The following is a 72,089-nucleotide window of genomic DNA, read 5'->3' on the forward strand; positions in this document are numbered from 1 at the left end:
TTGTCAACAAAGCCCAGCACTTTTCAGTGAAATAAGCATCTGATTCTGGAAAATTTAATTAAAACTGCTCGTGGTGCCTAAGTGATTTACACCATCACTCCCAACCTTCGCCTGGTGATTCCCTGGGGAGACACCAATTATCTCCCGGGGATGTTGTGAAATTCTCAAAATACTCCTCTAAACAACATGAATCTTTAATTCACTTTAACTAATTTTCTTTTTTTAATCAGCTCAGGCAGCAGTTTTTCAGAAAAACCTCCAAAGTTTGGAGAGAAGTGAAACTTAAAAGAAATGGGGCTCTGGCAAGCAGACCCAGGAGGCTTGGGTGTAAAGTCCAGTTTTCCACATTTCAACAACTGCTGGTTGCAGGTGAGAATGGCTGACTGTGTGCGAGTCACAGGGCAAAACCCCAGACTGGCTCTTTTCCCCCCCGATTTCAGAGGAAATGGGCCTTGGAATCAGAGACAGAGACGTGGAGCTCTTGGTGGTGTCTGTCCCCAGCAGCACCCTCTGTGCAGGTGAAACCTGGATTCTCAGCCTCTTACACAAATCCAGAATTGGCAAATTCCCTGAGGGAGGAAGCGGCTGCCCCACCCCCACCCCTGCACTGACCCTCCCCTCCCATTCTCTACTTTCCAGAATCTCCTTCTCTCTAGTCCTGTTGCTTCCACAGTTCTCTCGCATTTCAGAAGATATTTTTTTTCCAGTTGTTCTCAGCAAGATGGTGGAACTGCCACACATTCGTCCCTCCTCCTCAGAAGTGCAGGTCCAAAGCATGTATTTGTGCCCATGAAATACAGTCCTGGGTTATATGAAATAAATCCATCCATGCATTCATTCAACAAATATGATTACAAAACAGGTAATCTCTCTGGCCCCATTGCTTTGTGGGGTGGAGGCCGCCTCCCCATCCGATAGCGCACTGAGTCCCCCAGTTGTTAAAAAAGATTGAGCCCCCGCTCTCCTCTCTGCTGCTGAGCCAGCTCTTGTGCTCTTTTTGTACCACTTGGGTAGCATTTTGTGCTTTGTGATCATATTTCTTTTCTAATCCACCTTCATGGCTCTCTGTGACCTGGTTTCATGTGGGTAAATAAATTAGTGTAGGAAGGGTTAAATACTGGCACATAAATGGTCTTATCTAGTTCTGCACCCACGACAGGCATCACTAATCAATCATGAGCCTTTTTCCCTCCAAGCTAAGATAGTGCCGCAGAATCACAGCCAGCAGGCTCCAGTCAGCCACTACCAGTCGATGACAGAAAGCAAACAACATAAACATGAGTCCTTATCCACTCCTCACCCCAAGGCACAGCCCAGACTCCACATCTGACCCTTGCTCCCAGTACCTGTTTTCTGAGGTTCAGAATCTGGTTCTGACTCCACGTGCTTCGCCCTACAATGCCAGACGGCACCTAGGGTACTGAACTTTGGACTCGCTGCCACTCACTTGCTTAGTCCAGGTTTGCCCTGCCCTGGCACCATTCCTTTCCTGGACTCCCAGCCAGATTAAACGACATTTGTCACCCTTCATCTGTAACCCCTCCACCCTCTTCCCAACAGCCTCCATGCCACCTGACTCACTGCACAGCCTCAGAGCCTATTTTGTAACCCAGTTCTTCACACTGACCACAGCAGAACCACGGTTCAAGAGACCTCAGATGAACATCCATTCTTTCCAGGCCTGCATATCTTCCTATGGAAACTGAAGCATATAAACTGCATCCAGGTTGGCGAATAGCTGGCAGGCAGACATCCCACTCCCAGTTCCATATCCATAGCAGACATCACTAAATAATCAATCTTGATACTCTTTCCCACTTAGTTCAGACCCAGTAACCCAGAGCTCCAAGTAATCATTCTGTAGTGATTTGGAGCTGTATGCTCTCTGAGAAAAATGTGTCCTTAAACTTAATTCATTCCTGTGGCTTTGAACCCATTGTAAGTAGGACTTTTTCATGAGGATACTTCAGTTAAGGTGTGGCTCACCTCCATCAGAATGGGTCTTAATCCTATTACTAGAGTCCTTTATAGCAGAATGAAATTCAGACAGACAGAGAGAAAGCCACAGGAAGCAAGAAATTGAAGGTCAACAGAACCCAGAAGAGAAGAGAGAGTCCAGGAAGGGCCGCCATGTGCACTGCCATGTGACAGAGGAGCCCAGGACAAAGGATCACCAGCAGCCAGGCCCAGAACATCAGTCTTTGGGAAGAAAGCATGGCCTTGATTTGGACTTCTCCTGGTCTCAAAACTGTGAGCCATTTTCCCATTGTTTCAGCTGACCCACTGCATGGTATTTGCTTGAGCAGACCAAGAAACTAAAACACACTCCAAACAACCAGGGTAGGCACACAGGATAAAACTTATTTGCCATTCCCATCCTATTAATATCCTGATTGCTTGTTTCACCACAGCTGTTTGAAACTGCCTCCAGTCTCTTTAAGCCCTCAGTTCTAGTCCTGCCTCTGCAGGTGACACCAAATCCTATAATATGGAAAAATATATATATATGCCATTTCTGTCTATGGCTGGCTGAATGATAGCTCCCTAAAGATTCCAAGTCCTAATCCACAGAACCTGTGGATATGTCTTACCTTACATAGTAAAAGGGACTTTGCAGTTGGGATTAAGGATCTTGGGAAGGTAATTCCATTACCCTGACTTATCCAGGTGCATCAAATGTAGTCACAGCATCCTTATAGAAGGGAGGCAGGAGGGTCAGAGTCAGAGAGTAACAGAAGCAGATGTCAGAGAGGAGAGGAGAAGCTTTGCTGCTGGCTTTGAAGATGGAAACAGGGGCCACAAGCCAAGGAATGCAGGCAGCCTCTGGAAGCTAGAAGGGGCAAGGAAATGGACTCTCCCCTGAAGACCCTGGAAAGAATGCAGCCCTAATGACACCTTGATTTTAGACATCTGACCTCCAGAACCAGGACAGAATATATTTGTACTAGTCTGAGCCACTAAATGTGCAGTAGCTTTTTACAGCAGCTAAAAGAAAATGTAGAGAGCATCTATCGCAACCTCCCCACTTTCCACCTCCCCTCACCTCTAAATCTCTGGGTTGGGACTGACTTATCTCCTTCTTCCCTGGCTCCCTCCTCCACCAGGAGGGCACATGTCCATTTGCAGGGCACATGTTCTCTTGCCTTGTTCCACAGTTGGCCGGGTTCATGCTTTGCCTGGATCCCCTGTAGACGATAAATCCCACAGCAAAAGGCAGGGCCTGGAGCCCGCGTGTGCCTGCAGTGTCTGTGCAGGAGCACCCAGAGACCCTGGCTGGGCACATCTCAAGGATGGATGCTGGCTCTGCCCCTCCCTAACACTGTGGCCTTGGACAGTCACTTCGGAGATTCTGCTTCCTCATCTGTAAAATGAGCAGAGGATTTAACGAAACGATATTCAGCAGCACTCCCGAGGTTCCGCGACATGAAGAATTCTGTAATTTTTCTGAGACACTGACTTGAATCACACAATCCATGGGCCCTGGCAGCCTCCCTGCTCTGTTTTATTGCTTCATTTTGATGTATGAATTTTCTTAATCCTCACAGCTACCCTGTGTGTCCCCATTTGACGGGAGTAAACACTGAGGAAGTTGTCTATGACCTTGGGTACACAGTCTTGAGAACGTATAAGGAAGTGGTTACCACCCCAGAAGCTAGAGCCAGAGTGCCTGGGTTCAAATCCCAGTTTATTAGTTATATAACCTTGGGCAAGTTACTTAGGCTCTCTGCCTCAGTTTCCCCTTCTTTAAAGCAGGAATGATAATAGAATCGACCTCGTGGGGCTATTATGAGAATTCATATGAAGTCTTTGGAAGAGTGCTTAGCATACAGTAAGCACTCTATGTGTGAGTAGAATCTAAGGGCTATTGTATGAAGTCCCTGGCACGTAGTAGGTCAGTGATAGGTGAGAAGCACATTTCTTTCTCCCTGCTACAGAGGTTCTCAGTAAAACTGTGTCCAAGTCAACTGATCCCTACAGATCTCCTCCATTATAAAGCCAGAGTTCTGGGCATATCCTGCTCTGTTTAATGCTCAGTCTAACACTGATGAATGCCCGATTAGCTGAAATCCACAGACTTATCAAAGTCTATACCGGACCTTGGCTGCAAGGAAGACAAATGGCCTGAGCTTCCTCTCTTCTTACTCACTTGCTCCAGGCCCCAGCTGCTATTCTCATCTGCCAGGCCACAATCCCTCAATTGCTCAAATGTCATCTTGAAACCAGGCTGCCAGCTCCAGAGAGCTAATGGAATCCTCCTCAATGTATAACTGAGAGCCTTGACCAAGATATCATATACCAACTGAGGACCCTACATCAGCTCCACCAAAGACCTTCTTCCCACAGCTCTCGGCACTGACCTCAGGGAGCTCTAGCTGCTGCCTGCTCCTTTCACAGCTCCTCCAGCACCTGGAATCATTGGAGGCAAAACAAGCCTCTCCAACACTTGCCTCCCTGAGTCCAGGACATGACGGAAAAGAATGGAGAGCCAGGGTCACATGGGGCAGGAGAGGAGGCTGCTCCCCCTCTCTGCAGGACTTAGAGGAACAAAGGGGTGGAATCGAACTAGAGCCGATAAGTTCTCACCTCTTCTCCTGGGCTTTGATCTCTGAAATGGCAATGACCCTTCTTTTCCCCCTTCCTGTCACCAAAGACACAGGGCCTGCTTGTGCAAAAGGAGCTCAAGAAAGGCTGCATGGATGGATGGATGGATAGGTGGATGGACAGATAGATGAATAAATGGATGGATGAATGAGTTACTGGGTGAGTAAGCAAATAAGTAAATGAATGAAACATCTGCTTCCAGACATTTGTCTTTGGGAATTAATGGGTTTCCTGCCCTCTTTCGGTCTACTATCGCAGGGAATAAAACCTTTCAGCCCCAAATAAAAGGAGCTTGAGGCTTTAAGGAGCTAGTATGTGAGATATTTGGGCTTGGGGGGCAAATTGGGGGGATCTGAACCCTCAGTTCACATCATGAGCTCCTGTGAGGAAGTCATCCTGATGGGGGTAGAGCTGCCTTTCCATGCAGTGATGGCCTTGGGTCTGATCCTGTCCAGGGCCCTGAGTGACTGTTAACTCCACCGGGAACCTCATGGCCATCAGCCCATCCTGGAGCTCCAGACAGAAACCTGCCTAAGTTCCCAGAAGCAGGAACTTCAGATCCCAGCCCAGACCCAAACAAGGGCTTCCTCAACCACCAAAACAACTGGGAAAGCCAAGAACACCATTCCTGGCTTGAAGAGACATTCCAGCTTGAATCTCCAGCCCTGTTTTATCCATGGCTCAGCCAGCTCTTTGGGATTAAGGATGCAAATTCAGGAAAACATGTGGAAAATGCTCCTTTGAAGGACTCCAGGCACACCTGAATGGGAAAAATGGGAAGCATGATATGCAAAGATGAAGAGTGCAGGCTCTGGAGTCAAAAAGACCTGAAACAGCTCCACTCTCACTAGCTATGTGACCTTGGGCAAGTTAACTAAACTGTACCTCAGTTTCCCCATCTATGAGATGAATATAATTCCCAACTCATGAGGCTCTTTGTGGGATTAAATGGCCTAGTGTCTGGAAAGCCCCACACGGAAGCACCTGCATGTGGTACATCTCCACAAACAGTGGCTGCAATGACAGTGGTGCTACAAAGATGGTGACAGCATGGTATCTGGTGGGAACAATCCAGCCTGAACCCAAATCACCGTGATAAAAGAAGAATGTGACATGTGACATAAACAGGGGCAGGTTCAGAGGAAAGGGGAGGCAAGCTCCTAGGTGAAGATGTTCAAAGGCTTTCCCGGCTTCTCTTCTCCAGCCCCCGTCTCCCCTAGCCTTCGTTAAATCCTAGGAAACAGAAAGATGGGGCCTGGGGAGGAGATGTGGCCATGGCCAGAGTTGACTGGAGAGGAAGACAATCTCAGACTCTGCCTTGGTTTCCTGTAACAAAGTACCACAAATCGGATGGCTTAAAGCAACAGAAATTTATTGTCTCCTAGTTCTAGAGGCCAGAAGTCCCAAATCAAGGTGTCGGCAGGACTGTGCTCCATCTAAAACCTATAGGGGAGAATCCTCCCTTGCATCCTCCAGCTGCTGGTGTTTGCTGGCCATCCTTAGCATTCATTGGTTTGTAGCTGCGTCACTCCAGTCTCTGCCTCCTCCCTCTCCCCATGACCTTCTCTCAGTCTGTCCGTGTCCCAGTTTCCATCTTCCTAGAAAGACACCAGTCGCATTGGATTAGGGCTCTCTCTAATCCAATTCGGCCTCATCTTAACTAATCACATCTTTAAAAATCTTATTTCCAAATAAAGTCACATTCTCAGGATGGAGGTTTGGAACTTGACCATGTTTTTTGGAGATGGACCCAATTCAACCCATAACAGACCCCGTTTGCTCAACCCAAGTTGAGGAGTAAGTATCCCTGGCCCCCTGCCTCGTTTTCCTACACTACCCACAATAGCCCTTTATTTAAATCTGCAGACTGGCAACTCCATGGAAAGAGGGGTTGAGGCCCCAGACAGACGAGGAGAGCTGAGTCAGAAAGACAAATGTCCAAGGAGTGGGACACGGCCTCCCAGAAGCGTGTCAGCACTCCGGTGGAAGATCTATTCCAAGGAAGATCTATTCCAGGACAAATCTGCCCCCAGAGTAAAACTCCCTTTAAGTGTTAATAGCAGAATCCGTAAGACAAAAAGATTACTGTGAACGGAGCATATTCCTGGGGGTCCACTTTGCTTCTTGCTTTGTAGTTATGACCCTCCAAGGAAGGCCGTCTGCCCATCAATTTCCTGTTTCCAGAGAGCAGAGGGGCTGCCTTTAACAGAACAGGACAAATGTCTTTCAACCAGGCGTGCAAAAGGGAAAGGGGGTGGGGCAGTCCAATAGCCAAAACGGGACTGAGACCCCAGCATCCAGGAAAAGCAAAGTGGAGCCAAGAGACCTGGTTCAAAACCCCAATCTATTTCTCGGCCAGTAACGTGGCCTTAGCCAGGTAAGCCTGCTCTCCTCCTTGGACTCCCCAGGTTCCAACTGGGGATAGCGTTATCCACTGGCAGGTTTGTCTCTGGATAAAATAAAAGGATGCATGTTAAGATTCCTGGCCCAGAGGAGATGATCAAAACCTGTGTGTTGACCCTGTATAGCACTGGGAGAGCTCGGTGCTTTCCCAATCCATTCCCACATCTGAAATATTGGGAAATGCTCTAGAAATACAGATGCCTCATCTCTGCAATCACAGAATCTCAGACAGAGCCCAGGTATCTGTATTTCCAAAGAACTCTGCAGGAGCAGCCATGTGGGAAAGTATCAAGACAGGGCTGAAAGATACCCAGAAATTCTGAGCTGAGGAGTGGTGGGGGTGGGGTAGGCCAGAAGTAGGGGTTCTCTATATGATTCTTTATCTTCTGGTGCTCTAGAACAACTGCATCTTCCTTTCACTCCATCTTTAGCTGAACTGGTTAAATGTCGCCTCCATTCTCAAAACACTCTGCAATATTGACTGATTTATGCAAAGTTCTAGGATGGTGGTTCGCAAACTCGAGCGCCCTGGGGGCATGATAAAACACAAATCACTAGGCCCCACCCTCAGAGTGTCTGATTCCCTCAATCTGGGGTGAGGCCCAAGAATTTGCATTTCATTCAAGTCCCCACATGGTGCTGATGTGGCTGGTTCTTAGAACACACTGTTTCAGTTCAACAAAGGCTCAGGCTTCATTTTAGTTAAACCCTGATCAGAAAGCCATTTTCCCAGATCATGCCTCTTTGGCATCCATCTCCATGGTCTCTTTGCCCCCATTCAAAATCTGTTTGGGTTGAAATCCAAACATCTGGGAGGGGTGCAGTACCCCCAGAACCGTTCTCTGTCCTCCTCTGGCTCTGGTTCTTGGGGGCTGCCATCATAGACAGCCTCTTAGCCTGCTGGGTCAGCCAGCTTTGGGCTGAAGGAGGCACCAGCAGGAAACCAGATGAGTGGAGCAGAGAGAACTGGGGTGTGTCTTTCTTGCTCCATCCCTGCTTCCCAGCCATGTCTCAACATCATGACTGTGGCTCCCACCCACCATAATTCCAATCCTTTCCAGACTCCAGGAACTCCATTGCCCCCACCCCCACCCTTTCAGGCCTAGGGGTCTGTGATGATTAGGTTCATGTGTCAACTTGGCCAAGTGATGGTGCCCAACTGTCTGGTCAAGCAAGCACTGGCCTAACCATTACTGCAAGGACACTTGTGGCTGGTTAATAAACCAGAAGGCTGGTTTATTAAATCATCAGTCAATTGGCTGCAGCTGTGATTGATTATATCAATGAAGGGCGTGTCTTCCACAATGAGAGAATGCAATCAGCTGTATTTGATCCAATCAGTTGAAGACTTTTAAGCGAGACAGATAGAGGACCTTCACTTCTTCTTCGGCTGACAGGCAAAGCATTTCCTGAGGAGTTCATCGAAGTTGCCAGTTCGTTGCCTGAGGATTTCATCGAACATCTTCATTGGCGTTGCCTGTCTGCTGCCTGCCCTACGGAATTTGGACCTGTGCATACCCACAGTTGTGAGACACTTGTGTAAATCTTATATTTATAGATATCTCTTGTTGATTCTGTTTCCCTAGAGAATCCTAAGTAATACAGGGTGGTAAGAGCTTCCAGCCATTACTAGTCCCCAAGTGCCCCCCTTCCCTTTGTGTGTTCTCTTCAACTCTATCCCATGCTCTGGCAGTGGCCCCCTCTTTGAAGTATCTGATTTTGAACCATCCACCCAAACTGTTAGCAACAGATTGTCGATCAATCATTCACACCTCCCTGTGACTTAGTTCCCTGATTCTCAAACTTAGCTGCACACGGGAAACATCCGGGGAGTTTTTTAAATGATACTAGTGCCTGGGCCCCACCTGCAGAGATTCTGGTTAATTGGTCTGGGGTACAGCCTGCACATCAGGAATCGTAAAAGTTCCCTAAGGACTTCTGGCTCCAAGTAAGATGGAGTAGACTCCTGTATCCCTATTCTTCCCATCAAGTACAGGTGAAAGCCTGGACATTATTTACAAAACAAACAGGAGACTTGGAAAGGTGGAAAGAAGAAGGAAGACCAGACAGAGTGTAGAGTTGTTTTTAGTATTCTTTTATCTTTTTGATGTCTGCAGGTTCTGTAGTGATGTCCCCTGTTTCATTCCTGAAATTGGTGATTTGTTTATCTCTTTTTTTCCTTGTTAGTATTGCTAAAGGTTTGTCAGTTTTATTGATCTTCAAGGAGCATTCAGTGGTAAATGGCTGAGGTTTTCTTTGTGCCTCGCATATCTCAGCCTGGGTGCTAGAGAAGCTGGTAACTTGGAAGCACAAATGTATTGAGTGAAAATGAAACACAAAATATCAAAATTTTTAGGAAACACCTAAAGCTGAGTTAGAGGGAAATTTGTAGCGCTAAATGCTTACATTAGAAAAGAAGAAAAGTCTAAAATCAATAGTCTAACTTCTCACTTTAAGAAATTGGAAAGAGTAAAATAAATACAAGGCAAACAAAAGGGCAGGAATAATAAAGATAAGAGCAGAAATCAGTGAAATTGAAAATCAAAAAGCTAATAGAGAATAATCAATGAAATAAAAAGCAGATCCTTTGAAAAGATCAATAAAACTGACAAACCTTTAGCAAGACTAACAAGTAAAAGAGATAAACAAATCACCAATTTCAGGAATGAAACAGGGGACATCACTACAGAACCTGCAGGCATCAAAAAGATAATAAAAGAATACTAAAAACAACTCTACACTCATAAATTTGACAACTTAGATGAAATGGACCAATTCCTCAGAAAGCACAAACTACCATAACTCACCCAATATGAAATAGATCCATTAAATAGCCCTATAACTGTTAAAGAAATTGAATTTGCAATTTCTAAATTCCCAAAATAGAAGTTTTCAAGCCCATATGGTTTCACTGGAGAATTCTACCAAACATTTAAAGAAGAATTAATACAACCACTTCCAGAAAATAGAAGAGGATCAAGCCCTTTCCAGCTCATTTTATGAGGCCAGTATTACCCTGATACCAAACTAGACAAAGAACAAAAAAGAAAACTACAGACCAATTTTCCTCATAATTATAAATGCAGAAATCCTTAACAAAATATTAGCAAATATAATTCAACAATACATAAAAATAATTATACCCCATGACTAAGTCAAGTTTTTTTTTAAGGGATACAAGGCTGGTTCAATATTTAAAAATCAATCGATGTAAACCACTGTCTTGGGAGGCTAAAGAAGAAAAATCATATGATCATGTCAATTGAAGTCTAAATGCATTTGATAAAATTCAATACTCATTCATGAGAAAAACTCTCAGAAAACACGAAATAGAGGGGAACTTCCTCAACCTGACAAAGAACATCTACAAAACACCTACAGCTAATGTCATGCTTAGTGGTGAAAGTCTGAATGTTTTCCTCCTAAGGCTGGGAACGAGGCAGGGATGTCTACTCTCACCCTCTTACTCAACATAGTGCTGGAAGTTCTAGCCAGTGCGAGAAGGCAAGAAAAGAAAAGAAATGGAGAAAAGGTACACATATCAGAAAAGAAGAAAAAAACTGTCCCTTCATTTACAGATGACATGATTGTCTACATAGAAAATCCCACGAAATCGACAGAAAAAAAAAAAACCTTCCTAGAACTAGTAAATGAATTCAGCAAGGACACAGAATACAAGACCAATATACAAAAATCAATTGTATTTCTATATACCAACAATGAACACATGGAAACCAAAAATAAAAATATAATACCTTTTATAATCCCTGAGAAGAAAAAATACTTTGGCATAAATCTAACAAAGCACATACAGGATTTGTTGAAAACTAAAAAATTCTGATGAAGGAAATCAAAGAAGATACAAAGGGAGAGACATGCTCTATTCATGGATTGGAAGACAGCATAGAAAAGATGCAGCTCTCCCCAAACTGATGCATAGATTTAATGCAATTCCTACCAAAACCCAGCAAGATTTTTCTTTATATAGACAAACTTATTCTAAAGTGTACATGGAAAGGCAAAGGAATTAGAATAGCTAAAACAATTTTGAAAGGGAAGAATAAAGCAGGACAAGTCACTTTACCCAACTTCAAGACTTAGTATATAGCTTCGGTAATCAAGACTGTGTGATATTGGTAAAGGGCTGGACACATAGATCAATGCAACAGAAAAGAGTATCCAGAAATGTACCATAGACACACAGCCAACTGATTTTTAACAAAGGTGCAAAAGCAATTCGATGATGCTGTCAACTAATGGTGCTGGAACAGTTGGATCTCCAGCAGCAAAAAATAATAATCCTCAACCGAAACCTCACATCATATACAAAAATTAATTCAAAATAGATCATAGAATTAAGTGTAAAACATACAACTCCAAAACTCTTAGCAGAAAACATAGGAGAAAATCTTTAGGACTTGGGGCTTGGCAAAGAGTTCCCAGACATGGCACAAAAGTATGGTCCATAAAAGAAAAAAAATAGACAAGGTGGATCTCATCAAAATTAAAATTTTTGACCTACAAAAGACCCTGTCAAGGGGATGAAAAGACAAGCTGCAGACAGGGGGCTAAGGAGTATGGGGAAGACCTGTTCAGCTGGAAAATGGGGGACCCGGGGTGAAAAAAGACAACCCCAGGGGATGAGGAAAGAGCACTGAATGCACAACCCCTGTTGCCACCGCTTTGCCAAGCATGAGGCCTGCACCTTAACAAGGTCAGGAGAATGGCTTCTGCCAGCCTTTTCTTCTCTGCTGCAAGCATTGAAAAGCTTTGATTTATGTTTCAGGTGTCACTTGGGAGGACCTGCAACATGTAAAAACCTCAGGGCGTACAAAAGATGCTAGCTGTCTGCCGAGAGGCTTCCGTGGCCCTATAAATAAATGTCTTGCTCTGTCTAGATTGATGGGGAAGGTGTGGGGCAGGCTCTGAAGCACAGGAGTCTAGCTGGCGTGGAGTTTGGGGTAAATGCACACTCTCTGCGAGCATCAGTGCCACCAAATGAAAGACAGAGCTCACTGCATCTCCTGAGAATGTGTTATGAGGACTCAGTGATTTCAGAGCTATGCCGTGCACACACCCTATCACTATCCCAGGAGCAGGATACTAACCACGACACGACATTTAGGCAAGGCTCACCACGTCCCAAGTACTTCTCTAAGCACAGTACACATTTTAACTCACTGAATTTCTGCAACCTGGAAACACCAAAGGGCACAAACAAACAAACAAACAAAAAATCCTAAGGGAAGCTTGCTCTCTCTGGAGACTATTCTTAATTCCACTTTACAGATGAAAAGATGGACATTCAGCAAGGCTAAGTAACTGGCCAAGTTCTCACATGTAGGAGGTGGTAAAACTAGTATCGGGACCCAGGCAATGTAGCTCCAGAAACCAGTCAGCTTTTAAAGCCACAGATCCCAGGCTGCTCCTTGCTTTGTGCATCCCAGACCCACAAGCACACATAAATGGGATGCATGGAGTTTATTTTACCATCTCCATTGTCAACAGGGTAAGAGGCAGCAAAGTGATAGTCTGTGATCTCACCTCCATCGTTAAGTGACTGTGTGGGCTTGAGGTCAGGGTCAGCAGGTGCAGTAGTACAGGTTGTGTACTGCACAAAGATGCCCATCCAAGAGGGCAAGTGGGGGTTGAGATACAGCCTACATTGTGCTCACCAATCTTTGTATCTGGCATGAAGTGAGGTCTGCCTAATTCTCACAGAGGATTGAAATGATCCTTCTTAAAGCAGGTTCACCTTTCTAGGTCTCAATTTCCACATCTACAACACAATAATGTTCTATTTAGATGACCCCCAGGCCCCATACAGCTATGAAATTCTGACTCAACAATGAATCCATTTGTGGTCTCACCAAGGTGTCCTTGCCAGCCCTCTTGGCCATAAGACTGTTTTTAAAAACACTAGAGGTGACTTTCTTGGACTGAATCCTCAATTATCTGCTCCATCTCACTCCCAAGACTCCAACTGAGCTATGAGTGGATTTTGATCCCCCAACTCTCTCCTAACCATTTCTCCCTGGCTGCACAGAGCTGCCCACTTTCATTATTTTGTTCATTGCCCCAGACATGCAGGGAGGAAATGTGCATAAAGACTCCCGCTGGCATGGAAAACAGAAACATCTGCCGGCATCTGCAGGCTGCTGACTGTGGGTGTGCAAAGGTGAAGACGTCTGCTCTGAATCAGCTCCTCCTCGGATCTGCACACAGCTCTGCAGGCAATAAACCTTCCATATGGGAAGGCTGCTTGCAGCGGGCGCGCGTTGGCTGGGCTCCAAAGGACGTGGGGAAAAGAGCAAGAAGAATTGACTCCGAGTGGAAATGCCCCAGAAAGCATTATTGCCCTCCATCCTCTGAACAGTGACAGGCAGCCCCAGTTTCTAGCTGGCATGGGATTATTGCAGCCATTCCTTCTCTCCTTCTGTTTTTCCACAAGTATTTACCCACTCCTCCCCAGCCAGGTAATTGTCAGTCCACGAATTCCATCACAAATCCAGATCCCACTCCAGAGGGGCCCATGTGGTGGGGGGGATTTGGCGGGGGAGATAAATGTATGTAATCAAATACCTGCTATGCAATGGAAGGGTTGCTATAGTTTTACCAGCCACCAACTAATACCAGTGTTGAAGACATTGCACCTGGGAGACTGGATGACAGCTCAAGAGCATGGGTTATGGAGTCCAGCGAAACTGGCTTCAAAAACCAACTCCATCCATCGAGAATTAGGAAACCTAACTATCCTCAGCCAGAAACTACTTTTCACTAAATTTATATGGGGGTCAACTCAACTGCCTGCCCAGGACTTCTAGTTGGGCTGCAAGGACAATGAGGTACCAGAATCTTTCCAGTTTGGCACAGGTCAAACCCACCATCCTTCACATCTTTGTCATCCTCGGTCACTGCCCAAGCGCAACCTCTCCCATTGCCCAGCCCATCCAGGCTGCCTCTCCTATGGTCCACATCCTCCCAACCTCTGGAGTCCCCAGGATGAAGAAAACTGTCTCCCCTACATCCTCAAGGTCTTCACAAGATGCTCCTTTTACCTCCTGTCTTAACTCCAGCCCCAGGGACAGGAAAAGGGCTTCAATAGCAGAGTGGCCAGTATTATCAAGTGGCCCCAAGAGACCAAATAATAAAAGGTCAGGAAAGCCTACTTTGGATTTAACAACTGGAGGTCAATGAGGATCCCACTGGAGACGGTTTCAATGGAGCAATGGGATAAGAAGCCAGATTGTGGTGAGTTGGGTTGTAAGTGGGAAATGAGATAGAGCGGGGAAGTATAGACAGTGCTTCCCAGAAGGTTTAATGAGAAGAGAAGTGATGGAATCAAAGGGGACAGTAGAGGAGGCAGAATAGAAAGTCACCTTAGAGAAAACTCTGTCTTGGGAAACGTTCTCTCTAACCCTGTAATATATTCCATTAGTGCATAGACTGGCATATGCTACAAGTCATAGCTTGAAGACACCTGATATTGCTAATCTAGCATACTCCTGTTACAGATGAGGAAACTCAAGACCAGAGAAGCCAAGTATCCTGCCCAATGTCACACAGCAAGTGAGTGGCAAAGCCAAGGAGAATGGATTCCCCTGGCTTCTAGTCCTCTGAATTTGGTTATCTCCTAGTGCCAGGCAAATCAAACACCCTGAAACAGAATAATCTCATACACATCTAGGGGTATCATAAACATGGGGCAGGTCTGGCAAGAGCCTCTTTGCAGAAGAAATGGGAAAGAATTAAGGCATTGGAAAGGAATGGTCCCAGCACAATGAACTTGAGTCCTGGAAGGGAAGACGTAACTCAGACTACAAAATGGTGGCAGTGTCACTCAGAACCACCCCCAGCTGAACAGCCCTAGAACAGCCCTCTCCTCGCCTTCCCCTTATCTACATCCCTCCCATTGCCAAGGCCAAGTCAAGCCTCTTTCCTGGAAACTTCTCTGCCCACGTAGGTTAGTTTTTGTTCTCTTGCTTTGGCGGTTGGCTCCCTTCCCCGGCCAGCTTACCTGCCCCAGGAAGACCAGGACATGGTTTGTGCAGCTCCATCCACACACACCCCAGCCTCGGCATGGGCCCTGGCATCCAAGGACCTTCTGTGAGCTACACTGACCCATCCCCTGACACACCACCCTCTCCACCAGGCCAAGTGACCGAGGGCCCCATTAAAGCAGGGACAATCAGAAAGCAGACTTTCTGCCCTCCTTGGGTTGCATAAAGAAGACTGGGTGTTCCATGGCCACCATATTGGACATCAAACCCTGGTCCATGCCCCCTGGGGACAGAAAGCAGAGTTTTCCTTAAAATGTCAGCATCTCGGTGACTTCCTCTTGTGCTCCCTTTCCCAAACTGGCCAAGTTGTCTTTGAGGGGCTTTTCCATCCAAGTCATAAATGGGAAGGATTGACTGCAGAAGGCCTCTATGCCCTCTTCTGTCCTAGGTCCCAGAATGGGAACATTGGCTTCTCTGTTGGGGTCTCCATTCTTGAAGTCATACGCCATCCCCAGCTCCCTTAATACCTGGTCTGAGAAAAAGAGTCCTGGGATAGGGAACGTGACTATGCAGGCCCCTCTAAATGCTCTTCACTCCATCCCATCCTGGACCTTAGGGTTGGGAATCCGGCCAACCAGCCCCTCCTGTCTGGACCACCTGCCATAGGTTCCACCTGGACCAGGTAAGCTAAAATCACCAAACTTCCTTATCCCGTGCATCACCTAGCCTCTCTCTGTCACATTCTGAATTCTCTGAGGCTGCCCAAGTACAAAATGGTAGGGAAAAATCAAGGGCAATTCACAAAGAAATTTACAAGGTATTCTCGAAAGGTTGATGAAGCCGCTGCTCATCCAGGGTTGCGCTTTGATTTACCATCATTTTAATATCTTTGCAAGTGAAGGGCACACTTGTAAAGCATTATCACAGCCTTGAAAGGGAGAGAAAGCGTTTCTCTTGTGCTGGGGTGATGAAACCCAGTTCTCTGATCTGCGGTCCAAGAGGAAATCTTCAGCAGGGGTAAAGAGCCTTAATACAAATAAATTAAGGTCCTTTCCTATCCCACTGAGCAAACCACTTCCCAGCCATTAACACGCAGATATTTAAAGAAACTCTCCTTCTGTTAGGAGAGGTGGCTGGAGAGTGGCTGCCCACTGGCAGGTGGCGGATGGGGTTGCGGGGGGAGGTAGCCCCATCCAGAGCCCCCTTTCAAGAGGCCCAGCTGCGAGGAGTGTAGTCAGCTGGCAGCCTCCAGGGGGCCACTCCTCCAGGGTCCGCCTCACCCAAGGTCATGCCCTTCCCCAGAAGCCCACACCTGGTGACTGAGTCAGGTGGGAGCAGAGGGTGGCAGTGGTCACCAAGGCCCTTCCATTTTGGTCCAACATGGGACAACTCCGAAGGGAAGGACAATGCTGTCTTCAGATCCCCCAAATGGTTTCACTACTCCCCTTCTTCCTCTGCCCCAAGCTGCTTTCCGCCACCTGCCTTCCACAGGTGTGATCCCTAATATACATCTCGCACCTCAAACTCCATCTCAGCATCTGCCTGTGTAGCATGGGTCAGATCAGGGCTGTAAACACAGGCCTGGAGGGAGGCCACGAGCCTGCCCTGCCCTGGAGGGGGTTGCCATCTTGCCTAAACCTGCGTGACACCACGAAATGCACGAGTGGTATGGGTTGTACCAGGGGAACAAAGAGGCCAGTCTGGACCTCGGATGCTGTTGACAGACCCCCACCAGATGTTGGGAGTGAGAAGCAGGCAGGACAAGACAGAATTGCAAGCAGATGTCTGGTTGAGAGGGGAAGCTGAATTCAGTTCTGACCGTTTTGACTCTGGTAAAGTGGAGGGGAGAAGGAGGAATGAAAGTCCAGGAGGTGGGTATATAAACGGGTCTGGAACTCCAAGCAGCAATCTGTGCTACAGAGATAGGTCTGGAGGTGTTAGAGGATGCCGTTGAGGGTGTCTGCACACAGGAGCCCACCTGGGAGTGTGCAGGGAGAGAGGAGAAGCAGTGCTGGGACTGGGCATCGAGACTGATGGCGGAGAAGGACAGATGGGTCCCAACCGTGAGGCCATGGGGGACCCAGAGGAGAGAGAAATCCCTGCAGGTGGGTTGGTCATCAAAGAGTCCCCCAAAGAGATGAACCTTATGCTGCACCTGGAGGGAGAGGCAGGACAGAACACAGGACAACAGGGAAGGTGTCATCAGGAGGTAAAGCTGGAAGACATGAGAGAGGATAACCAGGGGGTCGTCTCCCACAAACACCGGAGGGGCTGCACCTTAGCACAAGGAAGGCCATTTGCTCCACGGTGGCAGAAAAGGTGAAAGACAGGATGTATGCTTGGCAAATAGAAGATGCTCAATAATTCCACTTAAATGAACCTGGTTAGGTTAAGAGGAGAGATGTGAGCAACCCAAGCAGGGGTACAGCAGCCCCAAAAGCACAAAGGGAGACCGAGCCCCCGGGAAGTGGAGGTGAAGCCCCCGTTTATCGTCTGAGAGGGTACCTTTTTATCAGACACAGACGTTTCTGTCGACAGATTTCTGCTGCAAAACAAAGACCGCCTCCTTCCCCTCTTTCAAATAAATACGAACTTTTCCAGTTCGGTGATGCTCTGTTCACTTCCCAAGGCTGGCCTCTGGGTCACGAGAAAGCAAACAGTGTGTTAGATGAGACAGACAAAGACCGTGGAGTCCCCAGGTCTGGCTCAGCCACTCACCTCACCACATGGGATTCTTGGCCCCCGATGCCTTTCTTGCAGATTGTCCTAAGGATCCCAGATGAAGTGAGGCAAGCACTTGACGCGGTGCCTGTTGCTTGGTGGGTTCTCAGCAAGTCGTGGCTATTTTTGTGATTGGCAAAGTTTTGCATTTCCAAATGCAGCAGCAGGTAAAGTGGGTTTCTTTTAAAAAGAATCGTCCAAGACCAGAACTATCACTCACCACATCAGCTTAAACCTTTCGGGTTGGAGATCTATCGAATGCACTTCATGTGTTGGAGGGAATGTGATTTGATCCATAAGATGTGCAGCAGATGCACCAAGAAATGGCAGCATAAAGTACTTGTGCTCCAGCCTGTCTGTGGTTGCCACAAACACCACCCACCAGCTGGCACCCTGCAGAGGAAGCCCACCAGCGCAGAGGCAGGATCATTTCTAGTAGTATGGAAGGGTATGAGGTGCCAAATGCCTGCTTTTTGTATTTCATTTTTATCGTCAAGATAGCCTTGCTGAGTAAATGATATTATCTTCATTTTTACAGATGAGGAAATAGAAGCTCAGAGAGATTAAGCACGTTGCCCAAGGTCACACAGCAGTAAGTGCTAAGACCTGGGTTTGAACTCACCTGTCGGGACCTGGGGCTCTGAGCATGCCGATACATTGCAAGGCTTTCCACCTTCTTCTTCACTTGTCTTACAATGACCTTGGCGGATCTACTTCCCCTCCCCCTCTTTGCATTCTTCCCTTTCTGCAAAACCTCCCTAAAATGTCCCTTCATTATATCCCTCCATGGCCTCAACCCCAAAGCCTCAGCTGCGCCCCAGGTCTCCCAGGGACTGGTCTAGAAGTCACATCCAGCTTCTCCACTGTATTAGTTTCCTGTTGCAGCTATAACAAATGACCACAAATGTAGTGGCTTAAAACTATTCACCTGTATTATCCTGCAGTTCTGGAGGTCAGAAATCTAAATGGGTCAGCAGGGCTGCCTTCCTTCTGGAGGCTCTAGGGAAGATCCACTTCCCTGCCTTTTAGCTTCTAGAGGCTGCCCACATTCTTTGGCTCTTCCTCCACCTTCAAAGCCAGCAGTCGCATCACTCCAGCTCTGCTTCCATCATCACGTCACCTTCTCTACTCTGATCCTCCTGCCTCTGTCCTGTAAGGACCTTTAGGGTTCCCTGGGGTCCACTCAGATAATCCAGGATAATCTCTCCACCTCAAGATCCTTCACTTAATCACATCAGCAAAGTCTGGGGATTAGGATGTGGACACTTTTAGGGGGCCATTACTGTGCCTTCCCTGACCACCTTCTTAAACCACCCTGATGCAACAGGGGTGAATTATGTGGTCTGAGCTCAGATACATCCATTTTCCCGTCAGGAATCAGTTTCCTTTTTGAGCCATTTCTACTTGGCAAATGAAAACTTCATCTTGTTGCTTCCAGATATTCTAGTCACTTCTGATTTAAGCCAAGTCTCTGGGGACATAGATGATTTTTGACAGTGTTCGCTCTCCTCTCTGAACTTCCTCCTTTCTCAAGGCGCCCTCACCCACCCTTCCTCCTGGTCCTGCTTCTGATTTCCCTTCTGGAAGCGACATGCAAAATCCCACTCACGTTTCACTCTCCAAAGCAAGTCAACCGCCAAGCCTCGTTTCATATAGGAGGGGAAGTGCAGTCCTAGGAAGATCCCAGAAGGAGAAGGAGCCAGAATATTCATGAGGAGCCCTAATGATAACTACAAGGGAAGAAAAAAAGAAAAGAGGAGAGGAAAGAGGAGAGGACACAGGAGGGGAGGAGAGAGGAAAGGAAAGAAGAGAAGAGAAATGCCCAGTTTCCCAGAGCTAAGTTGTCACCTAAAGAAATCCCTTGGATGATTGAAGACACATGTGGTAACTTTGATGAGGAGGAAATCTGAGACTCTGGGCATTGTCCTGGCTCTGTTGGAAAGTTATAAGTCCGGGGACCCCCAGAAGGCCCTGCTGCCTACCCCTCTCCGAGGCCACCACAGGCCGCTACCTGATCCTTCCATCGGATTCACCCTGCCCGTCTCCTCTCCCACTCCCCAGAGGCCCCCTGAGTTCATTCAATGTCTTTCCAGGGAATTTCATTTTGCTTGCTGGCAGTGTGCTCCATTCCTCCTGTCAGATCCTGGAGGCAGTCCTATAAATAAGACCCAGGTTCTTTACTGCTGGAGTCAGCAGGAGACATGCACCCAGGGTGTCCTCACTGGCACCATAGTCAATATTTTTATAAAACTTGTGCATGGCATTTTGTAGGCAGAGGGACATGTGGGGAATAGAAAAGCAGGCCTCTTTTTTGCAGCCAGGGCCCTTCTCCCTTTTGGGAAGCTCTCAGTCTGGCCCGGAAATCTGGAAATAAAACAGATTGTTCCATGACCTTATCCACTTTCAGACAGACAGCAAGACTGCTGATGAGTCATTCACAGAGGCTGCTCTGATGGATCAGTTCTTGTCTCCTGGTGAGCAGGGCCCTGCAGCAGGGACGTTTAAGCCGGGCCACCTGGGGCCAGGCAATGACCCAGCCAAATGCATTCTCAACCCCCGCACCTTCTCTGGTCCTTTGCCAGAGGCAGCCAAGGCATGGTGAATTCCTCATATATTCAAAGTCAAGGCCCTGGGAAAACCAGAGTCCAGTCCCCAGACTCGACTCTGCTGTTGGAGCAAGAGCTGGGCTCCCCAGACCAAGCAGGGCCCAGAGGAGGAAGAGGATGATGCATGCATGGGGGGAGGGGCAGGAGGTTGCCATGGAGCTGCAGGACAAGGCATCCCCAAGGTTAGACACCTATGGAGACGATGCTGGTGCCCACTGGTCTTTCCAGTTGCCACCCTACTCAGGTACGTGGATAACCGCACTTTTCATCTCCCTTGCAGATGAACTGGGCCATGTTCCAGAGACAGCTTCTAGCCAATGAGCTTGGGAGAATGGACAAATTTGCTTTGCTTTCAGGTCAAACCAGAAAAGCCAGTGCTTGACACTCCAGTTGTCTCCCTGCCATCCCCCCTCGCCTGACCCTCTTCCTGCTCTGCATCATAAAGGAGGCCTCAGGTTGAGAAGGAACCACGAGATCAACAGAGCCTGGATCCCTGAATCACTGCCTGGAGGAGAGTTGACCTGGAGAGTCTCACAAATCCTCAGTGAACTTCATGCAAGCAAGAAATCACTCTTCATGGGTTAAGCCACTGAGATATCAGAGTCACTTTCTACCAGGGCATGCGTAACCTAACTTATCTTCACTGATACTGTCTTTCCCTCCTGACCTGGCCCCTTCTGTGAGGTGGGCAGCTGAGAGTCAAGCCCCCGACCCTCAGATAGAGAAGAACTGGGCCCAGCTCTGAATTGCTTCTTTAGAATCAGAGACCAAGACTGAACATGAAAGAAAGCCTTGGCCAAAAAGAACTTCCTAGGCTTTCCTGTGAATCTGAGCACATGTTTTAACTGACATTCTTCCTGCATGTCTGGTAGATCCATCTGAGATTAGATTTTGGTTGTTCAGCAGGTTACCAAAGTAGGACAAACTCAAATTGTAAGATCTGGTCCTCTTTTTCTGCCAAGTGGCTGCTCCCCACTGCTCCCATCCCATCAGAGAAAAGTTTCAGACTTCAGGCCATGACCCAAAAATCAGTTAGTGGTCACATCCAGCATTTTTTGGAATGGGATGGAATGGAATGGAATGGAATGGAATGGATCAAGCCGAGTGTTTTACATGTAGTAAGGATAAGTATTTCCTGAAGTTTTTGTTTAGTTTATTATATTTATATGTACATGTGCCCATATAAATGTAAATGTAAATTATATTTCTTATACTCTGGGTCATGGCCGAAATGGCTCCAGGAAACCGCCCACATGGCCATTAACAGCTGAGTGGACAAACGGAATGTAGTGCCTTCACTCAACAGGATGCTACCCAGCAGCAAAACAGAATGTTCTGATATACTTAACAGTACAAATGAAGCTCAAAATCACACACTGAGCAAAAGAAGCTGGGCACAAAGAACACATAATGTAGGATCCCATTTATATGAAATGCTAAAACAAGAAAATAAATCTAGGGTGACAGAAGAAAATGGATGGTTGCCCAGCATGGGGGGAGGGATCAAATGCAAAGAGGCATATGGGAACTTTTGGAGTGATAGAAAGGCTCTATGTCTTGACTGGGGTGGTGGTTACATTGAGGTGTACATTTGTCAAATCTCATTGAACTGCATAAGTTCATGTTATGATATATACGTTATATCTCAATAAAGCTGATTTTTAAAGTTTTTAACTAGAGGACTCCAGGGCATTTGAATCAAGTCACATAGAGAAGCAGGGAGAAAAACATTCCCACTAGTGAGCAGAAAGTCGCTTGCCTCAAAAACATCACTTTTAGCCTTCCCAGCAACACTTTGATGTAGGTATTATCTTTCTCATTTTAAAGAAGAAGAAATTAAGACTCAGAAAATTCACTTACCCAAGATCACACAGCCTGTGTGTCTTCTGTATGACTCCAAAGCCAATCTCTTCCCTCAGCCCCCAGGCCAAGCTGCAAGACACAAATTTCTCAAAGCTCGGGCTTTAACAGGTTTGCTGCAGGTTTATTTCTTATCCAATATCACGGACATTCTCAGTATCCCATAAATAAGGATAGCTCCTAAGCTTTCAGCTCTGCAGATAAACAGCCTTTTGATAGCCTCTCCTTCACCATGGTAAAAGGAGTTCATGGAACTGGGGATAAAAGTCCTTAGAAGAAAGCCACATCCTGCCTCCCAGCTGCAGTTGTGATTCAGAGAAAAATGTCTCCACTCCTAAGACGAATTCCTCTTATGTATGAGAATACAAGGTGGCACCACCAGAAAATAAACTAGAGATCCCACATGTGCCAGTTTGGATATATTATGTTCCCCCAAAAGCCATATTCTTTAATGCAATCATGTGGGGACAGATGTGTTAGTGTTGATTAGGTTGGATTCTTTTGATTGATTGTTTCCATGGAGATATGACTCTACCAACTGTGGGTGAAACATTTGATTACATTATTTCCATGGAGATATGGACCCTGCCCTTTCAGGGTGGGTCTTGATTTAATCACTAGAGTCATATAAAAGAGCTCACAAACAGAAGGAGCTCAGTGCAGCTGAGAGGGACATTTTGGAGAGAAGCTAAGAGCTGACGCTTAGAGATTCCTGGAGATGCAGACAGAAGGATGTCTGGAGATGTTACACTAAGAGATGAAGCCCAGAGTTTGCTCCAGAAAAGCTAAGATAGGACCCCCAGACTCAGAGAGAAACATCCTGGGAGAAAAAACAAGAATGCACAGGAGTTGAGAGAGGAGGTGGAACACAACCCGGGATCAGCAGACGCCAGCCACATGCCTTCCCAGCTAACAGAGGTTTTCCAGAAGCCATTGGCCTTCCTTCAGTGAAGGTATCCTCTTGTTGATGCCTTAGTTTGCACAGTTTTATGGCCTTAGAACTGTAAATTTGTAACTTAATAATCCCCTTTATAAATGCCAATCCATTTCTGGTATTTTGCGTAATGGCAGCATTAGCAAACTGGAGTACCACAAATGGAGCATGAAGAAAAAATGAGAAAAAGAATGAAAAGTAGGAAAGAAAGAAAAGAGTTGCAAGAAAAGATCCACAGCAAGTATGGTCATAAATTTAGCATCTTGGGTGAAGAAAGATTTTTGTGTGGTGTTTGGTCTGGTTCATGGATTTACCAAAAGAACGTGTTTCCCCAAGTAGATGGTCCCTCAGTTCTGACTGGTATTATCTAAGAAGTTTCAGACCTGTGTGTCTTAAATGAGAAAACATTTGCTGACTCAAGAGAGGTTTGGAACCAGCTCCTTGGGTGGTTTCCACAGTGTCTGGACAGAATCCTTGGCACTGGCTGCCAAGAGCTGACAGGAGTGCTGGCCCAGGGGTCACACGGAGGGGGAAGATCCCCGGGCCCAAGTCCAGCTGGAAAGGGTGTTGATCCTGGGTGCTTGGAATCCCGAGGAAACTATGAACTGTCATTGTCTTAGTTTGGGTCCCCCAGTAGCCAAGCCTGAGGCAAGGATGGAAAGCCAGTGGCTTATTTGGGAGGTGATCCTGGGAAACTGGTGGGGGCAGGGAAGCAAGACAGGGGAATGAAGGCAGCCGATAAAGGTGAGCATCGTACCTGGTTATCAGGGTGGGCAACAGAGCCCAAGTTCCCGGGGACCACTGGAAGACAGCATAGAAGACGCTTCTCAGGCTTTTCCCATCACAGGTGAGGAAGCTCACATATTTTCCTCTGACTCCCACCATCATTGGCAAGGGCTGCTGAAGGTTAGGGAGTCATTCTCCAGCACGTATAGCCCTTGGGGACTGCCCAGAGAAAGCCTAAAGAGGCAAGGTTGGCAAGTGGAAGTCCAGCTGGTATGTGGAAATGGTGAGTGCCTGGGAGGTGTGTGGAGATAAGGAGGCAACTGGAGGTTCCAGTGAGGCATCAAGGCAGAAGGCCCTCCCAGAGGAGGCCAACAAGGACATTTGTCATTGTCCTAATTCATCATGTGTATGTTGAGCTCAACAGCAAGAGTGTGACGATTTCAAGTCCAGGGACCACTCGTTATTCATCCCCGTATCCCAGCAGCATGTACAGAACAAGTTTCCAGTAAATGTTTTCTCAAACAAATGTCTTCTTACATGCACATTCACGCTACCACCAATGACTTCTGATAATCAAGCAAAATGACTGCCAGCTGCCACCACTGCCCGGGTCCTTCACAGTCAGTAAGCCAATGTGAGGGGTTTGTAATGAGCTCACCACATCCAGTCCAGCACCCCCCCAGTCACACAGCGGTGGCCAAAGGGCCCAGAGATGCCTTCCCCTGGGTGGTGGAAAGAAGGCTCTGAGCCCCTCCTGTTCCCCATTAGCCTCCCGACTCCCCAAGGACCGGCTCACCTGACAATCATGAGAGAATTAGCTGGCTTGTCACAGATTTGCCCATAGATCAGAGTCACGGATAGAGCATCTGGAGGCTGACCCCCCGTGCGGTGTGAGGGTCTGCGAGTCTCCATGCCCACCCTGCATCCAGGCAGACAGATGAATGGAGAGGGGTATCCCTTGGGAAAGCCCGGTGATCCTTGCTCACCTCAAAACCACCGAATCATCGTGTGTGGACATCTCCGAAGGCCCTTGGCGTGTTGTCCTGGGTAACAACATGATGGGAGCAAGATGTAGTAACAGATGAGATTTCTTCCACACACACACACACACCCCTCACAGCCTCTCCCGATGAATGAAGAAACCTCTTTGTCAACTGGTTCTAGAATATTCTGTAATGAGTAGATCTGAGGGGGTGGGGAAGAGGGGATGGAGGCCACGATGAAAGAAACTAACTGATCTACACAATCAAGAGCTATGGGAAGAGGAGACAGTTGGGATTTGGCCTGAGGAGGGGGTGGTTCTGGATCTGCTGTGGGAAATGGAAATGGGGTGGGAAAGGGAAGGGGTTGAAAAGTGTGACTAAGGGCTATAAATTGAGACCTCTGATGTTCTTTATAGCATAGAAGCTGTTAATTACCACCTAAGGGGCTAGATTCAGTGTAGAGACTTAGCCACATGGTCCCCAGCTTCTATTTGGTTAGACAGTATTGGGGTCAAGGACAGATTCTCACACCATCAGTGAGCTCCCCTCAAATAGGGCCAGAATGGTGTGTGCCCACAGCGGTGGTCCCTGAGTTCAGGGACAGCATTCAGGGCCCCTTTGACAACCAAGGACATGTCCACGTGCTGCATGGGAGTCCAGAAGGGAACAAAAATGCCCAACCCCTTTTCCCCCAGGAAGGAACCCACAGTCTCCTTAGGGTGACTTGAGCTTCAGGTCCATGCTTTTTTCCAGCAGGAGAGGGTTACACAGGCCTGTTGTGGACCCGGATGGAAGGCACAGAAGAGGGCTCCTTGCCCGTGAGCACCCGGGGAGCACACGCTCCATGAGGGGCTGCTGGCCTGGCAGGGGATGGATGGTCCAGTGAAGGACGCCCCATGTCATGCTAAGAGGACAGACAGAACCCCACATAGGGAGATCTTGGCTCATGTGGAGACCACGGAGAGAAAGCTGACCTGTTTTCTCCTAGTTTCCCAGGTTCCTCAGTTTCCCCTTTACTTCTGTTCTGAGACAAGCTCTTCAGTCACACACGTAATGAATATGGCCAAGCCGCCAGGGCCACAGTACTTTATCACAACCTAGTGTGGCTGCAGATGCCCAGCTCCACACCAGGGCCAAAGGACCACACCAGCATTTTTAAAGCGGTCCAGAATTCATGAAATACCAAAAAAAAAAAAAATTGGTAAGGCTAAAAATATTATTCAGCTCAAATACTAAACCTTACAAACGTTAGACAAAACCTCAAGAAAGCATAAATATTTATAAAATCTAAATGCTTAACACATTATCATTTTAAATAAATTATTATTAGCAGATGAAATTAATTAAAATATAGGATCAAGCAAAAAATAAAGAAAATGAAACCTGAAAATCAAAAGAAATTCTAATTAGTTAAGACAAAATTGGAAAAAAAATTATGAGAAGCTAAATTACCTCAAAATACGCCTCTCTGAACCCTTCATCTTCAAATAATCCTATATCCATTTCCTGTGGCTGCTGTAACAAAGTACCATTGACCAAATAGAAATTTATTCTCTCACGGTTCTGCTCCCTCTGAGGTTCTAGGGGAGAAGCTGTTCCATGCCTCTCTCCTGGCTTCCGGTGGCTTCTGGCAATCCCTGGCATTCCTTGGCTTGCAGTCACATCCCTGCAACCTCTGCCTCCATCACCACGCAGCAGCATGCTCCCCTCTGTGTCCGAGATTCTGCATCCAAATCTCCCTCTTCTTATAAGGGTACCAGTTATGGTGGATTTGGGGCCGACCCTAACTCAATATGTCTAATCTTAACTAATTACACTTACAAAGACCCTATTTCCAAATAAAGTCACATTCTGAAGGTTCCAGGTGGACATGAATTCTGGGGAGCGCTATCCAACCCAGTACAAACCCCATCTCTTATTTCATCATCTCGAGAGCACCTGGGGAGTTGTGTGTCCGTTGGCAAGCATTGCAACTTTGCCTTGATGGGGAGATGCCATTTTTGACACAAGGGAAGTCTCTCCAGGCCATTTACCTTATTTAGCTCCATCATGCAGCTGTAGAGACGCTACAGCAAAGCCAGTGCATCCGTTTCAAGACTGTCATGTTCACAGTCCACTTGTTTGGAAAGTCTTTCATGGAGAAAGACTTATTCTTGCAGTCAAAGCTTTGCCAAAGTGCCTTGGTTGATTCTTGTGACTTGCACCAGGCTGAGCCTGGCTATGCTTGTAGACCACGCATGGTTGGTTTTTTTTAAATTAAATACTTGGGTCACTAATCTTGATCTCAAGATGTAAATGATTCAGAGTTTCATCATTTTAAAGACTATAAAATACTGGCATTTCACTAACAAAATAATCAGTATTTCAGCCTGAAAGAAGAGCATGGTATACAAGAAAACCAGAAACCCAAAGATGTTCAATCTTCTAGGTAGCTATGGTGAGACTAGAAAAGGAGGGCATCATTTGGGTCCTGGGGTATGAATTGTCTCCACTCTTCTCCCAGAGCTCAAGTACTTCAGCCCAAAAGCCCTGGACCCTGCCAGCCTATACAGCATCTTTGTGCAAATTAGGAAAAGGCACCCCTTGTCAGCAGACTCAGCACTATCTACACACAACCTGGTGAAAGAAGGCATCTTTGTGCAAAGAGAAAGAGACCCCTTCCCCTGGGTAGAAGCAGGCCTATATCTTGGTGCAGAACTTGGCCAGCAAAGTGCATACCTGAAGGCCACCCCCGCACCTCCCCCCACCCCCTGTTCAGCGCACAAACACACAACCATACTAAATGGGCCTGAGCAAGCCTTCCTCCAACCAGCACCTCCAGTATCTGAGCTAAGGGTCCTCTTGTTTGACTTTCCTGGGGTCTGCTGTTCCCCCACCTGGACCCTGCTCTGTTTCTGACATTTCCTCCTGCTAAATCCATTGGTTCAAACTGTCTGGCCCCCTAGAAGATCAGCACCCCCCTTCCCACCATTGCCACCACCATCCCCCAAAATTCTTCTACCCTGGAATGCAGTGTATGGAAGAAACATCCAATGTATTCACATCCAAGCCTAATGCATAGAGAGATTCGGCTACATTAGTTTTCACTTGCAGGCCGCCTTGGTCTTGGGGGCTTTTCCTCCTTGGGGGATGTGCCAGTTTGAATGTATTATGTCCCCCAAAGTGCCGTTATCGTTGATGTAATCCTGTGTGGGCAGATGTATCAGTGTTGATTAGATTGTAATTCTTTGAGTGTTTCCATGGAGATGCACCCCACCCAACTATTGGGTGATGACTTTGGTTGGATAGTTTCCATGGAGGTGTTGCCCCACCCATTCAGGGTGGGTCTGAATTAAATTACTGGAGCACTGTATAATCTCAGACAGAAGGAGCAAACTTGCTACAGCCAAGAGGGACACTTCAAGAACACATAGAAGCTACAGATGAGAGACAGTTTGAAGACGGCCATTGAAAGCAGATTCTTGATCCAGAGAAGCTAAGAGAGGACAAATGCCCCATGAGCAATTGAGAGTGACATTTTGAAGAGGAGCTGCAGCCTAGAGAGGAACATCCTGGGAGAAAGCCATTTGGAAACCAGAACTTGTAGCAGACGCCAGCCACATGCCTTCCCAGCTAACAGAGGTTTTCCAGACGCCATTGGCCATCCTCCAGTGAAGGTACCTGATTGTTGATGACTTACCTTGGACACTTTGTGGCCTTAAGACTGTAACTGTGTAACCAAAGAAACCCCTTTATAAAAGCCAATGCATTTCTGGTGTTTGGCATCCCGGCAGCATTAGCAAACTACAACAGGGGACATCTGGGTGGTTTCCCTCCTCCCCGTGGCCCTCCATCCACACAGGGCTCAGTCCCTAGGCCTCATTTATCACCTCTTATGTTGTGTAGAGTGTTTGGAGCAACAAAAACCTGTTTTCCAGCACTAAAAGGAGGAGGCTAACTTTGGCTGGAGTTATTAAACTGGTATGAAGTGTCTGCTCTGGCCCACCATGGTCAGTATCTTCTTTCAATTCCTTTTCTCAGTGGAAACATCATTTTCATACTGGAAAAAAAAAAAACCCTCTCTCATTTTTTTTAAGGACATAGAGAAGGAATAAAATAAATAATTGCTAGCATCTAACCTGCTAATAACTTTGTGGCTCCCCAGAAAAGCTTCCTATGGAATTTTGCTTTTCCTTCCTAGTTCTTAAACTAAAATTCGTGTGGTGTGACATGCTGCAGCCCTGTCATTTCTTGGGAGAGGAAAACCATCGGCATGCTCCCATGCTCCTGTCCCCTCCTTTTGTCAGAAGAGGGATCAATGTCACTGTGTTGCTCAGATGTCATTGGCGCTGGCAGGTACGGTCGTGAGCATGGCAGAGGCGCGGCCATCCCACCATCCCCATCAGCTGTTGTTTGCATGTTTCCCACTGGGATGTCACGTACAACAGAAGGAGGCAGCAGGGAAGGGCCCCGAACAAGCAAGCCATGTCACACGGAGAATGAGCTCAAGCCCATCCCTCTGCCTCTCACCAGCTTACAACAGAGATGCCCAGATCCCCTACACTTGCTCCCATAACTCACAAACATGAAAACAAAAAGCTGCCCTTGGGCAGCCTCATTCATTCATTCATTCAGGCAGTCATTCAGTCAATATTTATCCAGCCCTACTGTGTGCCAGGCGCTGTGCTGAGTGCTGGGAAGGAACCGTGAATCCGACAGGCTCCTGCTTTGAGGAGTTTCTTGGAAAGGACCCCGAGAGCCTCCCTGAGCTGGCCTTCCCAGGCCCTGCCAGTTCCCACCATGCAGAGCCACCTATGGGTTCCCCACCCAGCAGGCTCGTTCACTCCCTTGAGGCTCACACTCCCTGCTCTCCCTGACATGGCTTCTTCTCCTTCCCCGGCTCACTCTGCCATATTTTACAATTCAGCTCAGGGATCACCTCCCAAAGGGGCCTATCTCTAATCTCCTCACCCCACCATGTTTGGCCTTTCCACTCTGTTCCTACAGTAACTGGCGTTTCTCTATCATTGCATGCACAATAATGTTTATGAGCCTACCTTTTCAAAAAAACTGTAAATTCCTCCAGAGTAGGCATTATGTTTTGTTTATATGTATACTCCTAGACTCTAAAAGAGTAGGCATGTAATAAATATTTATTGGAGATGGATGAATGGATGGATATGTGGATGGATGGATGGATGGATGGATACATAGATGGATGGATGGATGGATGGATGGATGGATACATGGATGGATGGGTATGTGGATGGAAGGATGGAAAGATGGATGGATGGATATGTGGATGGATGGATGGATGGATGGATGGATGGATGGATAGATACATGGATGGATGGGTATGTGGATGGAAGAATGGATGGATGGATATGTGGATGGTAGGATGGATGGATGGATATGTGGATGGAAGGATGGATGGATGGATGGAAGGATGGATGGATGGATAGATGGACGGATATGTGGATGGATGGATGGATGGATGGATGGATGGATGGAAGGATGGATGGACAGGTGGATGGATGGATGAAGGATAAACAGATGGAAGGAGAAAGGAAAGAAGAATGAAGGAAGAAAGGAAGGAAGAGAGATGGAGGGGGAGAGGAAGATGCCTTGAGAAACCAAAAAAGGCAAGGAACCAGAATTTCCTCTAGAGCCTCCAGAAGGAAGCATTCCTGCCAACACCTTGATTTTTAGCACTTCTGACCTCCAGGACTGTAGATAATACATCTGCATTTTTTGCAGCCACTACGTTTGGGGTCATTTGTTACAGCAACAACAGGAAACTAGTACAGCATGTGCCAACACTCACTAGGAGCCAGGTGTAGTGCTGGAGGCTTTACCTGTATTAGCTCATTTATCCTCACAGGAGCCTTCCGAGGGCAGCAAGAACATTATCCTCATTTTACAGAAAAGGAAACCGTGGCCCAGGGAGGTGGTCACTTACCTAGAGAGGTGGGGTCAGAACCGGGCAGGCTCTGCCCATCAGGCCACACCACCTCTAGAGCAGCCGGACCTCCTGAGAAGGGAGCTATCGTTTGGAGAGTGGTTCCTGGACAGCTGCTCTGTGGGGGAAGGCACAGGGCAGAGCTAAGGCATGGCCTCGACAGTCGGAGACGGCTTCCTGCCTCATGCCCACATTGTCCAAACTCTCCAAAACTTAGCCCCCTCTTCTGTAAAATCAGAACCCAACATCACAGGGCTGGTTTCAAGAGGCAACATGGGTATGTGCCTAAGACATGTCAGTGCTCAGTAATTATTACTAGGAGGAGACATTTGGGCTGGGATTGAAAGAGCAGAGATTCGGGCCCAGGGAGGGGAAAGACGAGCTCGTTCATAGGATGAAAACTGCTCCTTCTGGGATGGTTTGAAGCGGTATGTACCCTCAGAAAAGACCCTGTTCAGAAAAGATCCCCTAATCCATTCCTGTGGGAGTAGACCTATTGTGGGTGGGACCTTTTGATTCAGTTATTTCAACTGAGATGTGACCCACCTCATTCAAGGTGGGTCTTAATCCCCTTACTGGAGTCCTTTATAAGAGAATAAAAGACAGAGAGAAGACACAGAAAAAAGGCCCCAGAGAAGCTAAGTGAGACAGAAGCTAAAAGAAAGAACACACAGAAGACAGAGAGGAAGCCACTGAAGCCAGAAGCTGGAAGCAACAAAACCCAGAAGAGAAGGGAGAGACGAGCAGACACCGCCATGTGCCTGGCCATGGGACAGAGGAGCTGAGAATCATGGGTAGTGGGTCTTCAAGGAAGACTTTTTCAGCCTTAGAACTATAAATTTGTAAGCTAATAAATCCCCATTGTTAAAAGCCTGTCCATTTCTGGTATATTGCATTTCTTCAGCTTTAGCAAACTAAAACACCTTCACAAGCATCTTGCCTCAAAAAGCCCAAAGTGTATTAGAAATGAGAGGTCAGAATTATAACTAGAGCCAGGCCTTAAAAGCCTCATCAATGGACAAGCAGAGGGGGGCACCCTGATGGAGTAAATCAACAGGCTCCCAGGAGGCTGCTCAGCTGCTTGTAAGCCAGGCCTAGGAGGCGACATCTCTCAGGGACACTTGGGACAAACTGCTTTATAATAGTGAACATAAGAACAACCACAGCCTCTTGTTGAAAGAAAGGCATCAGAGAACAAGTTTTCAATGTGCTGGAAAATTTGAAAGAGCAAAGTGAGAGGAGGCAACTGGGAGATTGCTATCTGCAGGAAGTGACCACCACTGCTTGGGCTGGGTGGACAAAAGTGGGGAGTGCTGGGCTGCTGGAGGGGCCACTTGGTGCTAGATCACCAAGGATGGGCTGCCTGGTCAGTGCTGGGCCATGGAAGACAGACCACTGGTTTGGTGCTGGGGCCACAGAAAAGGGAGCACTCAGCTGGTGCTGAGGCCACTGAGGCCTGAGCTAGCATCACTGATGGGACACAGCCACGTCCATAGATACTTCCAGAAGCAAAGAGGGAGGAAGAATAGCAGCTGCTCCCCTCCTCCTGCCTTCTGATTTCCATCGTGCCTCCTCTGGGCAGAACCGCCAGGAAGCTAGAGCCTGAGAAATCAAGTTTGCAGACTCCCACCCCAGCATGTGAGGGGGGCACAGAATGGTGGAGCGGGGCTGAAAGACAATTGATAAGACACTGGTGCACCGTGGGCTCTCAGGTGGGCCATTTGGGTAAGAATTAGAACCCGACCTGCCCTCAAAGAGCTTATCGTCTGGTCTGTAGGAGGAGACCTGCCCACATGAACGGGTAACAGAATAAGGCAAGACAAGCCTCATGCCCATGAATACCAGAGGAAAAGACACCTGTGGGCAGTGGCACTTTGGGAAAACTTCCAAAGAAAGGTGGGATTTGAGCCAAAACCAGGAAATTGGGAAGATAGGAATGGGGAACAAAATATGCAAAGAATCCAAGATTCTGCCTCTGAAATCTGGAATGGGTTCCCATTGTTGATCGGACTATGTCCCCAAACACTTACTTCCTCCCTGTAGGGGGTATACACCCTTCCTAATGACTTTGAGCTGTTCTATGGGATTTTCTTTGACAGTGGAATGTTTCAGTTCTGGATGGGAGCTTGAAGAGGCACTGGTGTTCCCACCCACCCCTTTGAACATAGCAAGTCCCTATTGGTGACTGCTCCTTCAGTGGGGGCCTGGAGTGAGAAGACACGTGGAGCCAAGCCTGCAGCACCCCAGCCAACCTAAAGCTCTCACTTAACAAGGGAGTTTGGGGATGTTTGTTACCCAGCAGTATCTGACTAGTACAGTCTCAAAAGACCTTCGTATCACAGCACCTCCCTCCTGTGATGAACCAATTCTCCTCCCCACACCCCACCCATCCCAGGATCCAGTTTGCATGGGAGCTGCCCTGTGTTCACACGATCCCACTCTCCTGGCCGCAGTGGACTGCTCTAATAGTGGGCAACTGACCTGAGAATTTTTTTTTAATTGGGACCTAAGAGAGGGCCAGACTCCCTATGATGATAGAAGATGTAAATGTAAAAGCCCAGAGCTCACCAACTGGTGGCAGGTCCATCTGCAGTAAGAAAGAATGAAGCTGAAACACAAAGAGAGGCAGGAACAAAAAATTGATGAGCTCAACTTCCCAGTCCTGCTGTTCCTGAGACCCAGTTTGCTCTAGGAAAGTGGGTCCCTCTGCCACCGTCTGGGATAAACTGTTATGTGTATAAGCCAAGTCCGATGATCCCATGCCCCTTGACTAGTAATTGGTTTACGAAGTGAGTCCATGTGACCAGTTCTGGCCAGTAGGTCACAAGGGAAGGGGATATCTGGGAAGGACACTGCTCCCTAATAAATAGGATGTCAGCAAGGAGAGTTGTCCCTTTCTTTCTGTCTTGAATGTGGTTGTGTGAGGTTGTGCTCCCTGGAACCACAGCAGCCATCTTGCAACCAGGAGGTCAAACGCATAAAGAGCGAGAGGCCAACAAACCAAATGTCTCAGGTACTTACAATGTTGTTGAGCTTCTGCAGCAATCCTGGAATTGCCAACCTCCAAACTCCTTGGTATGTAAGAGCAATAAACGTCTTTGTCACTGAAACCATCCCTGGCTGATTTTCCTGATATGGCTGCAAGTGTCCTAACTTGCACAGTAAGGAGCTGAAGCAAGGGGTTGGGGACACAGCCAGGAATGAGAACAGGCACTCAGAGCCAGGAGGGAACCCAGGCAGCGGTTCAGATAGCAGAGTTTGTTTTTCATGAAGTCTCAATGAGGGCTAACAGGAGGCCCAAATGAAGAAAAAGCAACCCTTTGGTTATGGAATTAAGTATGCTAGGGACGTAAGCAAAGGACCCTTCTGGAAGCCATCCTTTCAGAAAGCCCACTTGTCAGCCAGGCCCTTGTGGGGGAAATGGGCTCGTAAGAAGGAAGAAATATGCCTATGAAAGGAAGAGGGTGCACCTAAGGTGTGGTCCATTTGCAACAGCCCAAAAGCAGAAACAATCCAAACGGCCATCAACAAATGAATGGACAAACAAATTGCAGCCTGTCCATTTTAAGGAACATTATTTGGTCACAAGAAGGAAGGAAATTCTAATACATGCTACAACATGGATGAACCTTGAAGACATCAGGTTGAGTGCAAGTAGCCAGATCCAAAAGGACAAATATCGTATTATTCCACTTATATGAAATATCCAGAATAGGCAAATTTATAGAGACAGAAAGTATATTAGTGGTAGCCAGTGGCTGGGAGGATGGGGGCATTGGGTGGTGATGGCTAAGGGGCATGGGCCTTCTCTTTTAGGTATGAAATCTTCTAAAATTGATTGTGGTGATAGATGCACAACCTTGTGAATATACTAAAAGCCATCTAGTTGTAGACTTCAAATGGGTGAACTGTATGGTACATGATTATTATCTCAATAAATCTGTTAAAAAAGAAATAACCATGGCATATGAGCTCAGTCCTCCACTTGAGCCCCCATGGGGGTCAGCCTTTCTTGAGCTAGTCCTCAACTGATCCTAAAATACCCCATTTCAGAGACATAGTTGAGCATCTATAGGAGCACTCAAATTGGGGGCCTGAGCCCGGCTCCCCTGCAAGCCCAGCCCTTTCGATGCAGAGCCAGCCGTGATGTACAGGGAGCTACAAGCAAGAGCTTGGGTCCCCCACCCAGCACCCACCCATCCTGCACTGGCACTAAGATGCCAGCTACCGTGCCAATGTCAGCTGTATCTCCTACACACACGGTGTTGAGCCAGAAGGGAACTACTGGGTCACCCAGTTGAACCTGCTCCTATTTCAGAGATGGCAACCCACATCAGAGAGATGTGACTTGCCCAAAGGCACACGGCTGGTTAGTGGAGAGCCAAATCCACCATCCAGTGAGGACAAGGCACGGAAATCTGTGACCAGATCCCAGTATTAAAATTATACTTACTGTGGGGGGAGAAAAATCCATTTTTCTACACAGCTAAAGCTTGCAAAGCCATACTCTTGGGAGTCGGCCAACAAGATTTGCAGGTGACATTGGGCAAGAAGCAGGGTGGGGACAGCTGTCAATCAAAGACTCCACCCTCACCACTGCCTCAGGCTGTCCATGGCCACTAATGAAAACAGCCAAGTTCAGGTTCGGGGGAGGGGGCCACTGGGCTGGCGTCCCCCCACTCCATCCACAGCGAGACGGCAGCCGTGAGCACACTCCCGGGAGGAGGGCTGGCCAGATGGTGCTTCTCACACAGCAGCACAGCTTCCCACAATCACAGAGTGATTTAAAAGCGCTTTATCAGTGCTGAGCCCAAAACAGGGCAGACTCTCCCAATCTTTTATTATCTGGGGGAAAAAAAAAAAAAAGCAATGCGTAAGTAGGCAAGTGTTTGTGAAGTGTCTACTTTGTGCAGCGTTCTGTAAATGGAGCTTGGAAAGACAAAGCCATCTGCAATTAACCAGAAAATAAGGTGTGATGTGAGTGACTCTCATCTTGAGGCAGGAGGGAGGCTGCAGGTCTAACAGCGAGGAGGGACCTGGCTCTCGGCCCGACCCTCCCCCTGGTGTACTGCGTGGGGCTGAGCAGGCCCCTCACCAGGCCTGGCCTCGTTCCACCATCTGCAGACTGAGAGGCCGGGGTCTGGCTCACCTCAGTTCTCTCCTTCTCAGCACCAACAACGGCACAATTCAAGGCAACGGAAATCTCTTCCCAGGGATCTTGTGACTCCCCGTCTCCTGAGAAGTGTTATTGATCAGAACCCCCACCCCAGGGAGGAGGCAGCACAGGATGTCCCCTTCCTGTGGCCTGGGCCTGCACAGGGGGCCCAGGAAAGGGCTCCAGGCACAGAGAGGAGCAGAAAGGCCCTGCCGTCGGGGCTTAGCCTGGGGGTCTGGTCGGGCGATGGGACTGAAGGGCCCGGCCTCAGTGGGAGCACTGAGCGTCTCTCGGGACTCACGGAAGAAAAGCTGGAGCTAAGGGGATGGGAGAGGGCATGTCCAGGCAAGGCCAGCTCCCCCTTGGGATATCTAGTATTCCATAGTGAGTGGAAGCATGAACGCCTCTACCCGCTTAGAGCTTATGAGATAATTCTACATCCCGCGTTTGACCTCAGACGTCTTCTTCCTGTGGAAGGTGGTCGGCTTTGAGTAGGTTATGTCAGAACCCAAGGAGGGCTCCTGTCTGCTGGAGTAGCTGTTCAGACCCCAACCTCATGGGACTCCCTTTAGGAGAATCCCCAACCTCTCAGGAACCACAGATCCTCATCATCACAGACCCCAAGATTCACAGAAGGAGGACGTTCAACCAGGGAAGTCCTCTACTCTGCCCAGACCCTCACCTCCCAGGACAAACTTTGGGCTAGGGCCAACAGGTTCTCACCCACAGGAAGAATTCATGCTGAGGCACAAGTCACGGAAGAAGGTGGAGTCCTGGGACCAAGGCTGAAAATTCTGCTGATGGCTGCCCTTTATCTGCTAGAGAGTTCTATTCAGGGAACATGGTTTTCTCTTAAGTCATTGTCTTGTCTACACTTCAGTGGACATGACATGATCAGCCAGAAATTCCCATGTGCCGTTGCTCAAAACACATCTCTGTAGTTGACCAGTGACAGTCAAAGGAACAGGATGGCTTTTCCAGAGACGATGTCTTCTCTCTAGGCCCACTCGAGGATCCCTCTGAGTCCTCTTCCTCCATGAAGTCTACCCGGGTCACTCCCACTCCCGGTGCGCTGTCCCTGCTCTAACATCTTCATTTCTTTCCTAAGAATCACCACCCCATGCCAGATGGTGGCTTTTTGTTGTAAATTGACTTCTGCTGGGTGTCTGCACCGTGGTCTGATGGCAAGAGTCTGGATGAACTGTGGACACCTGAGTTCTGGTGGTGCCGACACCTTGTGTCCAAGTTACTGATCTTCTCCTGAGCCTCAGTCTTCTCCTCTGTGAAAATGGGGATAACAGTATCCTGCTTTGAAGAATAAGTACGAAGACCACACAGGAGGGGCTCAACAAATCTGTGTTCAGTGGATGGATCTGGGTTTAAATCCCAACTAACCAACCAACATTCCACCCCACCCCTAGGCATGACTGAAGTTCCCTGGCCTCCTGGCTGCCCCAAATATGCATATTGAAGGGGGTTGGGGCCAAAGAACCAGAACCTACAGGTCCTTCTCCATCCTTGACACCACAGGGCATTTCTGCAGTATTCCAGAAAGAACCATGCTCTCCAGAGTAGCTCATGGCACAAGGTGTGTCTCCATTCCAGGCTCTGCTCCCAGTTGGCCCCCACAGTCCTGGCCAAGGATTAGATTTCTACTTCCTGTGAACTCCCAGTGGGAGCCAGCTGGGGCCTTAGCACGAGGCTGTCCCCTCACCCACATTTTCTGGTTGCTTCCCAGCCTCTTCTTTTCTATAGCTCCCCACCCTCTCCCTTACCCTCCTCCACCTCCTCTTCCTCGCCCAGGTCCTTCCTCTGTCTCCCACGCAAACTGTCTGTCTCACCTGTTTGTCTCACCATCCTTCTCCTTGAGCCACTCTCAACCATCATTCCTCCTTAAGTTTTTCTGGGTTTGTCTTCTGGCTCTGGTGATTATGCCCTCTGGGATCGTGGGAAAGCTATTTCATCTCTCTGCTCCCCCATCTGTGAAATGAGGAGAAGCATCACCCTGGCCGATTCGCTCGTTGTTTCTCAAACAGACCAAGCACATTCTTCTCCCAGGGCCTTTGCACCTGCCATATCCTCTGCCCAGAATACCCATCCTCACTTCATGCAGGAAACACCTTGTCTAAGTAGCATCGCAGCCGTCCATCGCTCTCCCCCACCCCACCGTGCTGCCCTTCTCTTCCTATTACTGACGTCACCTGGCCGTGTATTACAGAGTTACCATCCATCTATCCGATGCCTACCTCCCAGCCAGAGAGAAGATTCCATGAGGGCAGGACCCCAACTGTCCTGTCCACTGCTGGGCAACAAGGTAGGCATCCAGAAATATCTGTGGGATGGGTGTTGAATTGTGTCCGCCACAACCCAGCACAGTGCCAGGCACATAGTAACGTGCTCAGTAAAGTTAGAGATGAAGATAATGAGGATGATGAGGATGAGGATGACGATGAGGATGGTGATGACAACGACAACCACAATTCAGTGAAAACTCCAGGGCCCGGGAGCATCCCCCAAGAGGCAGTGTCTACCCTGCAGGTGGGTAAGGAGGAGATCTTTCAGCCCCTCAGCTAGAACTAGCCCAACGGAGGCCCCACAGGAATCACCCAGGGGCGTCCGGGGTCGGTACTAACGAGAGACATTCCAATGTAAGGCCGTAGGCAGAGCCAGCCTGAGAGGTGGAATCCAATTCCGCCTAAGAGCCTAAGTCGCAGGGTGACAAACCACCAAGCTGGGGTCGTGTGGGGACATCCCCAGCCCCTGAGGAGAAGGGCTCTGGCCTGCTTTGCCCCCTCGGGCTGGGCCTCCACCTCCAGCCTCACGTCGCACCCTGAGTTCATGCCAACTTGGTCTCTGCGGTTGAAGGAAAGGAGCCGACCTGCTGGGGGGTCACTTGGGGTCAGTCACAGGGAATGATGGAAGGAACACAAAACCAGAAGTCTAGAGGCCAGATTCTAACCCCGCTTCTGCTAAGTGTGCTCGTGAAGGCACTTGTCTCCCTTAAACTGCTAGCCACACAGACACGGACAATGTTTCCCTGCTGCAACAGCGACCAGGACAGTCAGAGCCAAATCTGCAGCCCACCCCACCCCCAGCCCCACTTTACTGCATCCCTGTATATTGTCATTTTCTTTCTGCTCTCATCTTTCTCTTCCACTTTTATTTTCCTTTTGCCCTGATTTATTTTTTTTCTCTATTTTTTATTTTAATGTGATGTTTTCATTTTATTAGCCATCTCAGGTATTTTGGGAATGAGATGGGGAATAAATAAATAAAGCAGTAAATAAATAACAGCTAATAATAATAGCCAGCATTCACTGAGCCTTTTCCTATGGGATGACTTTAAACTAAGCTCAGCTCTTCTCATATATTAGCTCATTTAAGCTTCAGAAACCCATACAACAAACACAACATAGGACCTGCTATTGAATCACTTTTATAGATCAAGAAACCACAGCACAGGGATATTCCAGAATTTAACCAAGAGCAGACAGTCCTACGTTTAAACATGGCTCCAAGTCACACTCCACCACACCAGGCTGAATTGCCAGCCCCTGGGACACACAAATAAGCAGGAGCTTGTGAGCTCCTCTTGCCTCCACTGTTTATGTAGTCAATGTCTGAGAAACCATTTCCCAAGTTTCCAGAGCAGATAGCTGGGAGGAGACGTCATAACTCCTGAAAGCTTACAGTGAGCAAGTGTCCCATTAGCCAGAGATGGAAGAATGTTCCTGAGATTCAGACAGTGCAAAATACATCAACCAGAGTGAGAAAATTAACATTTACTATTGGAAGCGTATTGCAAATCAGGTCTGCAGAAAACTAAGTTAGCTGTATCCTGCTTTTCCATACAATCGTGTTTGCATTATCTGAGGCCTGCTGTAGAAACTATTCTAACTACCCCCCAAGCCCTCGACTCAGTTTTCGCTTTTAGGGCCCCTGCCTTCCACACCCCATGCGAGCAGGCTCCAGACAGAGGCAAGGGGCTCCTGGGAAAGAGCCAGACCCAGGGCTTCTGCGCCTCGTAACTGGCAATGCTGGAACAAGGCAATCACATTAAGCTCATCCCAGAGATGCAAACCCTCCTAAGCCCCAAAGAAAATGTAAAGTGCCTTTCAAATGTCTGATTTCAAGGGTCAAGCTCCATCTCTCCACAGAGCCAGCTTCTCTTCCATCCAAATTGAAGTCCCCCAGGGGCTGGAGGCAAGTAATGGGATCTGCCTGGAGGCGGCCCAGGGAGGACTTAAATTGAGTTGTCAAATCCCCAGGACTCTCCAGGCCTTCCCAGGAGGCCCACCCACCTCCATTTCACACGCACACGCAAACGCATGCACACACAGATACACACCGCATGCATACACACGTGCACACACATGCACAAATCATGCACACGTGTGCAAGCACACGTGGACACATGCACACACCATGCATGTGCATGCACATACACACAGCACACACAAACGTGCACACACACGCACACACACATGCACCCTTTCCCCTCTGATTCCCTCCCAGAAGCTGAACCGTCTGTCCACAAAGACTCTGGAAAGTGCACATTCTACTGATCTGCCCAGATTCATGGTGAAGAGCTCAGGCTGGGTGGAAATCAGATTAAGCTCCCAAAGACATGTGGGGAAATAAACCTAGATCATGTCTTCCCAGTACCAGAAACCACCAGTCTCTCAGGTACAGGGAATTCTTAGCTGGAAATAGATCTGGAAATAAATGATACTGAGGACAAGAGAGTTCCGGGAATTCTCAAATCCCCTCTGGCTGGAGTGCAGCTGGGAGCGACAGACAAGTCAACAGAAAAGTGGGGACCGTGATGCTGAATTAGAGCTGCAAAGAGAGTAAGTCAGAGCTAGAAGGGTTCTTAGCTATTTTCCAGACCAACTCTCTCCTTTTACAGAGGAGGAAACAGAGTCTCAGAGGTCCTTGTCTGCTGTCTGCCAGCTTAGCAGGCTGCTGTCCTTCTGGCAGGCAGGCCAGTCTGCACCTCCCCAGCACCCAGGATCCCCGTACTTCTGAGGTCTTCTGGAAGCTTCTTTCAGTCTGAGGGATCCTCTTCATCCTTCACCTTCTTCCCGGTATATTCAAGACACAGAGCCTGGCAGCACCATGGGAGCAAAGAAAAGTCTTCCTCCCCAAGAGAGAAGAGCTGAGCCCAGCAAACTCATTCCCACCTATGGGCCTTAGTTTCCCCAGCTGTAAGCTGGCAAGTTCAGGCCAAGCTCTTGTCCAGCTTTGTTGCTCCATGACCCCATATCACCCCACATAGCTGGCAAACCTGTGATCCATATGAAGTTGGTTCTCCATCGCCCATTTCTAGACTTGCTTCCCCATCCTGCTTTTGCTTCAGAAGAGAAGCCCAAAGTTCTCATGCTATCCCAATTTCTCAGCTCATGGAGAAAATATTATTAGGGAAAATAATTCAATGTGAAGTATAAGAAACTAGACCCTGAAGAGGGCAATGCTGAACCTAATTGAATGATAGGAAATGGCAGAGCCCCATCCCACAGCCAGGCCATCTGACTCCCAGCTCTTCCAGGACACTTCTGCTGCCAGAGGGCGGTGATGGGCCTCACACTCTGACACCCTGTGTCCTGACCCCTCTGCCTGTCCTGCCCTCCTGTTCCAGCCTCCTGGGACCATGTCTTGTACCACTGAACGGCCCTCAGGGGTCGTTCATGCCTTGAATGTTTGCTAAATGAGCACAACATGCCTTGTGCATGAGACACGTCTTCTGGGCCGACTCATTGCCAAGACTCACCCAACCCTTGGTGCTATGCTGGCTCTGGTGACCCACCCTGCGTGGATTAGACCAACTTCAAGGAGGCACCATCCAATGAGCCTCACGCCTCTCACACTTCTTCCTTCCTTACCTGGGCTTCCCTGTTGCCATGGGAGACTCGAGACCCTGTACACGGCTGGGCCCCATGCATGGACCACCTCGGTGGGGATCATTAATGCCAGGTGGGGCAAGACTCTGACCAACAGGAGCCAGTGGCACGTTCTTCTCCCTTCCTCTCCCAGGGCTGTCCTGAGAAGGAGGACACTGTGCCAGCTCCACTCCAAGACCAAGCAATCATGCGTGCTGGTGAGCCAACAGTGGCCAGCTCAGCAGCCTGCTCAAGTCGGCCACCTCCCTCCTACCTCGCTGCCCATGCCCCTTCCCCTGCTCCTTGGGATCATGCTCCCTCCTAAAGCAGAAACACTTGAGCCTTTATCTCAGGCTCTGCTCTCCAGGGAACCCAGGCTAAGATCCTCCGTTTACTCATCCATCATCCCCACATTCACAGGACACTGATTGAGCACCTGCTACCTGCTGGGCACAGGGCTGGATACTGCAAATGCAAAGATCAATAACATGGTCCTGTGCTCGAGGGGCTGGCAGAGCAGAGGGGAGAAGACACACAGGAAAACAGCGAAAAAGAAGTCGGTTCTGCCAAATCCCTCCGTTCCTGCTAGGACTCCCACAGAATGCAGAGTCAGGGGAGGGGGCAGGCTGGGAGCAGAGAGCCCTCCCCAGAGCCCTGAATCATCATTCCTGCTTGATGAACCCCCTTCCCAAGCTCCACCCAGGGGCTGCGATGTAAAGAACCCATAAAACCCCATCACACCATTGAGGCTGACAATGTGGAATTTTACCCAAACTCTGTGGTCCCAGAAAATAGTCTAGGTTAAGAAATCCCCCATCGTTTATGTTGCTGACCAAGGCAGCTTAACTTCTTAGCTTGACTAAACTTTAGAAGGGCTTCTCCTTGACTCTAGGCCCTTAACCTCCCTCACCTGGGCCTTTCCAGAATCCAGAGAGAAGACATTCCACCTGGTCTCCACAGTAAACTCGGGAGATAACATCATGTAGTGGACAAACCCCATGGCTTGACGTTCCCCTCCAGTACTTTCCCACTAGCTCACCCCAGTCCTTAAATCCCTCCTGCCCTCCCCTTCAGTGGAAGTGAGCCCTCTCTCTCTTATTGCGGTAGCCTTCTGGTCTCCCTCTCTTCCCTATTGCACGTAATTTTGAGTAAAATCATCCTCACCTGTTTAACATTGTCCCATGCAACTATTTCTTTGACGAGGCTCATCTTCCCAAGGATGATGGTACATATTGTTCTAGTTTGCTAATGCTGCCGAAATGCAAAACACCAGAAACGGATTGGCTTTTATAAAAGGGGGTTTCTTTGGTTACACAGTTACAGTCTTAAGGCCATAAAGTGTCCAAGGTAACACATCAGCAATCGGGTACTTTCACTGGAAGATGGTCAATGGTGTCTGGAAAACCTCTGTTAGCTGGGAAGGCACGTGGCCATCATCTGCTCCAAGTTCTGGTTTCAAAATGACTTTCTCCCAGGATGTTCCTCTCTAGGCTTCAGCTTCTCAAAAATGTCACTCTTAGTTGCTCTTGGGGTGTTTTGTCCTCTCCTAGCTTCTCTGGAGTAAGAGTCTGCTTTCAACGGCTGTCTTCAAACTGTCTCTCATCTGCAGCTTCTCTCTCAGCTTCTGTGTGTTCTTCAAAGTGTCCCTCTTGGCTGTAGCTCCTCTTCAAAATGTCACTCACGGCTGCACTGAGTTCCTTCTGTTTGTCAACTCATTTATATGGCTCCAGTGATTTAATTTAGACCCACCCTAAATGGGTAGGGGAACACCTCCATGGAAATTATCCAATTAGAGTCATCACTCACAGTTGGGTGGGGTGCATCTCTATACAAACAACCTAATCCAAAGGTTACAACTTAATCCCCACTAATATATCTGCCCCATAAGATTGCATCAAAGAATATGGCTTTTCCTGGGGGACATAATACAGTCAAACCATCACACACATTTAGAAGAAGTGCCTTCAGGGTAAAGAACAACCAAGGGAGTGAGAGGTGGGGGGAGGGGAGGAGCCAGGACTCAATGTCCCAGTTTTTCCATCTATAAAACAGGGTCAAAGATAATAATTATACCTACCTGCCCCAGGGAATAACTGAGATAATAGTGAAAGTGCTTAGCCCAGTAACTGGTACGTAACAAGCACTCAATAAATCTCAGCTGTTTTTATAAACACATATGCTCCCCAACACACACACACACACACGCATGCACAACACACACATGTGAATCAGATTTTGCCATGTCCCGAGAATAAAATCCACACTCTTTACTCCACAGGCCGTATATGAACCGGGCCCTGTCACTTCTCTGATCTCATCAAGCACTAGTCGCCCCTTGTCCACTGTGCTCCAGCCACACCGGCCGGGCCTTCAGCTTCACACTTGTCGAGCTCATTCCCACCTCAGGGCCTTTGCACGTGCTGCTCCCTCTGATCTCCCCCCAGGTTGCCACCTGCCCGCTTCTCGTCCACTAGGTCATACTCCGACAGCTCCTCCTTCTGGCCACCCAATCTAAAGTGATTTCTGCCTCCCCTCCCAGTTCTTCTCTTACATTCCTCTCATGTTATTTTCTTCATAGCACCATTACCACTTGAAAAATGCTGGTTCATATATTTATCTACTTGCTTAATGTCCATCTCCCCACTTGTTTGTAAACTCCTTAGAAACTGATCCTGTGTTTGTCTTGTTGCTGCTGGGACCCCAACACCTTCTAGATGCCTTCTATGTGCCTGGCACATATTACACCCTCAGTAAGTGTTTGCTGCACACACAGACACAAAGACACACACACACGCATAAATACACACACACACAAATACACATGGTGCTGTCGGGAGTTCTGTCTGGCATAGCAGGGCAGACAGACAGCTGAGTCTTTAGAGGACAGACAGAAACAGACATCACCTCCCGTCCCGCCCCACCGAGCTGGCTGGCCTCAGGGCAGGGGGGACGGAGACAAGAGGGGTGCAGGAATGGCCAGCAGCCCTCCCCATCTGGCTCAGCGAGCCCTGGAATCAGGAGACCGAGTCTTTCCGATGAAGGCAGACAGGGGTGGAAGGGCTGGGGAGGTGCTTAGCCCCAGCCAGGACTCTGGAGGGAAACATTCCAGCCTCATGGAGAAGGATCTAGACTGAAAAACTGTTTACCTTCCCCTCTTCCCGCCTGGCCCAGGAACACCCCAGTCGAGTCCGAAATGTATTCTTTTGATTGTGGATGTACCACAAAGCCTTTGCCTTCCAAACTCGTGTTCCCAGCTAAGGCCAGGATGTACTACTTGGCCCTCTGCAGCCTTGGGGTCCTGGGATAACGATTTTTCTGCCAAACACCAGGACTTGAGATTTGACAGCATCAAGCACTATGCCAAGCAGCTCACATGTGCAATTGCATTTAATCCTCCCCCAAGTCGTGGAGGTGGGTACTGAAGGGAGGGGTGCGGTGCCAGGTACCCAGATCACGAGCTAAAACAGGGCGGCATCTCTGCAGGACGAGGCCTGCCGCGAGCGAGGCTGATGCCGGCTCCCCTGCTCAGGCACTTGGGGCTGAGCCATATCCAGCTCCCATTCCCACCCCCACCACAAAAACACCAATAAACATACGCTCTGGGCCCCTCCCCAGCAGCAAAGCAGCCCCAAGGGGCCTTCAGCCCGGTGGGGGCTCTCCAGCCCCATGTCCAGGAGACTGAGAACAAGGAGCCTACAAATGGGTTCTGTGTACTAAGAGAGACACCTGGTGGCCGTCGGAAGTCCCCTGCTGCTTGCTCAGGCCGCAGGCCCTGCACCCCAGCTCTACCCGGCCTCCCCCCGCCTTTGCTTCAAGCAGCAGCTCCAGGAGCACCTCCCCAGAAGCCTCCCTGGGTCCCTCTTTCCTGGAAACTCACCTCCCTTTAGGGATCACATTTTCCCAACTCGTGGTGGCACTCATGATCCAATAAAGTACCCACTCTTCATCTTCAGCTGGAATGGACTATTTTTAACCTCCCCTGGCATAGTCAGAAATTGTGAATTAATTGCGTCTTCCATCTCCCCACCACAGTTGGAGTGGGATTGGATCTCTCTCGATTCACTCACACATACACACCGTGCAGCCCCTCCCTGTCTCCTCCCTGTGCTCCGGGAGGTGCCACACAGAGAGCCTGCAAAAAGCTGTTTACTGTACATTCCACCGCTTCCCCTCCTTCATCTAATGCGTGGAAGGGGGTGAGTGGCCCCAGATTCTCAGCTCTGCACAACATGTAGCTTTTTCCCAGTCAAGGCAATAGGAAAAAATCTCCCTCGTACCCTTCCGTGTAAAGTCCCCTTTGTATCCGCCTTCCATGTAAAGTCTTAGAGTGAAAATGTTCTGGAATGAGATAGTGGGGCTGATGAATATGCTAAAACCCACTGAATCCTACACTTTAAAAGAGTGCATTTTATGGCATGTGACTTCTATCTCAGAAGAAAGGATCCTAAGGCTAAGGAAGGGTTTAAAACCCCGGGGCTGGCTGATTTCAGGGCTCCTACCCTCCAGGACAGCCTGTCCTCCAGGGCGGCAGCCGGCCTCAGGGCGCCTGGGGTTCTCGGGTTATTGATGGGGAACCACTGCCACCTAGTGTCCGCATCGAACAACAGCAAGAAAAGGAGGCAGGTGGAGTCTCGGGAGAGCATTTGAGACGACCAGAGACAGACAATGTCCACCCCGGATCACTCAGCAGCCACTGCCCATTCTTGGGCCGGCGTGTTCAGAAACCTTAAGTGAGATTTGATCCCAGATGGGGACAGCTTCCAGCTGTCCAGCTAAACCCTGGATCACTAACCCACCTTTCTAGGCTCGGTGGTCTACCCAGATGAGACAGGCAGGCCAGGTGAGGACACCTGGCCAGGGGCACCCACCCTCCAGCTCCAGCTGCCCCTGCCCTGCAGGAACCCAGGCCCAAGGGCCAGAGCGCAGCTATTTGTTCATGGAAGGAGCCAGAAATCAGGTTTTAATATTTGCAACTGGTTGAATTTTTTTTAGACTCTGAGCAGAAGACACAGCACCCCTATTATCACTCCTGCCAAAAATGCATCGCCTGTTTGGAAAACATCTGACAAACCCAAATCGAGGGACATTCTACAAAGCAACTGTCCTCTTTCCTCAAAAATATCGAGATCAAGGAAGACAAAAAGTCTAAGAGACTGTTCTGGATTAAAGGAAAGTAAGAGACAGGACAACTAAATGTAGGAGATGATTTTGAATTGAATCCAAGATATAATTTTTTTTTTAAAGAAACAGTAAAGGTTCTGGCCTAGGACCTCGAATTTCCACCCTCAGAACTAGGCCAAGGGGCTTGTGGGTCTGACCCTGGTTGGGGGGGGGGGTGGACCAGGTGCAGCAGTGGCCCCAGCCTCTGGCTCTGTCCCCTCTCTCCCTGCTCAGCACTGTCCGCTCCACTCTCCACAGGAGTGTGGCCCCCTCCTGGCCTTCCCAGCTTCACAGGCAGGGCCAGGTGTCAGGTCATGGAGGGGCAGGAGCAGGGTCATGGGACAGTCCCAGACCAGGATCGGGTCTGGTTCTATTGCATTCTGGTCCCAGCAGTGCCTCCAGCACCCAGGTGACTCAACCCCCGTGAGTCCCCCTTCCCTACGGGTAAGATGGGGCCTGAGAGGCAGGTGGCAGCATGCCTGGGCAGAGAGGCCCTTGGAAGGGCTGTGGGTCCGAGCAGCCCCTCTAGGAGTGAGGGCAGAAGGGAAATGAGAGGGCACACGCCAGCCAAAGTAATCAGCCATCCTCCCCTGAAATGTCAACATGCAGCAACGCTCATGTGTGAAGCAGAGAGAAGCCAGACAGGAAACAGCAACTTAGCATCTTGAAACAAGAGTTGTCTCCAACAAGGGCTGGGGTCAACGCCCTGGTCACCTCTTTGGAAAGCAGGAAGGCTGATCTCGGGGACAGCCCACCTCCCCAGGTGGCCCCACCAGCCCAGGAAAAAGAAGAAACCATATAGTCACAGGTCTTGCAGCCTGAGCTCCCCAGGAATTCCCAGGGGCTGATGTTTGGTGCGTGGACTGTTAAGGTCTTCAGACAACTGAACGCCCACCATGACTTTGTCCCAGGGGGCTTGCCCAGCCTCACTGCAAGGTTTCTTGATAATAATGGCCTGGGGGCTTCACAAAAGCATGGCTGGCTAACAGCGGCTACCTCCATCCCAGGGGCTGCCGGGAGGCTTAGAAGACTGTGTGTGAAGATCTCCCATCAGAGGTGCCACAGGATCTGACACAGAAAAAGCTGTTTCAGTGGGTGCATGAATGACTGATGAGTGGACAGATTAATTCCCTGGGGTGGGGCTGGCCTAGCCTGGGGGTTATGTGTCTGGATCCTGGAAGCCAATGCCCAGGGTTCAAATCCTGGCTCTGCCACTGCAGCCTTTTGACTCATCTGTAAACTGATAGTACCACCTCCCAAGGTCCAGGGAGAAGTGAAGGAAGGAAGGTGTGAGTGTTTTGAAACTCGCAGAATGGTGTCTGTGAACAAATAAAGTGCTGAGGGAGTTTATTTTAGTTCAGGTACAACCTGTCTGTTCGCTATTAGTAAATAAATTCCTGAATTTATATTAGCTGCTAAAGACCCACATCTCACACCTCACCACAATTCACACTTCACACCTCACCACAATTCACACCTCACACCTTACCACACTTCACACCTCACAATTCACACCTCACACCTCACCACAATTCACACCTCACGCCTCATGCCTCACACCTCACCACACCTCACACCTCACACCTCACCACACCTCACACCTCACCACACCTAGCACCTCACCTGCCTCACACCTCACCACACCTCACACCTCATGCCTTGCACCTCACACCTTACACTTTACACCTCACACCTCACCTGCCCCACACCTCACGCCTCACCAAGTGTGGCTCATCACAGCCACACCAAAACACTCTCCAAGGGTGACAAGCACCCAGCCTGCTACTTTCACGTGTGGCAATGACAAACAAATGATACAGAGATTCTGATTTACCCCACAGGCATTTCTCCAACAAACACTGAATGTCCCTCTGCGGGCTCCATACCGGATGCTGTGGCACCCTGGCTCCCAAAAAGCTTCTGCTCCAGGTTGCTTTGGCTCTTGACAGGGTTTAACTCTCCCCAAGGCCACAGTAGCCCCGTCTCATATCCATTTGGCCTCCGGCCTGTCCCCGTCTCGGACACCTCCGAAGAGGACGTAGAGAGATGAGGGTGAGGGTGATTAGATATTTCAATCCATCAGGTGGATGCTGGCCACACACAGCTGGGGCAGCCACCCCACGCCCCGCAGCTGAGCTGGCCCCAGAACACGCCTGCGTCATCGCTAATGCTCCTCTCCTCCTTCCCTTGGACGTGGACTCCGTCACAGGGTTCTGGGACAGGTAACAAAACCAGTGTCTCAAATTCCCTCCCCACCAGCACTGCCCCAGACCCTGTCAGGGCCCAAGATGGTGGTGGCTGGCTACCCAGGGTGTCCCTAGGACAGGGACGAGACGACTGCCTTGTGGCCATAAGGGTTCACGCAGCAGGAATATCGGGGGGTGGCAGAGACAGATAACTGTGGGTTTGTTTCTGGGCACCTGGGCACCTGAAACACCCTCTCTCCAAGGTAGTCCAGCACCCAGAACACATCATCACTTTCCATGGGCCCAGAGTGCTCGGTCAGTAAATAAATGATTAAACAGCCACAACTTCCCTCCCCAGGCGTCTCCTCAATCCCTGCTGTGACAAGGTCACCCCAGTCTCCTTTGTTTCCAGGTCCCAACAAATCCGTAGGCCCAACCCCAGAGCTTCTCTCTGGTCACACTGAGTTTCAAAGCCACCCAAGGGTGACAATTCTTCACTGGCCACCACTCCCTTGTGGCCTTTGCCCAGACACTTGTCACACTCTCCTGCCTGCTACACAGTGAGACCACTGGACTCGGGGGTCCCTGCCAGAAGTCCCAAAGGAGGTGGGCTCAAGGACCTCTCTCTCACCCCACTCCACATCCAATCAGCCACCCACAGTCTTGCTGATTCCATCTCTTAAATTATTCTCCGATCTGCCTCTCCTCACCATCCCTGCTGTCACCGGCTGTGCAAGCCTGCCCCATGCTACACATGGATTCCAGCACCTCCCGCTGATGCCCCGTCTCCCTGCCTCCGAGCTTCCTCCAGCTGCTGACAGTATGACCCGTCGGAAGTGACCTCTGACCCCATCACTCAAACGCTTTCTTCAGAAACATTCCACATGCCCCAGCACAGGCGAACAACGTGGGGACTAAGCTCCCCACCATCTTGATCCTTTCTTATGAGGTAGGGAAAAATTAGAGCCCCTCTTTATATTTATTTTATCTCTCGCTCCTTATTAATTCCTTCAGGGCATATTTTTTATATAACAGTAGTTGCTGAATGCATACAAATAAAGACAATGCGTAGGTTAGGTGAGCCTGGTGGACTTTCTCACCTGCAGGGATGCACAGGCAGAAGGGTCTGGAGATCATGGGGTGAAGTCCGGGGTCCTTAGAGCGAAAGGCCCTCGCTGCTGGCCCCTGGCCCGTTGTCCCAGCCTCGTCCGCTCTCCACCCACCCGACACCCCCATCCTTGCTCTTTATGCTTCCTCACTCCCAAGTGTGGACTCTGGCTTCGACTGTGCCCACCTTGGGAGATTAGCCATCTGATTTTTCACGAAAAGCAGCATCTCGGCAGCTCACAGATCAGTAGCACTTCCACCTGGTAAGACATCTTGACACTCATTATCTTTTTTATTTTCCAGTTCCACAGCTAGATGAGTCAGAACTATTGTCCCCATCTTCCAAATGAAGGAACTAAGCATGTAAGAAATCGTCCGATGGGTCCAGAGTTTCTGTTTAGGATGAAGAAAACGTTCCAGAAATAGACAGTGGTGAAAATGACACAACATGGTCCATATACTTAAGGTCATTGAATTGTACACTTAAAAATGGTTAAAATGGCTTTGTATTATGTATATTTTACCGCAATTTTAAAAATATTATTTAAAAAAAAAGAAACTGTCCTGGGTCACAGCCAAGGTGGTGGCAGAGCTGGGACTAGAACTGGGTCTAGAACTCTCACCTCCTGACAGGTCACACCAGATTTTCCCGTGAACTACAGGGTCTCCAGGGACCCTCTTGAAAGGGCTCCACAGAGGAGAGAGGGGAGTGTCTACCATGATGGTAAACTTTTGCCTTCAGTGTGCTTCCCCTTTCTTACCACAAGGGCCTCCCATGGTGGCCCCAAAGCCCAGTGCCACCCTGAAGACAAGGAGGGAAGGAGCGAGCCTGTCCCGAGCAGTCTTTCCAGTTCAGACACTGCCCTGGGCATATGACACCCACAGCCCCTCTTCCCACTCACGGCCGGGGGGTGGGGGCAAGGGACAGCCATGGAGATGTACTGCTCAGACCCTCCCACGCAGAAGAACTTGCTGACAGCTGTGCGGAGTGCAGGCAGCTGATGGTCTCCAGTGCCTTTGGTGTCTGCCACGGAGCTCAAACCTAGGCCACGCTTCCCAGGCAGCCCCCAGGCAGCGACTGGGAATGGCAGAAATTCTAGAGCCTGGTCATTGTGGGACTCCTGAAGGGCAGTGTTAGCTCCAGAACTCCCACTGGGTTGGCCAAGACTTTATCAGATCTGCACTGGGGCCGGAGGCTTTCCCTGCCTGATCCTGCTTCCTTCCCTCTTTCCTTTTATAGGGGACAGACCCGCACTGTGGTCTGAAGCGTTCCTTCTGCAATCCCGCTCCCCTTTATCTTTCACAGGCATCACCACCAATAAACCTCTTGAATGCTTAACTCCATGTCTGCTTCCCAGCAGGACATGGGGAAGGATGATAATTCTCAATTTGGAGACATTAAGACTCCAAGACACTGGGTTCAAAGTCAACCCATGATGGAGGCAGATGTCAAACTCAAGTCTGTCTGACTCCAGAATCAGCACCTCCTCCCCCGGAAAGGATAGAAAGGTCAGGAGCAAACCCATACTCAGGCTTAACAAGGATTCAGACAATGGCCACTGTGAGGGGAGGCCCCCAAGCCTAGAGGAGGGAACCCTAACGTCACTGGCCTCCTTCCACCAGGGACAAGGATCACCTCAGGCCTTGCACCTCCCCATGGTTGAAATCTATGCCAGCGGACCCAGGTGCACCTATGGTCAGCACCAGCCCAGCAGGCAGCAGACAACCCTTGTCCGTAGCTCCTAACCACTGCTCACCAGAGCCCCAGGAAGGTGGAGGAGAGAAAACTGGGCCAGAAATCAGGAAAGCTGGGTTCGAGTCCAGCACAGCCACCTGTTCTCTGTGTGATCCTGAATCTCCCTTTTCTCATCTGTTGTGCTATCATCACCACCAGCCATCACCCAAACTTTTCCATCACCCCAAACAGAAACTCTACACCCATCAAGCAATAACATACCAGTCCCACTCTCCACCCCCAGCCCCTGGTAACCTGTAATCTACCAGTGGAGACTAGCCTAGGTGTGTGTATTAGTTAGGGTTCTCTAGGGAAGCAGAATCAACAAGAGATAGCTAAATAAAAGATTTTATATAAGTGTCTCACACAACTGTGGGGATGCACGAGTCCAAATTCCATAGGGCAGGCAGCGAACTGGCAACTCTGATGAGCTCCTCAGGAAACACTTCACTGGCTAGCCAAAGAAGTGAAGGTCCTCTATCTGTCTTGCTTAAAAGTCTTCAGCTGATTGGATTAAATCCAGCTGATTGCATTCTCTCATTGTGGAAGACATGCCATTCATTGATGTACTCAGTCACAGCTGCAGCCAAATGACTGATGATTTAATAAACTGGCCTCCTGGTTTATTAACCAGCCACAAATGTCCTTGCAGTAACAGTTAGGCCAGTGCTTGCTTGACCAGATACCTGGACACCATCACCTGGCCAAGCTGACACATGAACCTAACCGTCACAGGGTGCTACCATCCACTTCCAGCCTCGCGATCCCAGCTCTTTCTGGTTGACTGACCTGCCTCACCCCGCCTGACCCACCCGGCTTCACCCCCCAGAGTGATGGCAAAGATACGGGGCCAGGCGCTCACTCAGCCGGGCCAGCTCATCTTCCATTGCTGAGCTACTGTTTCTCAAAGCCCAAATCTGGACAGTTTTATTTTCAAATGTGTGCTAGTTTCTATGGGAAAAAAAACTTTCAAAGTTATGATAATAATTGGAGCCTGCATACATTGCTGGTCAAGACATAAAATGGTGCAGCCACAGTGGAAAAGAATTTGGCATTTCCTCAATAGTTAAGCATAGAATTACCATATGGCCCAGGAATTCTACTTCTGGGATATACCCAAAAGAACTGAAAACAGGTATTCAAATAAACCCTTATACAAGAATGTTCACAGCCCTACTATTCACAATAGCCAAAAAGTGGAAACAACCCAAGTGTCCATCAACAGATGAACGGAGCAACAGAATGTTATGTATCCACACAACGGATACATGAAAAGAAATGACGTTCTGATGCATGCTACAACTTGGATGAACTTTGAGACGTCATGTTGAGTAAAATAAGCCAGGCACCAAAGGACAAATATTGTATGATTCCACTTGTGTGGAACACCTAGAATATGAAAATTCACAGAGGCAGAAAGTAGATTACAGGTTCTGGGAGCTGGGATAGTGGGGTGGGGTCTGGGATGTTATTGCTGAATGGGTACAGTGTTTCCGTTTGGGGTGATGGAAAAGTTTGGGTGACGGTTGGTGATAATTATAGCACAGTATTGTGAATGTACTTAGTAAGACTGAATTGTACACTTAAAATTGGTTAAAATGGGAAATTTTATGATATATATATATGCATATATAAATATGTGTGTGTGTGTGTGTGTGTGTGTGTGTGTGTATATAAAACCACAAAAAATTTTTTTTAAGAATCCAATTGCCTGAACCACCATATGTGGTCTGAATTGAGAAATCAGGATAAAAATAATAAAAGTATTACCCAGGGAGATTCCAAAAGGAGCCGAGAGGTCACTCTGGTGGGCACTCTTACACACAATATAGACAACCCTTTTTAGGTTCTAAAGAATTGGGGTAGCTGGTGGTGGATACCTGAAACTATCAAACTACAACCCAGAACCCATGAATCTTGAAGACAATTGTATAAAAATGTGGCTTATGAGGGGGGACAGTGGGATTGGGGGGGCCATGGGGCTCACACTCCCCTTTGTCTAGTTTGTGGATGGATGAGTGGAAAGGTGGGGGAAGGAAACAAACAAACAGACAAGGGCGCCCAGTGTTCTTTTTTACTTTAGTTGCTCTTTTTCACTTTAATTAGTATTGCTATTTTTGTATGTATGGTAATGAGGGTGTCAGGGATTGATTTAGGTGATGAATGTACAACTATGTAATGGTACTGTGAACAATCGAATGTACGATTTGTTTTGTATGACTGTGTGGTATGTGAATATATCTCAATAAAATGAATATTAAAAAAAAAAAAGGTATTATCCAGGGACGGGGGCTGCATGAGGGGACGGGCGAGGCCCTGGGGGCTCCAGGAGGGTTCTCATGCCTGGTTCTCGACACCCTCAGCTGGGCCTCCTCGGTTTAGAACTCCAGCCCAGGGGTCTACTGTACCCTGCTCTGACTTGTCTTGTGGGGGCACTGCCCACACTAAAGCCCAAGGCCTGGAGCGGTATCAACTCCTGTGTCAACCCTTAACTGTCCTCAGTGTAAACACTTGTCACCACCAGAGCCTGGGTCTCTGCGATCTCTGACCATTGGCACCTTCTCAGGTTCATTGTGACTTGGAGGATAGGACACTGATAGCCCTGGGGTGGGCTTCTTGGGGCAAGAAGAACCAAGGACCAGCCCCTCTCAGTCCCATCAGCTCTGTGGCCAACGTGGGAGGAATTCTGGGAGTAAGATGGGGCCAGGGCTGTGAGGCAGGAACCGGGAAGACATTCACCCCCCCACAGCCTCATGCACTCACACACACACACACACACACACACACACACACACACACAGAGCTCCTAACCAGCAAAGGTCACAAAGATGCCAGCTCAACAAAACTGCTTATTGACCCCCCCAGTGCCCCAGCCCACCCCCAGACCCCAGCAGGCAGGATGCTACTTGGCCCCTGCCACCCTCTCTCTCACTTGGTCAAGAAGTTTGGGCTGTGCCATCCTTCCCAGGAAGGGAAGGGCAGTGGGACGGTCTACAAAGATCTCGCACGGTATTTTATAGCTTGTGGTGACTTGGAGTTATATACCCGGGAAATCATGTTCTTAACCTTTATCCATTCCTGGAGGTGTGAACCCATTGTAAATAGGACCTTTTGATGAAGATGTTTTTAGTTATATTGTGGCCCAACTGAATCAGGATGGTTCTTAATCCTGTTAGTGGAGATCTTACAAAGAAGGCCACAGAGAGAAGCCACAGGGAGAAGTAAGAAGCTAGAAATCAATGGAACCTGGAAGAGAAAGAGAAGTTGCTCCCATGTGCATTGCCTTATAACAGAAAAGCCGAGAACCAAGGATCACCAGCAGCCAGCTCCAGATGCCACAGTCTTTGGAGAGAAAGCATAGCCTTGCTGACACCTCGATTTTGGACTTTTTCTAGCCTCAAAACCATGAGCCAATACGTTTACCATTGTTAAGCCAATCCATTGTATGGTATTTGTTTTAGCAGCCAGGAAACAAAAACATGGCTGAAACAGAACTTTCCCACCTCACCTGGGACACAGTATTTACACCTGAAACTTGAGCCCTGATTTCCAGAGCTGAGTAGCTATCATGGAAAAACACCTCCCAGCTCAGCACAGAACTTGGTCACAGCCCAGAAGCTTCCTTTGCCAAGAAAATAGACCAACCCAGCTAAGGAACCAGAACAGCCCAAGCCGGATACCAGCCAAGTCCCACCCACTGCTCCACCCCACCCAGAATCAGATCAGAAGGCCAGCTCATCCGAGGACAGGCAGGACTGGCCCAGCCAGTCCAGCCCATCCACAGTGGCCCACACCAACATCCAGAGCTAAACTAAGGCTCACCCACCAACCAGCCCACCCCAGCAGGCAAAGAAGTGTTGAGCCTTACAGAGCCAAGCCATGGGTTAAAGAGAGCCCGACGAAGATTTCAGCCTTCAACACTCTAACTTGCAGGCTCTAACAGACATGAGTTTTTGCAGTGTCCAGACCTCAATGTCACTGCCTAGTGACAAGGCTCAAAACCGTGCAATCAGCAGAGGTCCAGCAGCAGGGGTCTCCCACAGCTTCCTGACCCCGGGGACAGCAGCATCTGCCTGCCCTCTGGATCAGAGGTACAAACTCTGCAACTCTAAGGCCCCAGGGGAAGCCCCCTAAAATTTCATTCCTCCAGCCCTTCCAGCAATCTTTTAAGCACTTAATTACCTGCATTAAATGCTTCTCTGCCTGAAATACCCAGAGTGTGGGAATACCAGTTAACTATAATGAGACCCCATCCAAGAGAAAAATGGCTTTTAGGCCCCTCAGCCAGAATGAAATACTTGGGATGATTTTGATACCAAAAATAAATGTGACAGTGAACTTGTCATTTTTTTTTAATGAACAGAGCCCCCCAGAGGTCTTTGGAAAGTACCATGGGAGGAAAAGAAGTGCATAGGAAATAATTTTTAATTCCCTTCTCTAGGCCATTAAATTCTTCAAAAGATTAAATCTTTTCCTAAAGAGGAAAGGAGAAAAAAATCCAATTCTTGTTTTTCATTGAGTGCTTACTAGTCAAACCATAAATACCTATTAAGAATCTACTATATGCTAAACATCACACTAGGATGATTACAAAAGTTATAAGATGTTCGTGATAAAACACTCTGTTACTCATTTCAGAGTTTTCTTTCATATATTTTTGATACATGGTATAAATATGTACATATTTTTCCAAATTGCTTATCAGCTCCTCAATACTATAAAATAAATAATCTTTTTCTCATTATTTATGATGTCTGCTTTAACACATTTTATATTCTATTAAATATGTGGCTCTAATTTGAGTTTAACTGTTGGATCCAAGGTGTTTCCTAGCTTCCAATGCTCTTCTTAAAATATTACTTTATATTCTAGCCTTTTTATTCATTGTATTAGCCAGCTTTTAAGAGATTATGCTGTATAACAAAGAATCCCCATATCTCAGTGGCTTACAACTGCAAAGGTCAGCAGTGGCAGCTGTAGGTCAGCTTCTATGGCACTGTTCCATGTGTCTTCTCACTCCAGCACCCAAGCTGCTCCTATCTGCTACATGCTGTGCTCATAACAGAGGGAAAAGAGCAAGAAGGCTGGTAGAAACGTGCAATGCCTCGTAAAGCTCCTGTTCAGTTGTGACATATGTTCCACACACTAACATGCCCTTGGTCTAAGCAAATCACACAGCCAAGCCCAGCGTCCATGGATCTGGGATGCAGAGTCCTCACGTGAGGAGGCAGGCAGTGCACATGGTGATGGATGGGAGATAAGATTCTCCTACAGAAAGGTAGAGTGTGTCACTGGGACCAAAGCTCCTCCAGATGAAAGTCTACATGTTTTTGTCAAAAATCTACTAAAAATGCTGTGCCGGTTTGAACATATTATGTCCCCCAAAATGCCATTATCTTTGATGCAATCTTGTGTGGGCAGATATATTTAGTGTTGATTAGATTGTAATTCCTTGATTGAGTGTTTCCATGGAGACGCAACCCACCCAACTGTAGGTGATAATTCTGATTAGATAATTTCCATGGAGGTGTGGCCCTGCCCATTCAGCGTGGGCCTTGATTAGTTTACTAGAGCCCTATATAAGCTCAGACAGAAGTAGTGGGCTTGCTACAGCCAAGAGGGACACTTTGAGGAATGCACAGGAGCTGAGAGAGGAGCTTCAGCTTACAGAGACATTTTGGAGATGGCCTTTGAAAGCAGACTTTTGCTCTGGAGAAGTTAAGAGAGGAAAAACGCCCCAAGAGCAACTAAGAGTGACATTTTTGAGGAACTGCAGCCTAGAGAGGAACATCCTGGGAGAAAGCCATTTTGAAACCAGAACTTTGGAGCAGACGCCAGCCATGTGCCTTCCCAGCTAACAGAGGTTTTCCGGACGCCATCGGCCATCCTCCAGTGAAGGTACCCAATTGTTGACGCATTACCTTGGACACTTTATGGCCTTAAGACTGTAACTGTGTAACTAAATAAACCCCCTTTATAAAAGCTGATCCATTTCTGACGTTTTGCAAAAAGGAAGCATTAGCAAACCAGAACAAATGCCCTCAGGGGTTTTCATTAAAGTGTATAGATTAACTTGGAAATAGTATACTTCTTACCATCTTGAATCTCCCAACCAAGAAACTTGGCCTTTGTCTCCATTAAGGCAAGACAGATGTCTTTTCATAAAAATCCTGGCTCTCTCTCATTCCTTTTGGTATGTGTGATCACCATGAAGGTTGTCATTTTTTCCATGCAGATTAAAGAGCTAAATATAAACATATCAAATAATAGAGCTAAAAAAGAAATTGAGTAAGTATCATTTCTTTGATGGCACCCTAACTTTCGAAGCTATAGGAAAAGATACAGATGAGAACTTAAGTTTAAAACACATTAAAGACCTGAAAGTAATATAATTAAAATTAAAAGAGAACTACTGGGGTGAATAATTGCTTCAAATATGACTGTCAAAGTGCTAATTTCTAAGTCTTAGAAAGAGCTAATATACATTTGTGGTGGTGGGGGGGGTAGGGGAAGGGGCATATTCTTCAAAAGAGGAAACTCAATTCACACAAGAGGGAATGCTTATTTTCAAATGGTAATCCAAAGAATGCAAATTTAAATTACAAAAAAAGACTCATTTATACATTGTAAATGAGCTCAGAAGGCTTTTCATTGCAATACTCGATGTTACGAGATTGCAGGAGAAAAAGATACTCGCCTACTTAGCTGAGATAGTGTAATTGAGGATTTTTGGAAACTGACACTTTGAGAAACATTTTGACAATGCTCATCAAGAGGCTCAAAAATGCTTGGACCCTTTGCCCTTGGACCCAACAGTCCCACTTCTATCATCCTGACCTAAGGAAATTATTCAAAAGTAAAAGAACTCTTAAAAACATTCGCTGCACTTTTATATGTCAAATCTGAAAAGCAATACGGTATTGTGAAAAGAGTAGATGCTTCGGTTTCAACAAGAAAGAAAGAACTCAAATTCTGGTTGTGCTTCTTTCCTGCTCTGTCCCTTGCTAACCTCTTGGGTTCTCTCTCTCGTCTGTAATACTTTGTAAAGTGGAACTCCCAACTTGCAGGCTGTTGGGGGATTGACTAAAAAGTATGTACACAATTGTTTTGTAAACTGAATACCAAAGACAGTTTTATTATTTTATCATCAAAGTGAAGATTTGGAAACAGGCCATACAGCTGACAATAGGAAAAATATTAAGCAAATTATAATCTCTCCACCCCCCACAGAGCATCCTCCAGTCATCCGGGACTGTAATTACGAAGATAATGGAGCAACCTGAAAGAACACTCCTGATTTTTCAAGCAGAAAACAAAATGCTGTTACAACAATGCAAAAAAGAACAGATGGACAAGAATAAGGAAGAAAGATGGGGGGAGAAATGAGGATGGCTTCTGCATTAAAGTGGAGGCAATCTTTCTTTCTTTTATTTCCCTTATTATTGCTATGATTTGTTTGTGCAATAAATAAAAGTCGGGGGTGGGGAGAATCACTATTGAATTTTATCAGACACCTCCTCCTGTCTACTGAGATAACTGCGTGCTTTGTTAGCTTTCCTGTGGATGTGCTGGGTTGTGGTCACAGCTTTCCTTCCATTCCCCCAGCCTTAGTCCCTTGGGTAAACATCTACTAGAACATTCTAGAACATAGTGTGTTCCATTGAATTCCATTCTGAAAACTTCTACTGAGTGACTGCTTGGAGCCAAGGTGTCTGTACCTAAGAAAGAAAGAGGCTAATGGGGATGTAGACTGGTGGGGTCAAATCCTGGTCCCCGGGTGTAGGGAAGACCCACTGGGTAAAGGGGGAGGCAGATGAGATGGGGTCAGGGGGTTCATAATTGCCAGCGAGTACCAGAGGCTAATACAGGCCTCGGCACTTATTAGGTACTCAATAAAGAGTTATTGAATTGAACTGAGCTGAACCATATTGAAAGGGGGAGTCTCGGGCCCACTCCCACCCTGTCCCACTCCAGCCGAAGGTCAAAGGTAAGCCCTGACCCTCCTGGGGAGCCCCTGCCCTTCCTCCCAACATCCCGCTTCACCAAGGCCTAGCCTAGCTCAGACTTCTGCTCCTGGCTCCTCCCTTCTAGAAAGTTCCCCCACACCAACCCCCTCACCCCCTGTCCACTGTAGACCTCCAAGGACTACATTTGATAAATGAAAATTCCAGATCTGGGAAGCACCGTCAAAGAACATTTTCCAATTTGTGAAGTTATTTGTTTAAAACAAACAAAAAAAGCATCCTGAAAAGAAACAAGGAACAATCGCAGTTAGGTTTCAATTTAAGGAACCACTTTTGTGGAAAACAACAAAACTACATGAGAAGAATATAAAATTCTGGGGCGGGGGGAACCAACCAACCCCGCAAGCATGCCAGCCTCGTCTTTGTTGTGTTCATCATCTGTGGAAGCTGGAAATGCCTCGTTGCCCACCCACCCCATTTAAGAGCGCATTGTGATCGATAATTGCTTATTCTTCTTAATGTTTTCAAATATCTCTTGGCAAGCCATGGGAGTAATTCGTTTGGCCGATCGGGAGAATTCCCAATCCACTGTTATTGTGAGCTGCCGTTATATCCCTGCCATACTGCAGGGAAACGTTTGCTTGGAGATTGTCACCTTTCTTACCAAAAAAAAAAAAAATATTCCTCTTACACAGGTCGGCTTGCAATAAGTTTTCTTTTCCTGGCCTCGTTACTCATTCTAACGCTAAAATAAAATTCTATGGCTAAGGAATTTCAAACACATGAAGCAACTTCACACTGCAAGTCAGAGTAAGCCAGCAGCCACCCATGTCCCCTCTCAAGCCTGGAGGCAGCTGGGCCTTGCTCAACAACGGCTGTGGTTTCATACCAGAGTCATGTTCTCCAGGGTTCACCTCTCAAAACTGCACCCCACGTGCTGAGATCCAGGTGTGGCCTCTGTGAGACATGGAGATGGGCCTCCACCTTCCCGTGACCTGCCTGTTTCACTGATAGTGGTTAGTGACTCCATTCATCACATATGGATTTTCCCAGGCATTAGAAAATCTGGGCATTCTGATGGCATGCAGAACAACAAAGCAAAGGGAGGGAATGTTTGAAATTAGGAAGCCTTCTGGGAAGATCTGATGTAAAAGGTGGTAAAAAAACCAGTTTCCTGAGGAGTCTACTGACTCCCATCTTTGGGCATGGGGGGTTCCTGGGGACAAAATGGCACAGGGAGCTCATGTCCCACCCACCCCTTTCTACCTTAGGGAAGAGCCGTAAGTTGGAAGAGCTGAAATAAGATTCCCAGACAGAAATGGATTAGAGAAACTCCTTCTCTGCTCTCTCCTGGGGCTGAAATTATACAACAGAGTAGAAATTCTTTTCCTTGCAGGACAGATACCTTGGGAAGAACAAGCTGGAAGTCAGACAGTGACCCAGGAAAGAGGAGCAATCCTGGCTCCTCAGGGCAGGTTTGGTTGGAGACTTACAATAAAGGGCCTATTCCAGTTAGCTGCTGCTGCATAACAAACAGCCCCCAACTTAGTGGCTTAAACAACCTTTTTTTTCCTCATGATTCCAAAATTTGGACAGGGCTTGACCTGGATCACTCATATCAGCTCCACTTGGTATCAGCTAGGGCAACTCAAAGGCTCCCTCATTTGTCTGGTGGTTGATGTTGGCCATCATCTGGGAGTCCAGATGGGGCTGAGGAAAGAATACCTAGACATGGCCTCTGCCTGTGACTGCTTGGCTTCCCCAAAGCATGGTGGCTGAGTTGCAAGAGTGAGCATTTCTAGAGAGAGCCAGGTGGAAGCTGTGTAACTTTTTCTAATAACCTCACCTCTTGATGAAGAAGCAGCAAGGATCTGGAAGAACGTGTGGGACCATTTCAGTTTGCTTAAGCTGCCAAAATGCAATATACCAGAAATGAGGTTGGTTTTTACAATGGGGATTTACTAACTTACAAATGACACTTCTTAGGCCATGAAAATGTCCAACTCGAGGCATCAACAGGATGATACCTGGGCTCTGCAGACAAGGCTGCCAGCATCTGGGACACCTCTGCCACATGGGGAAGCACATGGCCAGAGTCTGCTGGTCCTTCTCTTCTGGATTTCATTGCTTTCACCTTCTGGCTTCAGTGGCTTCCTCTCTCAGCTCTTCTGGGGCTTTTTCTGTGGATTCCATCTCTTAAAAAGGACTCCAATAAAAGGATTAAGACCCACTTTGGGGCAACTCCTCAACTGAAACAACCTAGTCATACTGTCCCACCTATAATAAGTCTGCACCCACAGGAATGGATTAAAAGAACATGGACTTTTCCAGGGAACATAACAGCTTCAAACCACCACAGACTGGAAATATCATAGAGACCCTATTTTGGAAAGACACCTGTCACTGAGCCCTTGACATTTCCGTGCAGTCCTGCCCAGCTCCTAGGGGAGAGGGTGAATCCAGAACATTGGGAGTCAGTAATCCAGAACAAGTGGGTTCAATGTTGCCTGGTGTGTCTGCCCTGCCAAGGATTCCCAGCCATCAACTGGTGGCAATAAGCTAGTCAGGGTGGGGGTCTAGGGGAGAAATAGGGGAGCCCCCACCCTAGAAGACCTGACAAGCAAGCCCCAGCACCTCTCCCAACTCTGCTAGTCCCCATGACCATATTCAACTTCCTCTCCCTGTCATCCCCAGTGTCCGCCTCCCCAAGCCTCCCCTTGGGCACACGGTTCCACACTCATCTCTCTCCAATACCTTCCAACAATTCCCACCAAATCAGCTTTCTCCTTTCAACCCCTCTCAGTCTTCCCAGACACCCAGTCCAATCCCTTCTCTCACCACCACTCTTCCCATCCCACAAGTTGCAGGGGTTGGATTTGACCAAAGACATTGGGGGCCATGGAGTAGCAGGAAGGAAGGTGTTGTCAACGAGGGGGGCTTCAACTCTGCTGGTAAAGCTTTGTTTGCTGAGTGGGGGTTACCATGGTTACTTAATTATTACTTTATAGACTTTATGTATGTCTAAAACATCTGCTAATAAGTATATATTTTAAAGGTAGTGGTAGGCTATCCATTCCTAAACCCAGAGACTTGGGCCAAACCCCAGCCTTCTCCTTATGGAGCCATGGAAAATCAGGAGCCAGGGGGAATGAAGATCAGCCCCGTCCCTCACTGCCACAGCTGCTCTCCGAAGTCCCTCAATGTCCACAGGGCCTGGTACTAGCCCTGCCTCGAAGGCCATGGGGGATTAAACTGTGAGAAACCAACTGATCCAAGCTGGACCACTTAGGCTCTTTCTACCAGGTATTTGGAATTAGAACCAAAAGGCCAGTACCCCTGCTGGTAGCCTAAAGGACAGACATAGGAGATGCAGATGGAGCACGCCCAGAAAACTGGCTGCAGAGAGAGATAAGAATGAGGTAGACACATAGAAAGAGGCGAGACCGGCCCTTCCAGGTCCCGGTTCCCATGCTTCCCTCTTGTGTAGCTGCTTTCATGCCCTTGGATTCTGGAAGACCCTCCAATCGCGTTATAATAAATTTGGTTTTCTGCTCAGTCTGGTTGAGCTGGGCTCTGCCGCTGCCCAGCTCCAGGGGAAGCCAGTCCCAGGGCCTTCAACATAAATGCCACCCCCTGCGGGGGAGGATGCTGTCCACAGGGAACACAAAACGAATGGCACCCCCGGGAGCTGATCAACAGGTTGGTTTGTTAGAGACCCTGGAGATGGCCGGAGCCAGCGCCCCATCTTGTCTGACAAACGGTGGGAGCTGGCATCACGGGGTGGGGGGAGCACACAGATCACTACCCCTCTCTGGTATTCCGTCTCCCAACTGTCAAACGAGGGGCTGTGATGGACGGCCCCAAAAGCCCCTTCCCCACAATTCTGGTGTCCATTTTGGGAGCGTGTGCTGATAACGCCCATTTAGATCCCTTGTTAGGAAACATGCAGGCTTTCTTGTGGCAGGAGATGACGTAGGCTGAAAGTCGCCTCTGTAGTGGATGCTGAGATCCCCTCCCTGCCCATTTTTCCCACCTCCTTAGGACTCGTGGCCTGAGACAGCAGAATAAAATGGAGAAGTTTAGTGCCGGCTTCACCAGGCTCATTTTTCTCTCCCAGCTTAGAAATAGCATTAGGGCTAAGGTTAGGGTTAGGGTTAAGTTTAAGATTAGGCTTAGTGTTATATTTCGGATTGGGATTAGGTTTAGGGTCAGAGTTAGGGCTGGTGCTAGGACTTGGACTAGGTTTAGAGTTAGGGTTAGGGTTAGTTTTAGGATTAGGGTCACAGCTAGTGATCCTTTTAGAGTTATGTGCAGACTTAATCTTAGGGGTAAACTTAATCTTAGGGATGGCCTGTTTGCCTGGAGACTCAGCATCTCCTTGTTCTGCTTCTACCTTTCGGGGCTGTTTTTTCCCCATCATCTCTGCACTCCCTTTTTCTGTCCACTCTTTAAACACCAGTGTTCCCCCAGTCGCTATCAATCCTAGTCTCTTCTCCCAGGGTCTCTAGCCCACATAATGCCTTTGTGCAAATTAGAAAAAGCAGTCCTCCTTCAGGATACCTCACTTGCTTCTATCTTCTGGAAAATCGTCTTTCTTTTCTTTTTTTTTTTTTTTAAGGTATAATTTACTTACAGCTAATGCACGGATCTGACAGTACATTCCAGTCGATTTTGACAAATTGCTTATACCCACGTACCCTGCACCTCTCTCACGGCACAGAACATTCCATCACCCTAGAAATTTGTCCTGTGTCTCTCGCCCATACATCTTAACCCCAGAAGCAACCACCAATTTGACTCCTATTGCTATGGATTAGTTTTGCCTGTTCTAGGACACAATATAAATGAAATCATACATTGTCTACTCTCTGGTGTAAGTCTTCTTTCAAACAGCACAAGGTTTTTGAGATTTATTCATGCTGTTGTGTGCTACAGACTTTTTTAGTACAAGGCTTATATTCTGATTTTTTTAGTACACGATGCTTTATCGCTATCTGCTAGAGCCTGTCACAATAAATGTACAAATCTACCCAGTCTTCAGTCTTCACAGTGACCTCTGTTCTCGTACAGTATGTTCTGCTGAGCAATTTCAAGTCTTAGATGATTTCTGCACTTCAGTCTGCTTTGAATAAATAAAAAGGGAGCCCATAATTTATTCCAACCATGGTATCTGAGAAGAGACCTAACAACAGCCCCTTCTTCATTAGCCCATTCAAATTGCTCCAGGAGGAAACAGAATAGAATGTGACAGATAAAGGAGGGAAAGAGTTTCCCAAGTAAGGGTGGGGACCAGTGTCTTTCTGGGTCTTTCTGGAAGCAAAGAACCTACAGGCAGTGGCCTGGCACGAGGGAGGGAGTGCTGGATAAGGAGTTGGGAATATAAGGATTTACAGCTTGGCTTGGCAACTTTAGCCCAATCACTCAACCTCCCTGTTCCTCAAGTCTTCATCGTGTAGAATGTGGATCATATTCTTGCCATAATAAAAATAACTAGTATTTGTATACCACCTCAGAGAACAAATGAGACCCAGAAAACAGGTGGTGCCTGGTAAAAGTTAAATGAATACAATCAAAAGAGCATTGTAAACTGTAAAGTGCTGTTGAAGGCCATGGCTGGTCTGCAGGGACAGGGACAGGCTGCACCACTGTGCCTCGGGAAACTTGCAAGGTTGGCTCTGCAGAATGCTTCACCCCGAATTTTCCTAGTCTGCATGGTCAGCACACGAGTGTTTCCCAAACCTGGCTCTGCCACAGAGCTGCCCACTGGGAATCTCCAGGCTTGAGCCCCACAGTTCACTGAATTTTAGTTCCCACAGGGACACTGATGCGCCCATCTGGGCACAGCACTGAAGAGCTACCAGTTGTTGGGGGAGGATGGATTTGTTTATGTATTTTGTGTATGAAGGTAGCAGTTCCCAGACAGCAAACATCCCTGGGTCTGCTCTTTTTTTTATTAATGCATCTCATTGCCTGCCAAAGGTGGGCTCATCCCTGTGGGCCAGAAATAGACCCCACCCCACAGGACTGTTGGAGAGAGTATCCACTATTACCACCGGCTGCTCTCTCCCAGAGAACTACTGTGATGGAGAAGTCAGTGCTCACAAACACGCCATATGTGCCCCTAGGTTTCCCAGCCTCCCTTGCAAATAGGTTGGAGCCATGCAACTAGTTTTGCCAATGGACTGTGAGCAGAAATGACATGTCACTTCTAGGTCTGGGCAGTTAAAGCCAGTGTACCTCATCCATCCCCTCTCTTCTCCTTCTACAGAGGCTGAGCTGACATGGTCTCATCATCCTTCGGCTTGGGATGGTGGTGCCCCTCTCAGCCTGGGTCCCTGGAGCAGAGAGAGGCTCCTGTCAGCTCTCACTGGGATATTACATGAGTGAAGAATAAACTTTTGTTGCACTGTATCACTGAGATTCCAGGATATTTTGTCACAGCAGCTAGCACTAATTATCCTGACTAATACAACTACAGATCTGGTGGTTTCTACTTACTTCCAAATATCGCTCAGAAACCAAAATGCTCTGAATGAAGAAACTGAGGCTGTTTAGCAGACTCTAACCACCAGCAAGTATTCCCAAGCGAATGACCAAGTCTACCTCCTAAAAACCTTGGAAGAGCTCAGAAAAAGCCCGACTGAACATTCATCAGCAAGTTTTAAGATGCCTCCCTGCCTAGAGACCCCTCAGAGGTCAACTGTAGCCCAAAGCTGAGCAACTGGTCACCCATCAGCCCCTGTGATTGCACCTAATAAACAGTTTATGGACCTGTTCAATGGCAAAGTGATGCAGGCAATTAACTTCCATCACGGCTTTATTGTGGCAAGATGTTGCCAGCTCGGTCCATGAACCTGGAGCCATGTGTCAAGTTCAGGAAGCTTGGCTCCCTGCCCAAAACCAGAGGGATCCCCCATCATGGCAGCTGCTCGGCTCGAACCGGCAGCCCATGGCTAACGGTCCACTCCCAGTTTCGCCCACAGTCAGCCGGTACGGAGGCCTGAGGCTTCACTCCCCAGTGAAGGTCATGGAAAATGCTAGACTGAGCCTCCCTCCACAGAGCACAGAGTGATGGTGACTTGTCCCCCAGATGGACGCACTGGTCATAAGAATCCAGTATGCCAGCCCTCCTACAACCCTGCTTCCTGTGACTGCCTGTGCAATCTTACCCCAGACATGGCATCTGTGAGGTAACAGCTATTAATGAATGATGAAGAGAAAGAAACAGAGGATTGTGCCCCAGAGTGGCTGTGGGTGAGAGGAGGAGAGAGGGGTGGGCAGGCTGGCTCAGGCCCCTTCCCAGGCTGGAGGGATTGGCACGGAGCAGTGTTTCCCCAGCAACAGTCACCCATTGGCCCCATCCATCCCCCAGCTGACCTGGGTCCTGACCAGTCTGTTCTCAGTCCCCCTGCCAGGAAGAAACGTTCAGAGGGGGCTGAAAGACCCAGCGCAAGCCCCAGCCCTCCCCTTTAATCCCTAAAGCCGGATTACAGCCTTTAGAGGCTCTGAGTATTAAGACAGCGATGCCCAATCTGCTCCCCATCCCCCATCACCACGCAACTCACAACAAAATGCTATTTTTCAGAATGACGCAAAACTTACATTGATGCAGAAATTAAAATAGCCCCTTGCTCGATTTTCTCCAGCTTGAGCTCCTCTCTGTGTCTTCATGTATGAATGAGTTTACGTGGGTGCATTCACGTGCGTCTGGTGTGAGCGAGAGTGGATGTGTGTGTGTGTAAGTGGGTGTGCCCCTGCTTTGCCGGATCCCTAAGTCTGTCTTCATCTCCCCTGAGGCTTCTTGCCCTGCAGAGAGCCCCAGATAGGCCCTGCCTCTCCAGGGAATGTGTGCCAGGGACCAGGGGGTCTGCAGGGCAGGGCTGTGGCTGGTGGATAGGACAGAGGGGGAGGGCTTAGAGGCAGGACGCCCACAGGAGCTGGAAGCAAGGAGGGAGGTCCTGAGGTCTGTCAAATGAGGGTACTTACCTGGATGCCCACCTGATCGGGTTCCCCTGGAGACAGGCTGAGGTCAAGGACCTGGGGCTGCCACCATCCCGCATCCCCACCACCACCATAATGATCTTTTCTGTGCCAGGCCCTGTACCAGGTGGTTTGGCTACATTGTCCCCTCTAATCCACACAACAGTCCCCATGTACTCCTATCCCGAAGTCCACAGATGAGGAATGGAAGCTCAGAGAGGTTAAGTAACTTTTCCAGGGTCACACAGCTAGGAAGTGGGAGAGACAGGATTCTATCCTGGGTATGCCTCATTCTAGAGTCCCTGCTCTTTCTTCTACATCTTGCTGCCTCCGGGGAGTAACAAACCAGGTGTCAGAAGCACAGGACTAGGCAGAGGCAGGTGCCAAAGAAACCGGGAGGGTGGGTGAAGGAGACATGGGGAAGCTGGGGAGTCCAGAATAAAGACCTTGGTCAGGCCAAGGGGCCTCTCGGAGGGAACGCTGGACCCCGAGCAGGAGACTTCTGTCCCTGGGAAGGTAGACAGGTGGGAACGGCACCATCACCTCTTGCTCTAAAAACTCGCTACGTTCCAGCAAAACAGAGTCCTCTTTCTCAGTGTGTGCCCAGGAGCAAACGACTCACCCTTTCTGATCTTTCGTTGTCCCTGGCCACACAACGGTGGTAGCGGGCACCCACTCCCACGTCCAGGATCTACCACCATAAAGGAACGTACTTCCTGAGGTCAGCAAAGGCCAGGGAGCTTTTCAGGGGCTCTAAAAACACAGCTACATAAATGGCAGAGCAGCCTCAAAGATGTCACCAATGTTCAAGGTTTCAGTGTGCTTTTTGCAAATCAAAGCTTTAGAAAAAGTTTTGAAAAGTTTTTCATGGGGAAAAGGACTAGAGTGCAAGATCGACGCTAAATTAGCTGGGGATGTGTTGTCCACTCTGCAGCTCCCTCAAAGCAAATCTTGCAGTCTCTTTTATCAACAGTATGCGATTGTTCTGCTTAATTATTCATCGTACTGACATATTGCATGGCCTTTGTTTACTTTGCACAAGACCCCTTTAGACTCCTCACTTCACTCCCTCAAGAAGAGGTCTGACCCAAAGAATTGAAAGAGAGACATTACATAGATACTTGTACACACATGTTCATTGCAGCGTTATTCACAATAGCCAAAAGGTGGAAACAACCCCAGTGTCCATCAGCAGATGAATGGATAAACAAAATGCAGTACAACCATACAATGGAATATTAGGCAGCCATGAAAAGGAACGAAGAGCTGATACATGCTACAACATTGATGAACCTCAAAGACAATATGCTGAGTGAAATAAGCCAGGCACAAAAGGACAAATATCATATATGCTTCCACTCACATGAAATATCTAGAATAAGCAAATTCATAAAGACAGAATGTGCATTGGAGATCACCAGGGGATGGCATGGGGGGGCAGGGAATGGGGAGTTAATGCTTAATGGGTGCATAGTTTCTGTTTGGGGTAATGGAAAAGTTTTGGTAATGGTAGGGGATGATGATAGCACAACTTTGTAAAATTATTTAATAACACTGAATTGCACATTTAAAAAATTGTTAAAATGGCAACTGTATGTTATATATACATTACCACGATAAAAAAATAAATAAAGATAACTGAGCAGGTAGCTGTGCCCTGTCTCCACCCTGGGAAGTAGGGTGGGAACATTTGTTGATGCACCAATGCTGGACGGTCAGCGTGGGCACATTCAAGTCCCACGGTAATTCTCCGAGGTAGGTAGAGAAATTCTCTGTCTTAACCAAAGAAACCAAGACACAGAGAGATAAAGGTGACCCACTCAATGTCCCCAAACTACTGAGTGGGGAAGCTGAGATTAGAACCCAGATCTGCATGCCTGTTTCGCATGCTGTCCTCCCCCACCAACCAAGATTCACTTAGCATGAGCTGCAGGACAAACAAACCACCCACAAGAGACACACTGCCTCTTTGGAAACAGGGAAGAATCTAGCCATGGGCAAAAACTGGGACTGGGAGCTTTTCTAACTTCTCCCAGAGTCAGGCCCTCCAAGTGTGGCTTCATTTGGGGTAGGAAGTGAGTTTCCATCATATCCCACCTGTTCAGACTCAAATATAAACCCAGGGATGCACTGGGTGAGCTCATATATCAGAAGTGTTGGAGAAGCAGCATAGCATGGAAAAAGCATCCTGGTGATCTGGATTCTTCCAACAGCCATCTGTGAGCAAGCCCCCTCCCTGCTCCTGGCCTCCGTTTCCCCTGCTATAAAATGGAAGCGCTGGACCAACCCCGTGGTTCTCAAACTTGAGCAGGCCTCGGAATCCCCTGGGGGACCTGGTAAAACAGACACGGCCAGCTCCATCCTGAGTGATCTGGCCCAGGGCAGTTGGGGAGATTATCAGAATTTGCATTTCTGACAAGTTCCCACATCACGGATGCTGCCTGTCCTGGTACCAGGCTTTGGGGACCACCAGCCTAGAGCACCTTGAAGGGCCCTTCCACGTGGGCTCGTCCCCCACGAGGCTGCCCAACGATCCTAAGGTGATGATGGAGGGGAGGCTAAGATCTCAGCCACCAAGAGATCCCACATGTTGTTCCTCTCTGTCGCTGCTCGGCCTTTACCAACAGGCATGCACCAAGACCAGGGCCAAGGAGGTTTCTCACAGACCACCCGAAGTTCAATGCCCAGGCCTTGGTGAGAAGCCAGAGTCTTCTGGGAACAGAAACTTGCAAACACAGCCAGGGATTCTAGCAGAAGATCGTGGCAGGCCCTCCCTGCCCCGGCAGCCCCCTCCAGCTCTCGTTCCAAGGAGAAGGCTCTAGGCAGCTCCCACTGGGATGCTGAGAAGGGCCTAGGTGAGATGGGGGGGACAGGGGTGAAGTGGGGTGGGGGGACAAGTCCAGTGCCAGGTGCGAGTGGGAAGGTCAAGGCGAGGGGCAGCCAGAGAGCCCCGAGAAACCAGCTTCCTGTGGCCCAGCAAGACTGCAGTGGGCAGGCCTGATCTGCCTCTCACCATCCACAGACCCAGCCCCAGGCTTCTGCTGCTTATCAAACTTCCCAAGAATTTGCCCTTCAGGGGTCGCCAGGAAAATGGACCAAGGACCACATACGTGATCCAAGGGGAGAAGACAGATAGTGGTGGGCCCTGGGCTGGAGGTCCTGCCCAGCTCCTGCTCCAGCAGCCTCCCCCGCTGCTGCCTGGTGAGTTGGGGACACCCTCCACACCCTCCCCTGGTTCAGACCTGACCTGAGCTAGGCTCAGCCCCCCAAAACTCACCCAGGGCCTTTGACTGCAGGCCAGCCCGTGCCCGAGTCTCCTCCTAACCCCGGCTAAGAGCACTGCCTCTGCCTTCTTCTGGGGGCTTCAGTCCCTTTCATAGCAATTGCCCCCTGGCCCAGACCTGCCCCAGCCCCAAGATTGGGGCCCTTTTCCTTCCCTGGACAGCTCCGGGGCCACCTGCCCACCTGAATTTTTTTTTTTTTTTGTAAAACTGTCTATTTATTCAAATAGGGACTGCACACACATGTACAAAACTCAAAAGGTACAAAAAGATGAGCAATTAAAAGTGAATCTTCCCCAAAGGGGTCGGCTGTGTCTAGTTTCTCGAGAATACTGCCCGAGATGGTTATGCATATTCATAATATCTGTGTGTGTGTAATATTTTTCATGCAAATGATAATGTTATTTACGTGGTTTGGCACCTTGCTTTCTTCACTGACAATTTATCTTGGAAATCGGCCCCTGTGCATGCAGGAAAGCTTCCTCGCTTTTAATGGCTGCATAGCCCATCATGTGGGGGAACCATAATTTGCTTCATGACTTACCTTTTGGTGGATGGCTGGGTCGTTTGCTCTTTATTATTATTACAAGCAAAGTGGCAATAAATGTCCTATATCCTGTCACTTTTTCCCTGTTTTAGGACATCTGTATTATAAAGCCCTAGAAATCAAGCAGCATGTTTGTTTCTAATTTGAATGGATACTGCCAAATTGCCCACCCTAGTCACCGCAGCAATGTACACAGTCACAAGACAGCTGCATCCCCATCCTTACCAACCCCATGTGTCATCAGATTTGCTGTTCCTTGTCTAAAACACCAGATTTTCAGAGCATCTCCCAAGTCTGAGCTCTACATGCTGGAGGGTCCCTG

The 72,089-nt window shown here is 48.3% G+C and overlaps 1 long non-coding RNA gene across 2 annotated transcripts; it reads right to left on the bottom strand.

Moving 5' to 3' along the window:
* Positions 1–19,359: 19,359 nt before the first annotated feature.
* Positions 19,360–35,283, bottom strand: LOC119517705. 2 transcript variants are annotated; one of them, XR_005213608.1, is made up of 5 exons: positions 35,227–35,283; positions 30,774–30,891; positions 24,839–24,895; positions 22,193–22,264; positions 19,360–19,456 (listed from the first exon to the last, which is right to left on the bottom strand). It is a non-coding gene; the product is annotated as an uncharacterized LOC119517705 (long non-coding RNA). The 2 variants fall into 2 exon arrangements; XR_005213609.1 differs by lacking the exons at positions 30,774–30,891; positions 35,227–35,283 and adding an exon at positions 25,810–25,922.
* Between the last annotated feature and the right edge of the window lie 36,806 nt (positions 35,284–72,089).

The sequence above is a fragment of the Choloepus didactylus genome, chromosome 21 (assembly GCF_015220235.1).
Source record: "Choloepus didactylus isolate mChoDid1 chromosome 21, mChoDid1.pri, whole genome shotgun sequence".
NCBI lineage: Eukaryota > Metazoa > Chordata > Mammalia > Pilosa > Megalonychidae > Choloepus > Choloepus didactylus.